The 72,089-nt window shown below is 36.1% G+C and overlaps 1 protein-coding gene and 1 long non-coding RNA gene across 2 annotated transcripts; one reads left to right on the forward strand and one right to left on the reverse strand.

Annotated features, from left to right (window-relative positions):
- Positions 1–5,935: 5,935 nt before the first annotated feature.
- LOC139844616 (uncharacterized) lies at positions 5,936–23,231 on the forward strand. Its single transcript, XR_011758028.1, has 3 exons — positions 5,936–6,218; positions 22,689–22,775; positions 22,979–23,231. It is a non-coding gene; the product is annotated as an uncharacterized lncRNA (long non-coding RNA).
- Positions 23,232–38,517: 15,286 nt separating this feature from the next.
- Positions 38,518–40,458, reverse strand: LOC139840459 (uncharacterized). Its single transcript, XM_071830724.1, has 2 exons — positions 39,790–40,458; positions 38,518–39,102 (listed from the first exon to the last, which is right to left on the reverse strand). The coding sequence occupies exons 1-2, from the start codon at positions 40,456–40,458 to the stop codon at positions 38,518–38,520; spliced, it is 1,254 nt and encodes a 417-aa protein (XP_071686825.1).
- Between the last annotated feature and the right edge of the window lie 31,631 nt (positions 40,459–72,089).

The following is a 72,089-nucleotide window of genomic DNA, read 5'->3' on the forward strand; positions in this document are numbered from 1 at the left end:
TAATGGTGATCCATGAAAGAATAAAATTGAAGATGTTAGTAGACGCTCTTATAAGAATCCCGGAGATTCTTATTAATGGTCTGGTAACGTGGATCATCAGTCTAGTATTTCTTGAATACATGAACATCTTGTTTAGCTCTACAAATAAGTCCCAAAAGAAAAAAAAATGAGAGTGAATCTGTTGAAAAATCTTGATTAAATAAACCCTGAGCTACCTTGAGACTTGAATAGTTTGAATTTTCTATGATGCCTAGCTTGTTATATATCGCTCATAAATAAATGGTTTTAGACCATAACGCATATGTTTATTAAGTGTTATCTTTTATGTACTTCAGATTGTAACTTGTTTGCAGGTAATATAATTTGATTATCTTGCTGAAATATAACTCATTATTTACTTATCTTATTTGAAGTTTTAGTATGAATCCTGCTGAAATACAACATTAATTAAATGGTAAAGACCTATGTATTGCAGATAGTGGTAACATACATACTATGATCAAATCTAAGAAATATTTCATTGATTTAAATCAAATGAAAGAATTATATATACTATATCAGGTCTTGCAAACTTGATATAAGGAACGGAAAAGGCAAAAATTCATATTACCAAATGGTACGAATTTTCTGATAAGCAGTGCTTTGTTTTCTCCCAAATCAAAGAGAAATTTGTTAAGTTTCTCTGATATATATCATAATGGATATGATTATCAGTCAATGATAACCGGAAATGAGAAATACCTATGTAGCACCGAAAAGCGCATATGATAAAAAGCGCAGCGCATATGATTAAAAGCGCATATGATGAAAAGCGCAGCGCATATGATTAAAAGCGCATATGATGAAAAGTGCATATGATGAAAAGCGCAGCGCATATGATTAAAAGCGCATATGATGAAAAGCGCAGCTCATATGATTAAAAGCGCAGCGCATATGATTAAAAGCGCATATGATGAAAAGTGCATATGATGAAAAGCGCAGTGCATATGATTAAAAGCGCATATGGTGAAAAGGATATATGATGAAAAACGCATATGGTGATTAATGAAAAAACACATATGGTGATTAATGAAAAGCACATATGGTGATTAATGAAAAGCACATATGGTGATTAATGAAAAGCACATATGGTGATTAATGAAAAAGTACATATGGTGATTAATGAAAAAAAGTACATATGGTGATTAATGAAAAGCACATATGATGATTAATGAAAAGTATATTGTGAAAAGGAATCACAAATGTTTCTTGAAAGAATTCAAGGTGATATATATGGATCAATACATCCATCATGTGGACCATTTCGATATTTCATGGTTCTAATAGACACATATAACAGATGGTCTCATATTTGTTTATTATCAAATCGAAATGTGGCATTAGGAAAGTTTCTTGTTCGAATTATTAAATTAAGAGCACATTTCTCGATTACACCATTAAAAGGGTGAGACTTGATAATCTTGGTGAGTCAACATCTCAAGCATTTTATGATTATTATATGTCTAAAGGGATTGTTATTGAACATCCAGTTGCTCATGTGCATAAAAAATTGGTATAGCTGAATCAATAATTAAAAGCATGTAACTAATAGCTAGACCATTAAAAATGAGTACATAACTCTCAGAATTTATATGAGGACATGCAAATTTACATGCTGCGACTTTATTTTACATTAAACAAAGTGCGACTCATAAATATTCTCCTCTACAACTTGATCTTGGCCAAGAGCCAAATATTTCACACCATTAAGACATTTGATTGTGCAGTGTATGTTCTAGTTGCACAACCACAACGCACTAAAATGGGTCCTCAAAGGAGGATGGGAATATATGTTGGATATGAAACATATTCAATTATAAGATATATTGAACCCATGGCGGATGATGTTTTTACATCACATTTTGCTGATTGTCATTATAATGAAAAATTGTTCCCTATATTAGGGGGAAAATGAAAAATAAAGAAAAAGATGTTTCATGATGTAAACATAAATTAATGTATCTTAATCATCGCACAAAAGAATGCGAAAAGAAAATTCAAAAATAATACATATGCAAGAACTTGCAAATAAATTACCTGATGTATTTACAGATACAAAAAGTAGTGACTAAATCATATATACTAGTAGTAAATGCTTCAGCTAGAATTGAAATTCTAAAAGCTGGCAATAATGTCACTCATGAGTCTTTGCCACGCCAGAAACGTGGGAGACCAATTGGTTCCAAAGATAAAAATCCTCGAAAAAGAAAATCAGCTGATAATGAGGTAAAAGAAAGTGTTCAAGAAGAACCACTAATCAATACTCCTTCTGCAGAGGAGATTGATGATGTCAATACGGAAATTGCAATCAATTATGCACATTCAAAAAAATATTATGAAACCGAAATGACATGAAAAATCTTGATGAGATATTTTCATATAATGTTGCATATGACATCATGAATGATGAAGATGATCCAGAACCAAAATCTGTCATGGAAAAATAGACATGATTGAGATAATTGGAAAAGAGCAATACGAGCTGAATTTGAATCGCTCAATAAAAGAAAAGTTTTCAGATATATCGTTCTCACACCTAAAGGCGTGAAACATGTGGAGTATAGATGAATTTTTATGCGAAAATGAAATGAGAAAAATGAAGTTACAAGGTATAAAGCTAGACTTGTAACTCAAGATTTTTCTCAAAGACCGGGAATTGATTATGATGAAACTTATTCCCCTGTTATGGATGCAATTACTTTTAGATACTTAATCAGCCTGTCAGTTTCTAAAAATCTAGAAATGCATCTCATGGATGTTATTACTGCTGATCTTTATGGAACACTTGATAATGATATATATATATATATATATGAAGATACCTAAAGGATTTAAGGTATCAGAAGCATCAAATGCAAAACACAAAGAAATGTACTCAATTAAATTACAAAGATTTTTATATGGGTTGATACAATAGTATAACTAATTAAGTGATTACTTAATAAAAAAAAGAGTATACAAATAATCTTATTTGAACATGTGTTCTTATTAAGAAAACAACATCCGGATATGTGATCATAGCCGTTTATGTCGATAATCTTAACATCATAGGTACAAATAAAGAGATCCATGAAGCCATTCAACTTCTAAAGAAAGAATTTGAAATGAAAGATCTCGGAAAAATCAAGTATTGCCTTGGTTTGCAGATTGAGCATATGCCTAATGGTTTACTTGTACATCAAACAACTTATACAGAAAAGATTTTAAAACGTTTCAATATGGACAAGGCAAAACCATTAAGTACTCCTATGATTGTTAGATCACTTAATGTTGACACTGATCCATTTCGTCCCTTTGAAGATCATGAAGATATCCTAGGACTAGAAGTACCATATCTTAGTGCAATTGGAGCTCTTATGTATCTTACAAATTGTACAAGACCTGACATTTCTTTTGCAGTTAATTTGTTGGCAAGGTTCAGCTCAGCTCTTGATAACGCCAAAATCATACATGTTTATTGTCGTTATTCCGATCCGATTTAATATCAATTTGTATGTAATTGTTGTACGTATGTATTGTAATTCATGTATATTTGTAAAAGTCCATTGTGATTGAATAAATGAAGACCAATAGCGAAAACAGAGTTAAAATGAAGATTGAACGCGTAAAAAAGCCCGAAACTACTAAAACAGGTCCAAATGCGGCGCATCTCTCTTAGATGCGGCGCATCTCTGCACCAAATAACTCCCGACAGTTTTAGATGCGGAGCATAAAGATTTCTGGACCAAAACTGCACCAAATGCGGCGCATCTGAGAGGGATGCGGCGCATCCAAGCCAGATGCGGCGCATCCGTCCCAGATGCTGACAGTTCTGAGTGCAGAATCTAGCTGGAATCTACTGAACGTAAAGAGATGATGTGCATCTCAAAGAGATGCAGCGCATCTGGTCACTTTCTGGCCAAAATACCTAACTTTTGAGCCTATTTAATGGAGCCTTTGGTTACATACTTGAGATACCTTCACTATTACGTTCTCCCTCAGTTCTAGTACGATTTTCAAGGCTCAAGGAAGACTACAAGGCAATCTCCACTCTTTCAACATCAAGATTAAGCTAGGGTTATTCATCGCAGTTGGTATTATTGTTCTATATCTTTTAATCATGAATTCGAATTGTATTTACTGTTTCATTAATTCTACTATGATTATGTTTGGCTAAAAACCTTGTGTGTTTGCTTCAATGTAAGATTTATGGCTTAAATTTTTCTATACTTTGATGTTATGCTAGTTATATATATGTTTGATTGATTAAATTATCTAGTTCAACCGTAAGAACCATTGTTATGCTTGCTTAGTTCATTACTTCAATTATATAGATTGCAAACCTATTAATGTGAGTTAACTAGGAAAACAATCTATACTTCAATACACCTAGTAATCTAGACGATTAGATGCATAAACTTAAGTGATTTTGTTATGTGTTTAATTCGGTAATTGAATAAGTTCCAAAGCAACATAGTTATGAAATTACCTCAAGTGATTGTTGTAATTTAGGTTTCACGTGAGTTTAACCGGGTTGAATCTAGTTAGTTAATCAATCTAAATCACCATGTTCTTTCAAAAGATCCATTGTTGTAATCATCCTTGTATCCTAGTTCAATTATGTAAGTTATGACTTGGTTTATGTAAGTTTATCAAAGACCATAGCTTATACTTCAACACTTAGTGATCTAGCCACCTATATGTGAGTATAGGATGTTAATTGAACGATATTTAGGATATACAATCATGTAGTTTACTTAGAGTGATCTTAGTAAACTAGGTTTTATGTGAATTCAACCACGAAAGAATCTTGTTGATTAAACATAGCTCTTAAGTTTATAGAAATTGTGAAATTGATATAAACTGCTCTATTGTAACTATCACATAACAGTTTTAATTATAAAAGAACAATCCCTGTCATTTATCAAGCATAGAAGTTAACACCGCATTCTCATTCTTGTTATTCATTATATTTATTTACTGTTTCGTTAAACGAAAATACAACGTCAAACACAAACCCCCCCTTTAGAATAATTAATCGTTGTAAAATCCTTAAAACAAACTTCTCCCTGTGGATCGAACTGGTCAATTTACTTGCTAGTTACTGCATGATCGGGTTTTAGTTGCCTGTATTATGTGTTAATTATTAAGCATATTGTCTACATTTTAAAGGTTACGTCTTGACACATCAAGACTGTAGACAAATCACAGGGGCTAAACTTTTACATAAAAGATTTAGATGATACAGTTTCAAATGAAAATTCAGATTCTTCTCATATACTCAAGATCTCGTAAAAGATAACCAGATTAAAATGAGATACGTTCAATCAACAACTCTGCTGATCTTTATACCAAAGCACTGTCAACCGCTGTTTTCAGAACACACATTCACAATATTGGCATGAGGCAAGTTCAAAAGATGTGACGACTCAGCGATGTCTACTTGAGGGGGAGTCAACTCTATACTGCACTCTTTTTTCCTTGACTAAAGTTTTTATCCCACTGGGTTTTTCTTTAGCAAGGTTTTTAACGAGGCAGTACTAGTTGATCTCTATTGAAAATAAATTGTCATCCAAGGAGGAGTGTTATGATACAAAAAAGTCAATATAGGATGTCTGACAATTTCCATACGAATCCAAAATTTAGGAGATGTAATCGAATGTATATCACAAGCGTGAATTTGTATAGTGAACCTTGCTAGTATAAATACAACATGAATCCAAACAATTTCATAATAGAAATCTCCTACTTCTCATATTTATTTCTTTGTTTATATATATGTCTTGTTGCATAGCATAGATCATTAAAGTTGTTAAATAAAACTAAAATTATAACAAAAAACCATTCTAATTTCCTCTCAAAAACAAAAATCGTTCTTCACAATCAATTCATTCGTCAATCATTGCTTTCAAAAAAATCAGGGGTTCTTTCACAATTTCATTCATTCACATTTATACTACACCAAAATAACCCTAATTTCCTCTCCAAACACTCAATTCTTAAATCAGATTCAAATTTGCATTTTTAGTCTTCTAAATCAAATAATTTAAACGTAATTGTATGAAGAAAAAATGCTTTCATCAAACACTGGTTATAGAAAACACTGCATAGCAATTACGTCTCAATAGTATTTGATGGATTTAGTTACAAGTAATCCGTCGACTTGAAGCCATTATCATCTCCTTCGATGGATAAATTTCGTATGTTTTATCGGTTTATACTTGTACTATATTATGTAATTATGTAATTATGTAATTATGTATATGTTTCTACGACCATAACATCAACAAATGTGATGTGTAACGCCCCGTACAAAACCATCGTGTACGGATCATAAACAACAGGATCATCACAAGGTCAAACACTATATGCTGTTTGAAAACCGATTTGCATTCATTAAAAAGATAACGTTTTACAAAGATAACATGTCATAAGACTTATTACAAACCATTGTTCCGAAATAACATAAGTTTACGAATGCAAAACATAAGTTTCATAATTTGAGACATCTCTAGTAATGCAGCGGATAACTAGTTCAGTAGGTCCATAACAGCAATTCAATAACAGCATGACAGCAAGTGTAACAGCGGAAGCAATAAACCTCTAGGCACCTGAGAAATACACGCTTAAAAAATCAACACGAATGTTGGTGAGCTATAGTTTAAGTTGTAATAGTAACGTAAGATAGGCCACGAGATTTCAGTGCTGCAACAGCGTATCAAAACAGTATGAAAAGTATATGCATAACCGTGGGCACCCGGTAACTAAACTTAACGTTTATAACCCCCTGAAAGTACACTTGGCGAGTGCGTATGTTCACGAAGTATTAAACACCCATTAAATGCTAGCGCGACTAGCCTGAGTGGGGATGTCAAACCCTATGGATCCATATCTAAGATTCTCGTTCACCGGTTCAAAAACCAATGACTAAACGTTACCGTGCTAAAGGGAATGTTTATGCCGTTATATAACCCACATACATACAAAGTTTAAGTACTCGTGCCTAGTATGTAAAATGTAAAAAGCGCATGTATTCTCAGTCCCAAAAATAGTAAAAGTAGTAAAAAAGGATGATATAACTCACAGTGATAAAAGCGGTAAAGTCGGTAATGAAAGTACGCAAGTAGTAAGTCGGTCCGAAAGGTCGTCAACCTAAATCAAAGGTTACTAGGTCAGTAGGTTTTCTTAATAAGTTCTAATAGTGCATAAAATAAGTTTAAGTGTCATCATCATCATCATTCATCATCGTAAAAGCTAAGTGAGTTTGACAAGAATAGAGATCGAAACAATAGGCTGACTTCGGTCAGCAGCTACGACCTCTACGTAAATCGAAAAGACGCATGGTCAGTGGCTATGGCTTCGTACTTGAGTCCCCTAACATCTGACCAATTTTCAGAACCTAAATCGTCTTCGTTTGACCGTGGCGACGGTTTAAGTGCGAGTAGGTCAGAAATTTCAGCACAACATTAATAGGGTGTAGTGACTCTCGGAGGGCCATAAATCCTAAACCGTAACTCGGATTAAGGCGAGGCCTAAACGGAAAATCATCTACTCGAACCGAAATAACTGAAAATCAGCTATCCAGTAGCCCAGGTGGTCTGATCAGATACGAAAATCAGTGGACAAGTGCTCTGGTGGGGTTCTTGGTGCTCGATGCTCATCACGGTTCTCATCCTTGATGCTTGTAGCTTCAAATGTACAACTCGTTGATGGTTTAGCATCACTTTTGACCAAGATTCACCATCAATAAATAATATGTTAAGACCAAGTAAGAATACAACTCATTCATGAGTCTTAGATGGATGATGAACCAAGGTTACATCATATCCTTAGTCTTAACACTAATACAAGTCACAATAACAACTAAAGTTACAAACTTTACATCAATTTAACAAGTATGAACACAATCTAAGTCAAAAGAGGTGATGGAACCCTAAGCTAGAGAGCTTGGATCCATTTCACACAAGTTACAAGGTTACAAAGCTAGAAAGCTTGAACCTTTAAGTGTTCTTGAAGATCTTGAAGCATAAAGCTTGGATCTTGAAGATACATGAAGATTACAAACAAAAGTTTGAAACTTTTTAACAAAATAACAAGATCAAAGTAAAAAGAACTTGAATCTAACAACAATATATGAAGATTCAAGCTAGAAAGCTTGCATCTTGATTGTTCTTGAAGATCTTGAAGCATAAAGCTTGGATCTTGAAGATGCATGAAGATTACAAAAAAAAGTTTGAATCTTTATCATAAAATAGAAAGATTAAAGCATAAAAGAAGTAGATCTACAAAAGATATGAAGATTCAAGCTAGAAAGCTTGAATCTTCCATGTTCTTGAAAGATTCATGCTTGAATCAACAAGATATAAGTAAGATCAAAGCTAAAAGGAAACTTGATCTCCATAAATGATGATGATGACCACGATTTTGAAAGGAAAAGGAAAGGGAAAAGAAAACTTACAAGTAGAAGAAAGAAAGAAAGGAGAAGTGTGTGAAATGCTAAAATGATCAAGTGTTGTAATAAGGGACTTAAGGCTAGTATTTATAAGCAAATGGATATCACATGGATTGATGAGGTGGCAAGCCATATGGTGGTGGTGGTGGACGAATTTTAGAGGGGGAGGGGGGACAAAATCTTGCTTTTTGGCTAATGGTGTCTAAAGTATGTCCTTTTGCTAGAATCTTATGTAACAAAGTTGATAATCCTTATCCCTTATGCTAGTATGACTCATTAATTAATTTATTTATTATTTATTTATTATTATGTGTGATGATCCGGAAATTTCTGATCAAATTTAAACTTAATCTTTATATTATTCAGACACGATAAGCAAAATTTGTAATGTTGAGTCTCGAAAGTTTTGAAATCTATATACATGTAATCAATTACCCTTTTAACCATGCCCGACGATTCACGAACAATTAATGGTAAATATAGATGTGTGTATATATTCATAAATAATAATTTGAAATATAATTTGATGTATTATATGTTGTTATTAAAGATTAATAAAAAAAAATAGGATATTATAATAATTATTATTTAAAATATATCTCTATATATAAATAAAGTATATTAAAAATAAATATTAAATGATTGTAATACTCGTTTGATGTTCCGATTGATATTAAGCAAGTTAAATTCAGACTTGTGTAATTTAAAAAAAAAAATAATAATAATAATAAACGGTGATACGAAAATAAGTTCTATAAATTATAGACTTATTAGAAATGTATTTAGGATTTAATTATTAAATTTTAACACTTCTTATATTTTACTTAAGGTTGGAGGCTAATAATTAAGTAAATTGTTATTTAATAATTTTAAACAATTAATGACCGATTATTTTTACTATAATGATCGATATAAATAATGGAATTTAATTTAAGAATTTGGAATCTCTCCGAGGACTTTTAATCCGTCACTAATGATCAACGGAGCACGATATAATATTTCTAATAAAAGTGTCGGTGGATAATATATAATGATTCCAGTACATTATGTTAATTTCAATTCATCACAGACTTTAGGTTTATTATCATATTTAATTAATATAGTAAATGTTGCTTTATGTGATTGAAATCACAACTCGACAACTCCTTGGCACTTCATTCATGAATTGGAATTGATATTACTATTCGATCACTGTTAAATATTGAAATTCATTGTAATCTTTTTGTTTGTGTTTGCCTGTCATCTTTCCACTAGCACATAAAAATCTACATATAGAATATACATACACTTACATAAATATATACTACTTCTTGGTGTTTGCAGTGAGAAACACCTATAAACTCACAAACCATCACGACCATCACCATAACCGAAAACCACCATCGAGCTAGAGCAACCACCACCCTTCCTTTATATTTTATATATAAATGCTACACCTGTTTCTTCTTTCTGTCGAAACCCAAAAACCCCATCAACCATATTCATGTTATGCTATTGATCGACAATACCAAAAGCTACTGCATCGTAAGTTCTGCTGCTACACCCTTTTTCTATTATGGATCGAATGACAAACCAATACTCACTTTGTTACTGTCACTCCAACCCACAACACGAAAACCCACTTCAACAAAGAACCACCATAATCACCATTTTATTTTTTTTGTTTTCGTTTACCATAAACAAACCACCACCATAACCGGAGCACCACCAACAAAGTTATTTTTTTTTTCTTTTTTTTCTTATTCGATCAACTATCACCTTACTACCATCTTCACCGATTATCAAACCAATGTTGTCACTATATTTTTGTTCTGTGTTGCTGTCGAATTGAACCCGAGACCACACGCCATCATACACCCATCCTCTCCTCTTGTTTCGATGTCTACTTAAACCGCCACCACACCATCGATTATTCATTTAAAAACCAACTTATTCTACTCAAATCTTAATGCATGCTCACTGTTTCTATCTATTGTGTAAACCGAACTCCATTAACCCAAACACCACTAACCTCGATCAACACCTCCATTACCCTCATTACCACTTGAACCCGTCACCATGATAATGGACCAAACCACCACCTTGTACCCATCTTCTTCACCACCATGAAACCACGGTTCAAGCACCAACCTCTTAAAGTTTATTCGACCATCACCATCATCATAACCTATGTTTGTTTTGATTTTCTGTTGTAAACAAAACCCACCACTGTTGCAAACTACCGGGAATAAACACCACCTTAATTTTTATTTTTTATTTTTTTTTACCTTATAAAGCTACTGCAGTGACATATTTCTTTTGTTTCTTTTCGTGTACCTGCTGCTCAACTTTTTGATCCAGTTGTACACAGCTGTGCACTTTTTTTTTGCTGTCTGTTTCAAACGAGACAAACCGCTACCTTCATCTTTTGTGCCAACCAGGAACCTACTTGGATGATTTTATATATGATTGTGATAATTCAAAAATTTAATGAAGATAATTATAAATGATTATGTGATGTTGTTAAACGTAATAATGATGAAGAGGTGATGATAATGGGAAGCTGTTAACGATGATTATGCATTAATAGCTGTAAAGCTATTTTTCCGAATCCTATGATCACAGGAAACATCACGGCTGTATCCCACTTAACCCTATTCGATTTAATTTAAAAGAAAGCAAGGTCTGGGCAGTAATCTTGTCTTGCTAATTGTTGGGTCGTATTCTGGTTGGGTCGATTAATTGGACTGTGATCTAACATCTGTTTTGTTGGCGGGCTGAAGAGATCATTCTTCTTGGGCCATGAACTCCTAACTCTGGGTTAAAGCTTTTAAGATACGAGTTTAATCAGAAAAAATATAAGGTAGATAAATGGTTATGGGTGTTTGTGCCTAAGCGAGAGGTCTTGGGTTCGAGTCCCATCGTGGGCATTATATCTTTTTGGCCTATGTTGAGGTAGTTATCTTTATCATTATTATTTCATTATTAGTATTATTATTATTATTATGATTGTTGTTGTTATTATTATTGTTATTATTACTATACTAACATAAAGAATATACTTATTATTATTATTATCATTAAAATGAGTGTTATGATTATCATTACTATTATCATTATTAATAGTACCATTATTAGAATTATTATCAAAATATTCATTTTTTTTAATTTATTATTATTAACAAAAGTATTTTTATTAAAATTATCATTTTATTTATTATTATAAGTATGATTATCATTAAAAACTATCAATTTTATTATTATCAACATTACTATTAATATCACTATCATTATAAGTACTATTATTTTTAGAATCATAATTATTATTATTAACATTATTAAGTATATTTACTAAGATTATTATTATTATAAAATAATACATTTTTTTATTTAATATTATTAATACTGTTTAATCAAATGATTTTTAGTATATAAACACTATAGTTAATACATATAACAAATCTATATTAATGTTTTATAATAAATACTAATTATTTAGTTAAATACATAAAATAGAAATACTTAAATCATTTATTGATAAAACATATAATTACAATTAAATCACTAACTAAAATATAAAATTATTCGATTACCATTACATGTGTTAATATACATAATTGAATATAGGTTCGTGAATCCGAGGTCAACCCTACACTTGTTAAATGACGTCATATGTATTTTTACTACAAAATACAGTATGGTGAGTTCATTTGCTCCCTTTTACTCATTACATTTTTGGGCTGAGAATACATGCACTGTTTTGATAATTGTTTTACAATATTTATATGTGTGAGTTTCATTAATCCCTTTTTAAATGCTTTTACAATATATATTTTTGGGACTGAGAATACATGCGCTGCTTTTATAACTGTTTTACGAAATAGACACAAGTAACCGAAACTACATTATATGGTTGGATTATCAAATCGAATATCACCCTATATAGTCTGGTAATCTAAGAATTAGGGAACAGAAACCCTAATTGACGCGAACTCTAAAGATAGATCTATCGGGCCCAACAAGCCCCATCCAAAGTACCGGATGCTTTAGTAATTCGAAATTTATATCATGTCCGAAGGAGGATCCCGGAATGATGGGGATATTCTTATATGTATATTGTGAATGTCGGTTACCAGGTGTTCAATCCATATGAATGATATTTTTGTCTCTATGTATGGGACGTATGCTTATGAGAAATGGAAATATGAAATCTTGTGGTCTATTAAAATTATGAAATGATTATTTATGTTAAACTAATGAACTCACCAACCTTTTGGTTGACACTTGAAAGCATGTTTATTCTCAGGTATGAAAGAAACATTTCCGCTGTGCATTTGCTCATTTTAAAGACAGTATTTGGAGTCGATCATCACAATGGAACCGGTTATTGGTGACTTTGTCCAGATGGATTAGGACTGGTCCTTTCATTATGGGCCACTAGTAATAATACTTGGGCTAATTAATTGGGTCACTAACTAGAGTAGGGTGGGCTTGAGCCCAACAAGGTAAAAAGTCCAAAAAGGCTAACTATTGGGCTTTAGCAATTAAATAAATAAAATTAAGCATCCAAAGGCCCAGGTAATTATTATTAGAAAATAATAATTAATATTTCGCAGTCCAAAAGTTCCGGTTCCGACAAAAGTCAAACGTGCGCGCAGTCCGCGTTTTAATCGTAACGGTAAATAACACTAACGGTTATAAAGCATCCAATGGACAAGTTAAGCATTCTACAAACACCAAGGCACATTTTAAAGTAAATATGAATATAAAACACGTGTGCCAAGGTTCCGGAGTAATAAAGTAACACAGTACGCACAAATACGCAGTTTCGCTAGAATACAAGGCATAAAAGCAAGTCGAAAAAGTCGGGTCGTTACATTACCCACCTGTTATTGGAAATTTCATCCCAAAATTTAAGCTGAGGTAGGTGTTGGAGTCGGGAAAAGGTGAGGATACTTCTGCATCATTTGATCCTCTCGTTCCCAGGTAAACTCAGGTCCACGCTTGGCATTCCATCGAACTCGGACAATTGGAATCTTATTGCGTTTCAAGGTTTTGACCTCACGGTCCATAATTTCAATAGGTTCTTCCATGAAGTGGAGTTGGTCATCAATGGTAAGTTCTTCCAATGGTATGATAAGTTCCGGTGGAGCAAGACATTTCTTCAAATTTGATACATGAAAGGTAGGATGAACGACACTCAACTGAGTCGGAAGATCCAAACGGTAAGCAACCGGTCCGATACGTTCCAAAATTTCAAAGGGTCCGATGTATCGCGGGTTCAACTTTCCGCGTTTCCCAAAACGAATTACACCTTTCCAAGGTGCAACCTTCAACATCACACGGTCACCTACATTAAATTCGAAGTCTTTACGTTTAAGATCAGCATAACTCTTTTGGCGATCACGGGCAGTCTTAAGTCTCGCCTGAATCTGAGAAATCTTCTCCATCGTTTCATGGACTATCTCGGGTCTGGTAATTTGCACTTCGCCTAACTCAGCCCAACAAATAGGAGAACGGCACTTGCGGCCATACAACGCTTCAAAAGGTGCGGCTTTAATACTTGAATGATAACTGTTGTTGTAAGAGAATTCGGCCAGCGGCAGATGCCTTTCCCAAGACTTTCCGAAGTCAATAACACAGGCACGTAACATGTCCTCTAAATTCTGAATCGTTCGTTCGCTCTGACCGTCGGTCTGGGGGTGATACGCGGTGCTCATGTCGAGACGAGTTCCCAAGGCTTCTTGCAAAGAACGCCAGAATCTGGAAGCAAAACGGGGATCGCGATCTGAGATGATTGATAAGGGCACACCATGACGAGATACCACCTCTTTGATGTACAGTTGAGCAAGTCTCTCCATTGTATCTGTTTCTTTCATTGCTAGAAAATGAGCAGATTTGGTAAGACGGTCAATGATAACCCAGATTGTATCGTATCCGCCCACCGTCTTTGGTAGCTTCGTGATGAAATCCATTGTAATTGCTTCCCATTTCCATTGTGGGATTTCTGGTTGTTGAAGTAATCCAGATGGCCTCTGATGTTCAGCTTTAACCTTCGAACAAGTCAAACACCTTCCAACATAAGTTGCAACATCCTTCTTAAGATTTGGCCACCAATACTGTTCCTTAAGATCGTGGTACATTTTGCCAGCTCCTGGATGAATCGAATATCTCGACTTGTGGGCTTCATCAAGTATAAGGTTCCGTAGATCTCCATAACGAGGTACCCAAATTCTTCCGGCATAACATCGGAGTCCAGACTCCTTAACCTCGAATTTAGAGACGAGAATGTTCAGGTATTCATGAGATATGTTCTCCTCCTTGAGAGCCTCTTCTTGGGCTACTCGAATCTGACTGTGGAGGTTCGAATGGATGGTGATGTTCAGAGCCTGAACACGAAGGGGTACCGTCCTCTCCTTTCGACTTAATGCGTCAGCTACAACATTGGCCTTGCCCGGATGGTAGCGAAATTCACAATCGTAGTCGTTTAGCGTCTCAATCCATCGACGCTGTCTCATGTTTAGTTGCTTCTGATCGAAGATGTGTTGGAGACTCTTGTGATCGGTAAAGATAGTACTCTTTGTTCCATAAAGATAGTGTCTCCACAGCTTCAATGCGAAGACGACGGCTCCAAGTTCGAGATCGTGAGTAGTGTAGTTTCGCTCGTGGACCTTCAGTTGACGAGATGCATAAGCAACGACCTTCGTTCTTTGCATCAACACACAGCCAAAACCATTCCTCGAAGCATCGCAGTACACAACGAAGTCGTCACTGCCTTCAGGAAGAGATAGGATAGGTGCGGTGGTTAACTTCAGCTTCAGGGTTTGAAATGCTGCTTCTTGCTCTTTTTCCCAAACAAACTTCTTTCCTTTATGAGTTAACGCAGTCAAAGGACGCGAAATCAAAGAGAAACCTTCAATGAACCTTCGGTAATAACCGGCAAGACCTAGAAATTGGCGGATGTGAGTCGGAGTAGTGGGTATCTCCCACTTGTTGATAGCTTCAATCTTGGCGGGGTCAACTTTGATACCTTGATCACTCACAATATGACCCATAAATTGGACTTCCTTCAACCAAAATTCACACTTGGAGAATTTGGCATAAAGCTGCTCTTGTCTCAAGAGTTCGAGCACTAACCGAAGATGTTGTTCATGTTCTTCTTTGCTCTTGGAGTAGATGAGGATATCATCTATGAAGACGATAATGAATTTATCCAGATAAGGCTTGCAGACACGATTCATGAGGTCCATGAACACAGCGGGTGCGTTGGTTAAACCGAATGGCATCACGAGAAACTCGTAATGACCATAGCGGGTTCTAAACGCAGTCTTCATCACATCACTCTCCTTCACCCTCAATTGGTGATAACCTGATCGCAAATCGATCTTAGAATAAGCGCTCGATCCTTGTAGCTGATCAAAAAGATCGTCAATTCGGGGAAGAGAATATCGGTTCTTAATCGTCAACTTGTTGAGTTCGCGGTAGTCGATACACATGCGGAAAGATCCGTCCTTCTTCTTCATGAATAAAACAGGTGCGCCCCAAGGCGACGAGCTCGGTTGGATAAACCCTCGGTCGAGCAATTCCTGCAGTTGACTCTGCAATTCTTGCAGTTCTGAAGGTGCCAGACGATAAGGCGCACGAGCTACGGGTGCAGCTCTCGGCACCAGATCGATCTGGAACTCCACTGCTCTTGGTGGCGGTAATCCAGGCAGTTCTTCCGGAAAGACGTCGGGGAATTCATTAACGATTCGCACATCATTCACACTCTTCTCCTCTGATTCTAAAGCCTTCACGTGTGCTAAAACAGCAAGTCGTCCTTTCTTCATGATCTTCTGCGCTTTCATACAACTAATGAGGTTCAGCTTCGAGTTACATCTCTCTCCGTAAATAATCAGTGGCTCACCGTCTCCTTGTGGTATACGAAGAGCTTTATCTCCACAAATAATATCAGCCCTTACCTTGGTCAACCAATCCATATCGACGATCACGTCAAAACTTCCCAGTTTGATAGGTATCAAGTCAATTTCGAAATCCACACCAGCTACATTAATAATAGCTCCTCGGCCAATTTGGTCAACCTTTTCAAGTTTACCGTTGGCTACCTCGACAAGCATACTTTCTTTTAAAGGAACTAATGACCAATTTATCTTATCGCAAAAGTGTCTACATACATAACTTCTATCGGCACCAGTATCAAATAGGACAGAAGCTAAAAGATTGTTGATAGTGAATATACCTGTCACCAAGTCGGGGTTCTCGCGTGCATCCCTTGCATTAACATTAAAAGCTCTACCACGCGGTGGTCCGCCGTCCTTCTTCTTATTGGGGCAATCATTCCTAAAGTGGCCCTGCTGTCCACACTCATAGCATTTCCTTGGCCCATTCGGGTTTATCCTTGCAGCTGGGACGGGAATCTTGCAGTTCTTACCAACATGTCCGATCCGGTTGCACTTTTCACAGACCGCATTACAGTACCCAGTGTGATGTTTGTAACACCTCTTGCACTGCGGTAGAGTGCCCTTGTAGTTCGGGTTTGAACTTGTGCCTGGGTTGGGGTTTCCACCGTTGTTGTGCCTCTTGGCAGGGGTTTGATCATAGGTTCTTCCCTTGTTATTATCCCACTTACGCTTCTCACCACTACCCGCTTCAGACTTGGACTTCTCCGGTTCATCGATGAGAATCTGATTCATGAGTGTATGCGCCATGCGCATTGCTTCGGGAACATTCGGTGGCTTGGACGAGGTGACATTACCCTTAATGGACTTAGGGAGTCCCCAAAAGTATCTCTCCATACGCTTGAATTCCGGGGTGACCATGGTAGGACACATAAGAGCTAACTCAAGAAACCTCCGATTGTAACCATCGAGATCGTTGTCAACAGCTTTCAATTGCATAAACTCTATTTCCATCTTTTGTATCTCGGTTCTCGGACAATACTCATCAATCATAGCCGCTTTCAACTCCTCCCATGGTGTAGCATACGCCTCATCAATACCTTGTGCCCGAGCCATGGTGTTCCACCACGTGAGGGCGCCATCAGATAGCGTGCAGGAAGCAAATTTGGTTTTGTTAGACTCGGAACAGTTGCTGACTCGGAATACTGATTCAAGCTTTTCAAACCATCTTGTGAGACCAACAGGCCCCTCAGTTCCGCTGAAGTTATGTGGCTTACAGCTCTGGAATTCTTTGTAGGTGCACTCTTTTCGAACGGGTTGGATAACCGGCGGTGGTTCAGCTTGAGGGTTCATTTCCGCCAAGGCTGCGGCGACTCGTTCATTAATCATCTCTTCGATTTGAGCTGCTGTGGGTGTTGTTCGTGTGTTTGCCATTGCCCTTCGAAACAGAAATTTTGACTTAAGTCAAAATTCAGCATTTAATATATAATAATATAGTATATAGTAAACAGGGAAACAACATAACGCATGCCAATATAGTGACGCAACTAGGTACAAATACCGCAAAACCAACATACACTAATGTAAATGGAACACTGTGCAAGAATTTAACAATACAAAGTTCCATTATTAAAGAGTTGCATACATAAGTTCGTACATTACATAAGGAAAACATGGATCTACAAACGAGATTACAAAATGAAACCTACTACAAAGCTCTATGGTGATGGTGGGTAAAGGATGTCCAGCACATGGGACATCTGCTCCTCGAGCTCAGTTACCCGAGCACGTAGGATCTCCACCTCCCTTGCCAGTTCCTCGACAGAGGGAGGGGCTGGCAGAGCAGGCGGTGCTGCTGGTGCAGGTGGTGCTGGTGGTGCAGATGGTCCGGCTCCAGAGGTAGATGCTGCATGGCGGTAAGGCTTACGCATGAACGGATCAGCCGGGTAAGGTACGACCCGCTTACGGGTGGTAACCCTACGACACTGACCATGTGCGTCAGTGAATGCTCGTCCTCCGTTGATCCCCGGAATAACGGTGCCATCGAAACGGTACCGCTTCTTCGGCGGGGTGGAGGGTGGCTGGACAGGTGTATCATCAAGGTCCTCCTCGTCGGAATCATCGTCACTAGAGTCGTCTGTGGATGAGTCGTCTGAACTAGCTGGGGGTGACACCACAGGTGGCCCTCCTCGAGCGGCCATCATCTGTCTGTATCTGGCGGGTCCGATTGGCACGAGACGTCCAACAGGAGTGCGTCGGCACCAGTGGTTACGTTCATTACGAACCGGACCTTCCCCAAGATCCGCAGGAATCACAACCCCACTGGGGCGAGGCTGTGGCTCCTGAGGTACCGGGGCAACTGGAGCTGGAATCTCCGGAGGGTCCTGGGCTCCGACTGCGGTAACCACCGGTACAGGTGTATGGCTGCTTGTTCCGGAGGATGAAGCGCCGGGGTCACTGGTTAACGTGATCTGTGTATCGGTAGCAGCAGTAGGTGAGGTGGCTGACAAGTCTGAATTGCTGTCTAAAATAATGACAGGTGGAATATCCGACATCTGAACAAGGAAAATAAATTTTCCATATCAGTAAGTCATAAGCAAGCAAGTATTAGGCACTATAGCATCCTAGCATGGCAATAACAACAGTGCTAAACAGTAATAACAGTGAAAGCAGATAGTAATCATGCAAAGGAAGAAATAGGCATACAGCAAGTTCGCATGGCAGTAAAGATAAGCAATAGCATGCAGTAAGATCACATGGTAGTAAAAGTAAGCAGTAGCATGCAGAAACAAGTAAACTAGCAAGTTGTAGATTAGTCCTATTAGTGAATCCTACTCGGGTCGGTCCTAGACTCACTAATGCAACCTAATTCCCTACAACCAATGCTCTGATACCAACTGTAACGCCCCGTACAAAACCATCGTGTACGGATCATAAACAACAGGATCATCACAAGGTCAAACACTATATGCTGTTTGAAAACCGATTTGCATTCATTAAAAAGATAACGTTTTACAAAGATAACATGTCATAAGACTTATTACAAACCATTATTCCGAAATAACATAAGTTTACGAATGCAAAACATAAGTTTCATAATTTGAGACATCTCTAGTAATGCAGCGGATAACTAGTTCAGTAGGTCCATAACAGCAATTCAATAACAGCATGACAGCAAGTGTAACAGCGGAAGCAATAAACCTCTAGGCACCTGAGAAATACACGCTTAAAAAGTCAACACGAATGTTGGTGAGCTATAGTTTAAGTTGTAATAGTAACGTAAGATAGGCCACGAGATTTCAGTGCTGCAACAGCGTATCAAAACAGTATGAAAAGTATATGCATAACCATGGGCACCCGGTAACTAAACTTAACGTTTATAACCCCCTGAAAGTACACTTGGCGAGTGCATATGTTCACGAAGTATTAAACACCCGTTAAATGCTAGCGCGACTAGCCCGAGTGGGATGTCAAACCCTATGGATCCATATCTAAGATTCGCGTTCACCGGTTCAAAAACCAATGACTAAACGTTACCGTGCTAAAGGGAATGTTTATGCCGTTATATAACCCACATACATACAAAGTTTAAGTACTCGTGCCTAGTATGTAAAACGTAAAAATCGCATGTATTCTCAGTCCCAAAAATAGTAAAAGTAGTAAAAAAGGATGCTATAACTCACAGTGATAAAAGCGGTAAAGTCGGTAATGAAAGTACGCAAGTAGTAAGTCGGTCCGAAAGGTCGTCAACCTAAATCAAAGGTTACTAGGTCAGTAGGTTGTCTTAATAAGTTCTAATAGTGCATAAAATAAGTTTAAGTGTCATCATCATCATCATTCATCATCGTAAAAGCTAAGTGAGTTTGACAAGAATAGAGATCGAAACAATAGGCTGACTTCGGTCAGCAGCTACGACCTCTACGTAAATCGAAAAGACACATGGTCAGTGGCTATGGCTTCGTACATGAGTCCCCTAACATTTGACCAATTTTCAGAACCTAACTCGTCTTCGTTTGACCGTGATGACGGTTTAAGTGCGAGTAGGTCAGAAATTTCAGCACAACGTTAATAGGGTGTAGTGACTCTCGGAGGGCCATAAATCCTAAACCGTAACTCGGATTAAGGCGAGGCCTAAACGGAAAATCATCTACTCGAACCGAACTAACTGAAAATCAGCTTTCCAGTAGCCCAGGTGGTCTGATCAGATACGAAAATCAGTGGACAAGTGCTCCGGTGGGGTTCTTGGTGCTCGATGCTCATCACGGTTCTCATCCTTGATGCTTGTAGCTTCAAGTGTACAACTCGTTGATGGTTTAGCATCACTTTTGACCAAGATTCACCATCAATACAAAATATGTTAAGACCAAGTAAGAATACAACTCATTCATGAGTCTTAGATGGATGATGAACTAAGGTTACATCATATCCTTAGTCTTAACACTAATACAAGTCACAATAACAACTAAAGTTACAAACTTTACATCAATTTAACAAGTATGAACACAATCTAAGTCAAAAGAGGTGATGGAACCCTAAGCTAGAGAGCTTGGATCCATTTCACACAAGTTACAAGGTTACAAAGCTAGAAAGCTTGAACCTTTAAGTGTTCTTGAAGATCTTGAAGCATAAAGCTTGGATCTTGAAGATACATGAAGATTACAAACAAAAGTTTGAAACTTTTTAATAAAATAACAAGATCAAAGTAAAAAGAACTTGAATCTAACAACAATATATGAAGATTCAAGCTAGAAAGCTTGCATCTTGATTGTTCTTGAAGATCTTGAAGCATAAAGCTTGGATCTTGAAGATGCATGAAGATTACAAACAAAAGTTTGAATCTTTATCATAAAATAGAAAGATTAAAGCATAAAAGAAGTAGATCTACAAAAGATATGAAGATTCAAGCTAGAAAGCTTGAATCTTCCATGTTCTTGAAAGATTCATGCTTGAATCAACAAGATATAAGTAAGATCAAAGCTAAAAGGAAACTTGATCTCCATAAATGAAGATGATGACCACGATTTTGAAAGGAAAAGGAAAAGGAAAAGAAAACTTACAAGTAGAAGAAAGAAAGAAAGGAGAAGTGTGTGAAATGCTAAAATGATCAAGTGTTGTAATGAGGGACTTAAGGCTAGTATTTATAAGCAAATGGATATCACATGGATTGATGAGGTGGCAAGCCATATGGTGGTGGTGGTGGACGAATTTTAGAGGGGGAGGGGGGACAAAATCTTGCTTTTTGGCTAATGGTGTCTAAAGTATGTCCTTTTGCTAGAATCTTATGTAACAAAGTTGATAATCCTTATCCCTTATGCTAGTATGACTCATTAATTAATTTATTTATTATTTATTTATTATTATGGGCCACTAGTAATAATACTTGGGCTAATTAATTGGGTCACTAGCTAGAGTAGGGTGGGCTTGAGCCCAACAAGGTAAAAAGTCCAAAAAGGCTAACTATTGGGCTTTAGCAATTAAATAAATAAAATTAAGCATCCAAAGGCCCAGGTAATTATTATTAGAAAATAATAATTAATATTTCGCAGTCCAAAAGTTTCGGTTCCGACAAAAGTCAAACGTGCGCGCAGTCCGCGTTTTAATCGTAACGGTAAATAACACTAACGGTTATAAAGCATCCAATGGACAAGTTAAGCATTCTACATACACCAAGGCACGTTTTAAAGTAAATATGAATATAAAACACGTGTGCCAAGGTTCCGGAGTAATAAAGTAACACAGTACGCACAAATACGCAGTTTCGCTAGAATACAAGGCATAAAAGCAAGTCGAAAAAGTCGGGTCGTTACATGATGCACACCACATGCTCGATAAAATGCCCAAGTGACAAGAAGAGAGTAAACTGATTTGATGGTATGCTTTTATCTGTATGCCTATTTAAACTGACCCACCCACATTGTCATTTCTATAGTTTTTTTAGAAATGCTTTAACCAGAAAATTTGAGTGACATGTATGTACGTATATGAGTATATCTCTATGGTGCAAGTTTATAACGGGCAGAGGAACTCCTAGATTTGTACCATGGGTAGTAGGGGCAAAATGTGGATCATGCATTTTATGGTACTACTTTACTAAGATGATCCACTTCTTGTCTACTTAATTCTTCTTGATTCCCTTTTTTACACATATTAATTATATTAGATGAGTTTGCATTGTTTGTATGTTTATTGCCATATATGATTAGTTTCATGTTCAGTTATTGAATTGATTATTGAATCTAAAAAGTTGTTATTTTCTTATCTGATACATGATTCTTGTCCTTATTTGAAGGTTCTTTATTGTTTTGCTTCTAATTGTGCTGAAATTTCATTGGATGATTCAGGATGTATGCTAGAGATTTTTTGGTTTCATTTGGTGAATTGGAAATATGCAAAAAGCTGCTGAGCAAATACGATCAATCAGTTCTAAGGTACATTTGTATTACGGAGTATGATTTTTGAATGTTTATTTAATTTATGTGCGGATATTTTATGTTTACTGATGTTGTGTTATCATGTGAATGAGTTAATGGGCTATAAGTCTAAAACAGTTAGCTAGATTAGAGTACTAATGTAGACCAGTTAATAACTTGTGGGAGTTTTACCGTTGCAAGTTTTCCTTTGCAATGATTAGAGCTCTTCATTTCCACTTGGGTTGATTCAAAGAAGTTTTGGAAGACGGGACAATCGTTCTTCTGGATGGAGTGATGAGGATGGGGATTCAAAATCTAATTTTAATCCAGGTCAACTCTTTGTCTTTGCATCCAAATTTTTATAAGGCGATAAACAAACAGTGTGACACTTCGTGCTACATTTATGAATCAAGAATTTTTTAATGACTACCGTATGTCTCATGATCCTACATGTTCGACCTGATAAGGATAACACAAAACCACAATTGACACATTATTAAAAAAAATAGGTATGAATCTAACTACACTACATTAGTAAACCTTTTGATATATATGGGTTTACTCTCTTAACGTTATGACTTTCTCATGCCATAAGATTCTTTATATAGACACTGTAACACCTTCTGAAATTATTAACAAATTTCTAAACTTGGGTTTTTTGCATGTGTTATTGAGAGGCACTATGATTTGATTACATTATTTGACTATGCCTTTTGATTTTCTTCTCAAAGTGGCATCAATTAAGCACATATACGTATGATTCTGTTGATTTTTAATAATTGAAGCATCAATACTCGAAGTGTGAGGACATAATTACAGTGACGTCAAAGTTGTTTGTATGTGTGTGCAATGGGTTTAAAGCTTAACCGAGTTACACTTTTATGCAAGGTAATTTAATATTTGAGAACATGGTATCATGTAACTAACTATATCTGGCCGCGCAGATTAAAATACTTAACTAAAGAACAAGCGGTTTATGAGGTGTTTGCAGACTAAAATTGTTGGATGGTAGTCAAAATATGACTCACATTTACAAGTGGTTGCAAATTATTTGCATGGAAAATGTGATAGAGTATTTAGGAATAGTCTTTGCCTACAATTATTGAATAAATTAGTGTCTGCATGTTTACAAGTCAAAGAAGGATGGTAGCCATTTATTTGTTTCTAGTTTACATGTACCTAACACACATGTAAGAGGCAATATAAATACATGGTCATGCAGAAGGTGAAAGGCATCACAAAGGAAAAACACAGTTGATCAATAATATCAACGGAGAGTGTGTATTTGTGAGGTTGAGAGTTTTATTCTTGTAAGGAGTGTAAAAGAGTGTACGAGAAACTTAGATTTTATACTAAAATCTAAGGGGCTTGGGTTTGGGTTTAACTCATAGTGTACTTTTTCCTGTACCGGGTTAGAATAAATGAGACTCTTGGGGTGGACGTAGGCAGGGTTTTGCCGAACCACGTTAAATCGTCGTGTTATCAGTTACTTTATTTTGTTTTCTTTTATTTCTCGCAAGTTTGTCTCAAACAATTATATCCTCGCTTCCGCTAGTGTAGGTGCGTCAGGCAATTGGTCATAACAAGTGGTATCAGAGCGTATCCAGGTTTATCAGATATTTTTTGGTTTGAGATGGCGGGAAATAGCGGTATGCAGTTTAAGGTGGAGCCATTTGATGGAACCGGGAATTTCACCTTGTGGCAAACAAGGGTGAAGGATGTCCTGGTTCAACAAGGCTTGGCAAAGCCGTTGAAGGGTAAAAAGGACGGAAAGCCAGAAAAAATGACATATGACGATTGGAATGACATCGAGGAAAGATGTGTCAGTACCATTCGCCTTTCCATCGGTGATAAGATCATCAATAATGTCAGTGGCGAGACAATCGCGACAGGGTTGTGGTTGGCCCTCGAGAAGTTATATCTCGGGAAGAATATGACCACAAAGCTGAACTTGAAGCGTGATCTTTATCGGTTGAAGATGGAGGAAGACGGGAATATCATTGAACACATGAACGTGTTTAATGGTCTGGTGGATCAACTTGCAAAAGTTGAGGTTAATATTGAGGAAGAGGATGAGACCCTTATTCTTCTTACCTCTCTTCCCAGTTCGTATGATACTTTGGTTACTACTGTTCTTTACGGAAAGGCTACTGTAAAGATGGAGGAGGTAGTACCGGCATTCTTATCTCAGGATAAGAGACGAAGATCTGATGACCGTTTTGAGCATGAATTTGCTATGGTTGGTCATGGAAAGGGAAGGTTTTCCGAAAAAAGATCTGGTGATAAAAGTAGGTCCAGATCAAGAGACGGAATGAAGGGTGTCCAGTGCTTCAAATGTCAAGAGTGGGGTCAGTACAAGAAAGATTGTCCACTCTGGAAGAATGGTGAAGATAAATATGGGGGTTCATCAGCTGCAGTAGCAGTTAATGAGTCGGTTAATTTGGGAGATGTTCTCACAATCTCCAAAAGTTATACTTCTGCTTAAGATGAATGGATTTTAGATACGGGTTGTATGATGCATGTGTGTTCCAAGAAAGCTTATTTTGATAAGCTAATATTAAAGAAGGCTGGAGTGCTGACTTTAGGCGATGGTTCAACATGTGATGTTGAGGGTGTTGGCATGGTGAAAATAAAATTGTTTCACGGAGCTGCTTACACTTTTAGTGGTGTGGCATACGCACCAAAGATGTGCAAGAATCTAATTTCCCTAAGCCAGTGGATACGGCTATTCGGCCGTAGGTGGGCAGTTGGATTCTCAAGGATACGGCTATTCGGCCGTAGGTGGGCAGTTGGATTCTCAAAGATACGGCTATTCGGCCGTAGGTGGAGTTATAAGAATTACACGTGGCGTGAAGGTCCTGATGATTGGAGAGAAGTATGAGAATTTATATCGTCTGGTGGCGAGTACCAAATGTACTCGTGTCTCGAAGGTTTGAAAAGTGTGCACACGGGAAATTGACCGGGAACATGTGACAACATGTTTGATCAAGTTAGACGATGGTGAGAAGAAAAATCCTACTAAGGGAGAGGTGAGTCGAGACTTCTCTCCGGAGTCAACTATGAAAGTTGACAGGGTTAGCTGTACATGATTATTGGCCGTTTTATTTGAATCAGGGTTCAGGACCGAGGTGATTCAAGGTGTGTGCAGCGGGGATAAGGAGGCCAATGGTGAAAGTACTCGGTGATAGTATTTTCGGTGACAAAGAAGATAAATGTTCGTCAAGGTGGAGATTGTTGGACGGTAGTCAAAATATGACTCACATTTACAAGTGGTTGCAAATTATTTGCATGGAAAATGTGATAGAGTATTTAGGAATAGTCTTTGCCTACAATTATTGAATATATTGGTGTCTGCATGTTTACAAGTCAAAGAAGGATGGTAGCCATTTATTTGTTTCTAGTTTACATGTACCTAACACACATGTAAGAGGCAATATAAATACATGGTCATGCAGAAGGTGAAAGGCATCACAAAGGAAAAACACAGTTGTTCAATAATATCAACAGAGAGTGTGTATTTCTGAGGTTAAGAGTTTTATTCTTGTAAGGAGTGTAAAAGAGTGTACGAGAAACTTAGATTTTATACTAAAATCTAAGGGGCTTGGGTTTTGGGTTTAACTCATAGTGTACTTTTTCTTGTACCGGGTTCTTTTATATTATAAGAATAAAGGAGACTCTTGGGGTGGACGTAGGCAGGGTTTTGCCGAACCACGTTAAATCGTCGTGTTATCAGTTACTTTATTTTGTTTTCTTTTATTTCTCGCAAGTTTGTCTCAAACAATTATATCCTTGCTTCCGCTAGTGTGGGTGCGTTGGGCAAGTTGTCATAACAAAAATCATGCAATGTTATTATGTAAGATAAAGTGTTCAAATATTTTTTATTGTAGCCACTGTAAAATTACTACTACGAAAGTTACAAATGAATGTCATCAAAAAAAAAAAAAAAAAAAAAAAAAAAAAAAATATTTTGACTTTAAGTTACAAATGACCATAAGTTAGATAATATTATTACATCATCCTATTAATTACATTGATATTATAATTTGTTGTGCCAAAATTTGTGCAAAAAAATATATTTTGACTTCAAGTTAAAAAGATTAAATAATATTATTACATCATCCTATTAATTACATCGATATTATAATTTGTTGTGCCAAAATTTGGGTTCCTGCAAAGATTGAGTGACAGAAACATTTTGAATAGGGTTCAACAATACCATCTCCCTCTAAGACTCTGCTTGATCGAATGTCAAATAAAGGTATGCATCAATTATTCTTGAAAATTATAGCATATATTGTTGTTAAACCATTTAGAGCGTACATTTAGTTAGGTTTAATACACTTATAGTTACTATTACTAATGAATATGTACAGATGCTCGCGAATAAGGTGTGCTTTGTGGGTGGACCGTGTTACCAATGTGTACGAATTCGTTTTAAACCACCTGAGCACTACTGATTACGTTTTGGTTCTCATTCATATTTTAAAACTTGGGAATTGGGAATGCAAACACCATTTTTCTAATATATGTTATTAATCATTTATATTTCAAAATGCTAATTTATATACTACGAATATATTGTAAAATGTAAATCATAGTCAAAATATAATGACAATAGTAATAGTAATACCGACTGTTATGCATGCGAGCTACAAGGCAGCAAACAACAATGAAATTGCAGCGTATACTTGAATGAGGACGTGACCCCCATCAATCACAACCCAAGTCTTATATAAGACAATCACTAGCAGTCTAGCATACACTTTATTACTTTTGCTATTCATCTTTTTTGACACAAACGAAAGTTAGACTGCATCTAATAACGTGAAATGCTTTTGTTGATGCTGCCTTATTCATTAACGGGTAAGTTCATTTTTGTTTTCAAATGCTGATTATATTATAAAGCAATTTCAGTTAACATTTTTGTTTTATACATAGGAAATTGATTATAGTAACAAGTCATAATGGAGGCTTTTATGTTGATCTTAAGACACATTTACCTTTCTAATCTCTTTTTTATTTTTGATGCCATCTATAATTTGACTGGTTACCCTCTTACCTATAATAGAGTAATATATTAATTTCATATAAGCTAAATCATAAATCACAACACAAATGGGCTCATTACAACTGAATATCTGAACGGGTTGAAACTGCTACCTATTAAAATTGCACATAGAAATTGACACGTGTCATTGTTTTATTCATAGGGTGTGGTACTGACTAGAGTTCGTAAATGCGCTCATTAGATTCATTATCTCTCTTTCAAGAGGAAAATGTTCATCAAGTCCTCCCTTCTCATCGCCAAACGAGAACTCAAGAAACATGGTTGAGAAATGATTCACCCTTATTGATCAATTGTTTAACTTCACTTTCTCTAACCGCTATAACTGTATCATACTTGATGGTAAAAGGTAAATTTGAGTCTAACGCTTAGTTGTGTGTCGATCTGTTAATATGTCATACTTGCTAAAGCGGTCAGTGAGTGGTAATGGTACTATGAGAGGGGTACATCTCACATACCCATGTGACAATAATTACCACAACCGTGTTTTCAACTAATAATTAGGAATGAAGTTATGTTATAAACACTATAAGAATTATGTACACATGTATTATGTATCATAAAGTTTTAAGATGTCTTCCAGTTATATAGCAGCAGATTCCTTGAGTGTGTTTTTTAGTATTACATCTATAATTGAATTTTACTAACTTAACCCCGCGAATTCGTGGGTCTTAAGCTAGTTAATTAATAATAATAAACATAAATAATGCAATAAAAACGACAACTCAAACACTTAAAACAAAAGTGTACTCACAAGTCACCCTAAGGGTTGTCATTAGCATTTTTCTTTTATTTTTTACGAAAGCGAACTATAACTTTTTTATTTTTTTCACCAAATATGAAAGAAACTCAAACGACACAAACCACAAAGGGAGGCAAAAACATAATAGTTTCGCACAAACACGCCATGTAAGACCCGTGTAATTATTGTACATAATGTTTGTATGTGTAATTATATGACTAGAGTTGTGGAGTTCATGTTTCATACATTTAAAAAGGGAAAATCATTGCTGAACTGGGGTCTGCGCGCCGCGCAGATGAGGCGCGCGCCGCGCAACGCGGCTGCCAGCTATTCCTTGTTTTTATTTAAATTTAAACGTGGGTATTTTGGTAAATTCACATCAAGGCCGAGTTTAATGCTTGGTTCAGTAGTTTGGGAGCTCATTTACTCCCTTGTTCACCAACCTTATCACCTCCCAATTTATTTTAGTGAGAGAGTGAGTTTTAGAGAGGGAAAGCTCACTTTGAAGAGGAAGAAGAGGGTTTCTTGCTAAAGTCCAAGTTCTAAAGTTGTTCATCTCGTCATTCGTTACATTTTGATAGTTGTGGTATGCCTTAACTTTCAATTCTTGTTTTGATTTCGTGTATGGGTTAGGGTTTGTGTGAAGATGAACATTAAGACCCATTTTTGGGTAAATTGGGTGTTCTTGGGTAAATTGGGTCATGTAGGCTCAATAATGGGTTAGCTAGAGTTTTAAAAGTATTAATTGTTGTCATGAAACCCTAATTGGCTAATAATTTGTTAGGACACCTTAAGGAAGAGTAAATGGGTGTGATTTGGGTATAAATGACCCAAAATGGGTGTATTGACTTTTATTGAGTCAAATGGGTCAAAATTGGACCAAGGTTGGTAAATGGTTGTGTTTTGTGATAAAACCTAGTAATCTAATGTGTAGGAAGGCCTTGAGTGCCAAGCGTTAGGGTTTTTGGTGAAAATGACCCAATTTAGGGTTAAGTGTCCAAATGGGTCAAGATGACCTAGGAGGGTGTGGGTTGTAAGATTAGACCAAGTTGATTGATTATATGCTTGTGAAAATAGGTACGTTACCTCGGAACTCAAGCTTGGTTTAATAATCACCGAAGGCATAAGGTGAGTGGAATAATTATGCGTATGTGTATATAATGTATTTATTTGTGTCGTATGAATGTGGCATTGTCGCGTTGTTTAAGACACCACATGGTAAAGAAGTGGATGTCGCGTTGTTTAAGACACCACAATGTAATGGAGGGGATGTCGCGTTGTTTAAGACACCATCCATCGTATTGAATGGCATGTGGAATCGTCGCGTTGTTTAAGACGCCACATTGTAAAGGGTGAGTAAGTCGCGTTGTTTAAGACATCACCCGGGGGATTAGTGACTACGCGTTGATTAAGTAGCACTAACGGATGTTATGAACTCCAACGGTCTTGTATGTACCGTTTCCCTTGTTCGAATTGGTTAACCAAGGTTGCGTGAGTTATGTATTGAAAGTATTTATTTATGAATCGTATGCTTTTGTATTATTAGCTACTTGTGGATTTGCGGTTTATGGTATATGCAAAATATTGTGCATGATTGTCGAATTGTTGAACCGAGTATGATGTTGTGTAAGTGATGCAAGTAAGTAGATTATATATGTGTATGTATAATTATTGTGCTCACTAAGCTTTGCTTACCCTCTCGCTGTTTACCTTTTTATAGGTTCGTGTGTGGATAAGGGTAAGGGCATTACCTTGGATTGAGTTTCCCGCTTCGATGATTAAGAAGCGCTTTTGGTTTTGGCTTGGAGTTTGACCGAGACTTGGGTAGTTTAACCCCAAACACCATGCTCGTTGTGTCGTTTGGCAATTAAACTTTTGTGGTCGAAACTCTAATTTGTATTAAACATTGTATTTTAAACTTAGTGGCGTTTTGGGCACGTGTGGGCCCCACCTTGTAAAACTTGTTCATACCTTAGTTATGTGCTAGTTTTACATATATGAATGTATGGTTAAAAGCGTTTTGGCTAAAAATGTCGAGAACTAGTCAAACATTTTCGTTAAATTGACTTCCGGGGACAGCGGGCTGTCCAGGTGTTTTGGCGCGCCGCGCGGCCACCTGGCGCGCCGCGCAGATGGCCTGCACCAGAAAAATTTTTTTGTTTGAAATTTCGTCGTGTTTGGTCGGTTACGGTTTGGGTTGTTACAAGTGGTATCAGAGCATGGTCTAAGGGATTTAGGTGACTTGAGATAGGCGCCTAGACTTAGACTTTTGTGTGTGCATTGTGCGGACTTGTAGGACTTTGGGTCGGACCGGGTCTCGGTTAGCGCATAGGTTTATATGAACTAATCATGCGTTATTGTTTGTGTTGTATAGCAATCATCGAGCGAAATGAACGTTGTACTAGCGAGTTAACGCGACGAGCTCGCGTAGTAATGATTAGCTACCCTTACTACGGGTGCAAATCGTGTCAAACAAGCGATGTACGACGATTGTCGAGCGAGATGGAGTGGTATGGTGTATATGTATATATGTGTCATGTCTTTAGTTTCGTTGTTTAATCTTTTCCGTTTTATAGAATGAAGATGAGAAACGGACACGACACCGATATTGGGGGCACGAGCGAGGACCCCGAGTTCACGGCCAAGGTTGAGGCCATCTTTCAACGCCAAAAGGCGGAGTTTCGCGAAGATGTTAAGAAGATGTTTCTCGAGACGATTGACGAACAAGTCGTCACTTTGGTTAAGGAGCAAATTAAGATTGCTCTTCAAGAAGAAAATGGAGGAAGGCGTGACTTTTTCTTCAAGAACTTTAGGGATGCTCAACCTCCTACTTTTGAGGGCGATCGGGACCCACTCAAGAGTGCCCGATTCATCTCCGATATGGAGGGGGCCTTCCGTACTTGTGAGTGTCCACCCGACAAGAAGACTAGGTATGGTTGTAGCATGTTAAGGGGTGACGCGAAATTGTGGTGGGATGCTAAGATCCAACTCTATGGTGAAGAACAATGTATGGACTTCACTTGGGAGGAATTTAAAGCGGAGTTCTTCGATGAGTACCGAACTTCGGCCGATCTTACAAGACTTAAGGACGAGCTACGTACCTTGAGGCAAGGGTCGATGGACTTGAACACTCTCAAATCCGTGTTCTTGTCCAAGACGCAATTTTGCCCGGAGTATGTCGGGAATGATAAAATGTTGAAAGAAGATTTCTATCGAACCTTGAATGATAGTTATCAAGAAAAGATTAGCGTAAATGTGGTAAAGAGCTTCGATGAGTTGTTTAATATGGCGAAAGGGTTTGAAGCGATTGTGTTAAGGAAGAGAAAGTTTGAAGGTTCTAGTCATTCAAATTTTTCAAGCAAGAAGTCAAACTTTTCAAAGAAGGGTGCAACCGAGAGTGTCGGAAGTGTCAAGAAGAGTGCGCCGGGAGAGTTTCGTTATACTTGCCATAATTGTGGGCGAAAGGGACATATGGCCCGTGATTGCACCAATCCCTCTACTACACCCAAGTTTACTTGTTTCAATTGCGGTAAAGAAGGGCACAAACGGCCCGAGTGTCCCGAGTTGCGTAATGATAATGCTAAACGGATAGAGAAGACAGCGGGTACGGCTAGGGGTCGTAACTACTTGATGTCTAATGAAGAAGCTAAACAATCCAATGAAGTCGTTTCAGGTACTTTCATGGTTAATTCTAATCCGGCTCGGATACTTTTTGATAGTGGTGCTAATTTGTCTTTCGTATCTCCAAGATTTGTGCCTAAGTTAAATAAACCGCTAGTAAAGTTGAGTCGTCCGGTAGAAGTTGAAATAGCGGATGGCAAGACGGCGCTAGTGGTTGATGTGTGTAAAAATTGCAATGTTGTGTTTGGCGCCGAAAGTTTCGAAATTGATCTTATTCCGATGACTTTGGGTGATTTTGATGTTGTCGTTGGTATGGATTGGCTCGATCGTTATAGAGCCGATATTGCATGCCACGACAAGTTTATTCGTGTAAAGACACCAAGTGGGGGAGAGATGATTATTCATGGTGACAAACGAAGGAGATCGGTGCCGATATGCACTTTTGCTCGGACACGACGTCACGTTGTTACCGGTGGTATGGCTTTCCTTGCTCATGTTGTCGACACTCGTAATGAGCCACCACCAATTCGTGAAATTCCGGTAGTTAATGAGTTTGTAGATGTCTTTCCGGATGAGTTACCGGGTGTCCCGGCGGAAAGACAAGTCGAATTTCGCATCGAGTTGGTTCCGGGGGCTACCCCCATTGCTAAAACTCCTTATCGTTTAGCACCAACGGAGATGCAAGAGTTATTGAATCAAATTCAAGAATTGCTCGAGAAGGGTTTTATCCGACCGAGTGCTTCGCCATGGGGCGCTCCGGTCTTATTTGTGAAGAAGAAAGACGGTAGTATGCGTATGTGCATCGATTACCGTGAGTTGAATAAAGTGACGATCAAGAATCGTTATCCGTTACCTAGGATCGACGATTTGTTTGATCAACTTCAAGGCGCAACGTATTTCTCTAAGATCGACTTACGGTCCGGCTATCACCAAATGCGGGTCCGTGAGGAAGATATTGAGAAAACGGCTTTCCGAACGCGTTACGGGCATTATGAATTTGTAGTTATGCCTTTCGGTCTTACGAATGCACCGGCGGCATTCATGGATCTTATGAACCGGGTGTGCCAACCTATGTTGGACAAGTCGGTTATTGTATTCATTGACGACATACTAGTCTACTCGAAAAGTATGCACGAACATGAACGTCACTTGCGTGAAGTTTTGAAGACGCTAAGAAAAGAGAAGTTGTATGCAAAGTTCTCTAAATGTGAATTTTGGCTAAGGGAGGTTCAATTCCTTGGTCACATTGTGAACGAAAGCGGTATCCAAGTGGATCCGGGGAAGATTGAGACGGTGAAGAGTTGGGGACGACCGACTACGCCCACGGAGATCCGAAGTTTTCTCGGATTGGCCGGTTATTATCGTCGGTTTATCCAAGACTTTTCTAAGATTGCTTCTCCATTAACAAAGTTGACGAGGAAGAGTGCTAAGTTCAATTGGGAAAACGAGCAAGAAATTGCTTTTCAATTATTGAAAGAGAAGTTGTGTCAAGCTCCGGTGTTAGTGTTACCGGAAGGCGTCGAAGACATGGTGGTTTATTGTGATGCTTCCTTAAATGGGCTCGGGTGCGTTCTTATGCAAAGGGGTAAAGTCATTGCTTATGCCTCTCGACAATTAAAGGAACACGAAACGAGGTACCCGACTCATGATCTTGAAATGGCGGCGGTTGTGCATGCGTTGAAAATTTGGCGCCACTACTTATATGGTGTCAAGTGTACGATATATTCGGATCATAAGAATTTGAAACACCTTTTTACTCAAAGGGATTTGAATTATCGTCAACGTAGATGGATGGATGTGGTGAAAGATTATGATTGTGAGATACTTTACCATCCGGGTAAGGCGAATGTGGTCGCGGATGCGTTAAGTCGGAAGACTCAACATCCGGCGATACGTGTAGCATCGTTACGTTTGATTATCACTAATGACTTTCTTGAAAAGATGGGTGAAGACCAAATAGAGGCTTATGTTCACGATAAGCACGCGGAACGAATTGTGGGCCAATCGGAGTTTATTACTATGGGCCCGCGGGGTTTATTGTCGTTTCAAGGAAGGGTGTGGGTGCCTAAGACGGGTGATTACCGACGGGTGCTACTCGATGAAGCACATAAGTCGAAATATTCCATTCATCCGGGCGCGACGAAAATGTATCATGACTTGAAGAAAGATTATTGGTGGCCGGGCATGAAACGCGATGTTGTAAAATACGTCGAACGATGTGTTACTTGTTTGCAAGTTAAAGCCGAGCATCAAAAGCCGTATGGTAAGTTGCAACCGTTAGAAATCCCGAAGTGGAAATGGGAGCACATTACCATGGATTTTATCACTAAGTTACCTAAGACGGCGAGAACTCAATACGATTCGATTTGGGTTATAGTGGATCGATTGACGAAAAGTGCTTTGTTTCTTCCCATTAAAGAAGCAATATCGTCGGAGGCCTTGGCTAAGTTGTTTATCAAGGAAGTGGTCTCGCGGCATGGCGTTCCTATATCTATTATTTCGGATCGAGATACCCGTTTTACATCTCGATTTTGGGAAAAGTTTCATGAAGATATGGGTACACAATTAAAGCTGAGCACGGCGTATCATCCTCAAACGGACGGTCAAACCGAGCGTACGAATCAAACTTTGGAAGATATGCTACGGGCGTGCATCATTGATTTTGGTGGTAGTTGGGATGAGCATTTACCTTTGGTAGAATTCTCATACAATAATAGTTTTCATACTAGTATCGGGATGCCACCTTACGAGATGCTTTATGGCCGAAGGTGTCGAACTCCCATTTGTTGGGGAGAAGTGGGTCAAAGAGAAATCGGAAGTACCGATTTGGTTTTAGAGACGAATAACAAGATTGATATTATTCGGGAGCATTTGAAGAAGGCTCAAGATAGGCAAAAGTCGTATGCCGATAAACGTAGACGAACGATCGAATTCCAAGAGGGCGACATGGTTATGCTTAAGGTTTCGCCATGGAAGGGTATTATTCGATTTCGAAAACGGGGAAAGTTAGGTCCTCGGTTTATTGGACCGTTTAAAGTTTTGGCTCGTGTTGGTGAAGTTGCATATCGATTGGAATTGCCCGAAGAGCTTGCGAGGATCCATAACACGTTTCATGTTTCTCACCTCCGTAAGTGTCTTGCGGACGATTCCTCATGGATGCCTTTAGATGAGATCGAACTAAACAATAAGTTGGAGTATATTGAAGAGCCGATTGCCATACTTGATGAGAAGGTCAAACGATTGAGACATAAGGAGGTTAGGACCTATAAAGTTCAATGGCGACGGAATAAGGGTTCCGAGTTCACTTGGGAACCTGAAGAGTTTGTGTTGGTTTATCTTCCCGCTTGTCATGCGGCATGGATTGCGAGGACGCAATCCGAATAAGTGGGGGAGAGTTGTAAGACCCGTGTAATTATTGTACATAATGTTTGTATGTGTAATTATATGACTAGAGTTGTGGAGTTCATGTTTCATACATTTAAAAAGGGAAAATCATTGCTGAACTGGGGTCTGCGCGCCGCGCAGATGAGGCGCGCGCCGCGCAACGCGGCTGCCAGCTATTCCTTGTTTTTATTTAAATTTAAACGTGGGTATTTTGGTAAATTCACATCAAGGCCGAGTTTAATGCTTGGTTCAGTAGTTTGGGAGCTCATTTACTCCCTTGTTCACCAACCTTATCACCTCCCAATTTATTTTAGTGAGAGAGTGAGTTTTAGAGAGGGAAAGCTCACTTTGAAGAGGAAGAAGAGGGTTTCTTGCTAAAGTCCAAGTTCTAAAGTTGTTCATCTCGTCATTCGTTACATTTTGATAGTTGTGGTATGCCTTAACTTTCAATTCTTGTTTTGATTTCGTGTATGGGTTAGGGTTTGTGTGAAGATGAACATTAAGACCCATTTTTGGGTAAATTGGGTGTTCTTGGGTAAATTGGGTCATGTAGGCTCAATAATGGGTTAGCTAGAGTTTTAAAAGTATTAATTGTTGTCATGAAACCCTAATTGGCTAATAATTTGTTAGGACACCTTAAGGAAGAGTAAATGGGTGTGATTTGGGTATAAATGACCCAAAATGGGTGTATTGACTTTTATTGAGTCAAATGGGTCAAAATTGGACCAAGGTTGGTAAATGGTTGTGTTTTGTGATAAAACCTAGTAATCTAATGTGTAGGAAGGCCTTGAGTGCCAAGCGTTAGGGTTTTTGGTGAAAATGACCCAATTTAGGGTTAAGTGTCCAAATGGGTCAAGATGACCTAGGAGGGTGTGGGTTGTAAGATTAGACCAAGTTGATTGATTATATGCTTGTGAAAATAGGTACGTTACCTCGGAACTCAAGCTTGGTTTAATAATCACCGAAGGCATAAGGTGAGTGGAATAATTATGCGTATGTGTATATAATGTATTTATTTGTGTCGTATGAATGTGGCATTGTCGCGTTGTTTAAGACACCACATGGTAAAGAAGTGGATGTCGCGTTGTTTAAGACACCACAATGTAATGGAGGGGATGTCGCGTTGTTTAAGACACCATCCATCGTATTGAATGGCATGTGGAATCGTCGCGTTGTTTAAGACGCCACATTGTAAAGGGTGAGTAAGTCGCGTTGTTTAAGACATCACCCGGGGGATTAGTGACTACGCGTTGATTAAGTAGCACTAACGGATGTTATGAACTCCAACGGTCTTGTATGTACCGTTTCCCTTGTTCGAATTGGTTAACCAAGGTTGCGTGAGTTATGTATTGAAAGTATTTATTTATGAATCGTATGCTTTTGTATTATTAGCTACTTGTGGATTTGCGGTTTATGGTATATGCAAAATATTGTGCATGATTGTCGAATTGTTGAACCGAGTATGATGTTGTGTAAGTGATGCAAGTAAGTAGATTATATATGTGTATGTATAATTATTGTGCTCACTAAGCTTTGCTTACCCTCTCGTTGTTTACCTTTTTATAGGTTCGTGTGTGGATAAGGGTAAGGGCATTACCTTGGATTGAGTTTCCCGCTTCGATGATTAAGAAGCGCTTTTGGTTTTGGCTTGGAGTTTGACCGAGACTTGGGTAGTTTAACCCCAAACACCATGCTCGTTGTGTCGTTTGGCAATTAAACTTTTGTGGTCGAAACTCTAATTTGTATTAAACATTGTATTTTAAACTTAGTGGCGTTTTGGGCACGTGTGGGCCCCACCTTGTAAAACTTGTTCATACCTTAGTTATGTGCTAGTTTTACATATATGAATGTATGGTTAAAAGCGTTTTGGCTAAAAATGTCGAGAACTAGTCAAACATTTTCGTTAAATTGACTTCCGGGGACAGCGGGCTGTCCAGGTGTTTTGGCGCGCCGCGCGGCCACCTGGCGCGCCGCGCAGATGGCCTGCACCAGAAAAAAATTTTTGTTTGAAATTTCGTCGTGTTTGGTCGGTTACGGTTTGGGTTGTTACACGCCATAAACATAGAAATAAAAAGCAAAAACTAACACATATCAAGAAAATAAACTACCAACACATTAAACTTACAAACTACTTTCAAAACAAGAAACGAAATAGATGCCCACACCAAATTCATGGTAATCGAACACCTAGAAGCTCGAAGAATCTAAACCACGAAACAAATGTCCCATATTTTTTCTGAACTTTTTCCACCTCACACTAACTACCATGATCATCGATGATTTTATTGTTGCTCCAATAAGGTATCGGTATAATTATTTTATTCGATTCATAGAATTTTTTTTTTTTTTTCAATTTCGTTATAAAACTGAGAGGTTTCATACTAAAAAAGCTACAACATTAATCCTTTTACTAATACCCTAAAACTATGAACAGTAAGCATCTTCGCGCTTAAAATGTCCGTACCTCAAGCTCCACCTATTTGTACACACGTGTTAACACCCATAAACTATGATTACTAACCATCTTTGCGCTTATATGTTTGTACCTCAAGCTCTACCTATTGTACACACAAGCACTTTGTTAACAATTGATAAATTGCAAGAATTAAGAGATTATGATGATCAGTTTATGTAAATAAACTTGTATTGTTGTAATCTGATTTTTCAATTGTGTATCTTACAATTACACAAGAGTAGTGTATTTATACTCTAAAAAGTAAACAGCTATTTCTAGAACAAGGATGGCTCCATAATAACTTTTGGAACCCCTTTACTAAATTGGAAAGGTTGCTTTGTCTGCTGATATATCCGTTGCTATGTCTGTTGTTGCTAAGGTGCCCTTGTGACTTTTCTAAAAAGGGAAATGATGAGAATACAATCTGATCCCAATAAGTCAAATAACCATTTTTGGTTATTTGACTTATGTTGACTTCTTTTATTGCTGCAGTCTAACACTCCCCCTCAAGTTGAATAGTGGGATTCCCGATATTCAACTTGCCAAGAACTTCACTGAAGAGACTTCCGTTGGCTAATTTGGTGAGGATGTCGGCCAATTGGTCTTCTGATCTTATATGTGGTAAAGAAATTATTTCTGCATCCAACTTTTCTCTGATAAAGTGTCTATCCACTTCAACATGTTTTGTTCGATCATGTTGAACTGGATTTTCTGAGATAGCGATCGCTGCTTCATTATCGCAAAGGATCCGAATAGCTTCTTTTGGAGGGAATCCTATTTCTATCAAGAGTTTTCGAATCCATAAAGCTTCCACCACTCCCTTTGCGATTCCTCTAAATTCTGATTCAGCGCTTGATAAAGAAACGACCTTTTGTTTCTTACTCTTCCACGCAACTAAGTTTCCTCCAACTATTGTGAAGAAACCGGAAGTTGATCGTCTATCTCCTTTTTCTCCGGCCCAACTTGCATCTGTATAAACTTGCGCTTCAAGGTGACCATTCTTTTTGAATACAACTCCATTGCCTACTGTTTTCTTTAAGTATCTGATGATCCTCATTACAGCTTCCGTATGGTGAACCTGTGGTTGATGCATAAATTGGCTCACAACTCCAACTGCATGTGCTATATCTGGCCGAGTGTGAGCAAGATAGATGAGTTTTCCCACCATCCTTTGATATTGCCCTTTGTCAGCAAGATCAGCTTCGTCTTCCATATATAACTTTTGGTTTGGAACCATTGGAGTATCAGCTGGTTTGCAATCGATCATACCTGTTTCTGCAAGAAAATCAAGAACATACTTCTTTTGACAGATAAATATTCCCTGTTGGGATCGTAATACCTCAATCCCCAAAAAATACTTAAGTCTGCCCAAATCTTTCATTTCAAATTCTTTAAATAAGTTCATTTTTAAGTTAGAAATTTCCTCATTATCATTTCCTGTTATTATCATATCATCAACATAAATGATTAAGCATGTAATCAAATTTCCTTTTCGTTTAAAAAAGAGAGTATGATCCGAGTTGCTTTGTTTAAAATCGTATTTTTTCATAAACAGTGTAAATCTCCCAAACCAAGCCCGTGGTGATTGTTTTAACCCATATAAAGCCTTTTTAAGTCGACAGACTTCCCTGTTTTTAAAGCTGTCGGTGAATCCAGGTGGTGCTTCCATATAGACTTTCTCTTTTAATTCACCATGGAGAAAAGCATTCTTCACATCAAATTGATGAAGTGGCCAATCTTCATTTGTAGCGATAGAGAAGAGAACCCTAATGGTATCAATCTTTGCGACTGGTGAAAAAGTTTCGGAGTAATCAATCCCGTATGTCTGAGTGTACCCTTTCGCAACCAGTCGTGCTTTGTATCTTTCAATAGTTCCATCGGGTTTATATTTTATCGTAAATACCCATCGACATCCCACTGGTTTCTTTCCTTGAGGTATGACACACTTTTCCCAAGTGTCATTATCATTCAGAGCTTTCATTTCAACTTCTATTGCTTTTTTCCAGTCTTTTGATTTGAACGCTTGTTCAACAGAAGTTGGAATATTTTCAGAGTAAATTGCGGAATTAAATTTTTGAGCTTCTTTTGACAGATTTCCTTGTGCTATATTAGCCATAGGATATCTAGATCTTTGTGCTTCTTTTTCTGGAGAGTACCGTTTAGGTGGGACACCTCTATTGATTCTTTGAGGTAGGACATATCGTTGGGTGGTTTCATCGGAATTGGTGTCATTTTGTTCCTCATGGGGTTGAGGTTCATTGTTCGAGGAGGTTTCAGTAATCTCATGGTTTGGTGAGATAGTTTCTGTGGGTTCATGGTCTGGTGTTGGCTCGGGGTTTGGTGTTGGAGTTTGTATAGGTTCGGGGTTTTGTGTTGGCTCGGGCTCTTGTGTTTGAGGTGGTTCAGGGTTTTGAGTTTGAGGTACCCATGTCATCCAACTGAGAGTGTCATTACTTTCATTCTCCCCCTCACTCGTGAGTTGGGTGTTATTGTAAAAGTATTCAGTTTCAACAAAATCACAGTTCATTGTGGTAAAAACATGACGTCTTTTTGGACTATAACACCGATATCCTTTTTGGTTTATTCCATAGCCAACCATGACACATTTTTCCGCACATGGATCTAGTTTGGTACGCTCATGTTTTGGAATATGGACGAAGACCAAGCACCCAAATATTCAAGGTTCAATGCTAAATGAATTTGGAAGGGTATGGAATTGGGAAAGCGTATCTTTAGGGGTTTTTGTGCCCAAAACCTTAGTAGGTAAACGGTTGATAAGATAGGTAGCGGAAGCAAGGGCTTCGGGCCAAAAACTTTTCGGAGCCTTGGATTCAATTAATAAGGCTCTTGTCATTTCTAAAAGTAGTCGATTTTTACGTTCGGCTACGCCATTTTGCTCGGGAGTATGAGCGCACGAGGTTTGATGAATAATCCCATTATTTTCGCAGAAAAGTTTCATTGATGAGTTTACAAACTCACCCCCGTTATCGGACCTTAACATTTGTATGTTTTTATTAAATTGAGTTTGTACCATTTTATAAAAGTGAGAAAATTTCTCAAAAACTTCTGATTTGTGGGTTAGAAAATAAATCCAAGTCATTCGGGTATGATCGTCAATAAATAAGACAAAATATCGAAAAAGTTTCCCCCCTATGACTGGTGCAGGACCCCATACATCCGAATGAATTAAAGCAAAGGGTATATCCTTCCTTGTATTACTCGGTTTAAAAGTATTTCGGTGGCTTTTAGCCAAAATACAAGTTTCACAATTTAAGGTAACATTGGATGGAAAAAGACTTGGAAATAGAGCATGTAAGTAACCGGTAGATGGGTGACCTAACCTCCGATGCCACAACCAAGCTTCCCTCGTAGGTGTTCCGTGAGCAAGCGTCACGGTACCTTGTTGGGTTACTTCGTCCACATAGTACAATCCCCCCCGTTCGGTACCACGCCCAATAATCACCCCAGTTCGGATATCTTGAAGGATACAGAAAGTGGGGTGTAGTAAAACGGAACAATTTAATTCTTTTGTAACATGACTAACGGATAAAAGTTTGTGGGACAGAGTCGGAATATATAAGCAATTAGATAAGTTCATAGTCGGAGTAATTTCAATTTTTCCACCCCCTTCTACTTGTACAACTCCTCCATTGGCCGTTTGAATTTTACTAACCCGAGGTTTTGATTGAGCATAAAAATCTGATTTTTCAAAACTCATGGTGTGGGTAGCACCACAATCAAAAATCCATTCGTTACTCTTAATGTTATTTGAAACGGTATTGGCTTTTCCGGTAAAACAAGGTTTACTTAAATTTTTATTTTCAAGATTAACGGAGTTTTGGACCTTTTTAAAATCGTAAGACTTTTGAGCCTGATTTTGTTTTGGGCCAGAAAAAGTATTTTTAATAGACCCATTAATATCCAGTCCCTTAGTGTGTTTATCATGATTTGGCCCAATTATATCTTTTTCTTTAAAAATTGGCCCACATGTTGTGTACCCTTTTGACTGGTCCTTTAGATTGGTTATGAGTTGTACATCTGTACCAACTTCATCACATGTGTCCCTTGGTACATGTATATGTCGTTTCCCAAGAGATATAGAATCTCCCTGTTCATTTTCCCCAATCTTTTGATTATCTTTCCTGGTCACGGTTTTATTATCCCAACATATACCTCTCTCTTTATCAGAGAGAGTTTTGTTATCCAAAAATCTCACTTTTTCTTTATCAATTGAAGATATAATTGTGATATTCTTATCAGATTTAGATCGTGAAAAGGGATGGGTGTTATTTTCATCAGTTGTAGATCGAACACAGGGTTTTCTTATCCCCTTCTGTGTTCTTGATCGATTGGGGTTGTCCCCTTTTAATCTGGTCGATTGAGGCCTGGATTGAGGTATGGGTTCTAATTTTTCTTCTTCTTTTATCAGATCTTGTAAGCCTTTGAACCGATTATCATCAATTAATTCAAAGTGATTAGGGTTTACCCCAATTACTTTGTTTGATTTGAGAACTTTATTAGGGTTTGAAGATGTAATCTTCACCCATTTGGTCGATTTTTGAGGTAAATTAAAGTTTGAGATACCTCTTGTCAGATTCTGAGATGTTTTGGATAAGCCGTTGCCGGTAACCCCATGGTGGCCGCCGGTGGTCTCCATTGTCATCACAACCCTGCTTTGTTTCTCCTTGTTCCACCATTTGGGATAACCAATGAGCTTGAAGCATTGTATCACTGTATGATGCAACATACCACAGTACAAGCAGTTTAACGGCTGTGGTGGTTTCCGGTGGTTAATTTTGATTGTTTCTGTTTCGGCAATGATTAAAGGCTTGCAGAGAACTTCAAGGTAACTCCTTTCATTATGAGCTGAGCTGCCGTCTAAGATTGACATGGCAGCTTGGATTAATTCTGGGCTACCGTCAATCTTAGACATGGTAGCTATACTCGTGGTAGATGATTGAGCCATAAAACGATTATCTTGATCGAACGATCGATACCGTTAGCTCTGATACCATGTTAACAATTGATAAATTGCAAGAATTAAGAGATTATGATGATCGGTTTATGTAAATAAACTTGTATTGTTGTAATCTGATTTTTCAATTGTGTATCTTACAATTACACAAGAGTAGTGTATTTATACTCTAAAAAGTAAACAGCTATTTCTAGAACAAGGATGGCTCCATAATAACTTTTGGAACCCCTTTACTAAATTGGAAAGGTTGCTTTGTCTGCTGATATATCCGTTGCTATGTCTGTTGTTGCTAAGGTGCCCTTGTGACTTTTCTAAAAAGGGAAATGATGAGAATACAATCTGATCCCAATAAGTCAAATAACCATTTTTGGTTATTTGACTTATGTTGACTTCTTTTATTGCTGCAGTCTAACACACTTCACACTACAAATTGACAACCATTGAAAAATTTTCAAGGGCTGAATGTAAATTTTAGCCCCTGAAAATTTTTTCGAGGAAAAATTGAAGCTTTATAGGGATTCAATGGTTAACTTCACGGGGCTAAACGGTAACTTCTATATTTTTCATAAAATTTCCCACTAAACCCACCTAAATTTTTGACGGACTTTATCTTTTCGTTAAACTTGAATTACGTTTCACCAACATAATTGTTAAATACGAAATAATTATCTGAACTTAACACAATAAATTATATTTGAAACGGAGCCCAGTTTTATACGAGACCAAAATGGGTATCTTATAAATGACTATAGTAATGATGTCATGAATCTTCAACAACAACAACAACAACAAAACCCAATACCACATAAGTAGTGTATTGGGGGGTGAGATGTAAACAATCCTTCCCCTATCCGATAATAAAGACAAGTTATTTCTCCACCCAGAGTGAAAACACTCTCAAAAGTAGAGAAAGTCATCCCCTCTCTATTCGACAGATAGAGAGATTACTTCCGAGTGGACCTCCGGCCAATAAGTAGGAAAAAAAAATTTAAAAATAAAATAAAATTAAAAATGAAATTTAGACGCCATGAAAATGGTAAAATCAAATTTTCATGAGTTTTTAATCATGTCTGAAAATTACTTTAGGCCCTAATAATCAGTCAAGTCGCCAACAAATCGACGCTTGTTGTCGACTCAATAACTAGAACTGTAGATGTCATGAATCTGATTTGACTAAATCTAAAATGGTGTATTGTGAAAACGTGTCATGCAAAGAACGACTTAATTAGGTCATTATTCATTGGTTTTTAAGTATAACTAACTAATCTATATATAGTTTCTATTAAAATTCTATAATGATAATGTCATTATTAGCCTAATTCCTTTGTTAAGAAAAAAAAAAAAATTCTAGGTCACTTAGATAATGCATTAACCCTAAGTATTTTATAATTAAAAAAATTGTACTTATAGTAACTAATTATTTAATAACTTAAATAAATTATTACTCTGTAATTTTCTATTTTTCATGTCATTAAGAATAATTTAATTATATCTAACAAAATTTAAACCCAAAATTTAAAAAATACACGCCAGTATTCGTTTTTTGAACAAAATAAAATTAGGGTTCTTATCAATCAAGATTTCAGATCGTAGTTCTCTTAACCACAATACACTTCACCGCATTCAGATTCATGTTTTAAATCGATCATAATACACTTCACCGTATTCAATCGTATTTGCCAGCTCAAATCTCATATTCGTTTTTAACCCTAAGCGTATTTTATTATTCGAATTGATACACTATCTTTGTTTTATTCTTTTCTTAATGATAGTATAATTTTGCATCTTGTGATTACAGATTTGTGATGACCATCTACGATAGTGCGATTAACAAAGGCGATACATGGCAGGTAATTTAATTTTTGTAGTTGATTAATATAGAGTTTGTATTGCTTGAAGTGTCAGATTAAAATGAAGGACTATAATCCCTAACTTTGAATTTGAAAATACTGTAACTTATATTTTTATCCGTAATACATGCGGATTAAAATCTTAAATAGAGTGTATTCTATATTATTTGTGTTTATTAAAAGTTTTAGATAAATGTTATATGTTATTGTTTTCTCAGTTTCACGTGAATTCATGATAATGCTAAAAACGAACATATATTTCATAGCATTATTCCCCAAGAAAGACAAGATTTTAGTTGGTATTGTTCGATTTACAAGCAATATTCGTTTAAATATTAAAAAGTGAAGACAAAAGGCGGATTCGACAAATTGAAGACAAAAAGGTCCAAAGAGCTAAAAAGTACAAGATACAACTAAAAAGGTTCAAAATATTGATGAGGAACGTCTCAAAATGACAAGAGTACAAGTTACAAAACGCAAAGTACGCGATTTAAAATAATACGCGAGGACGTCCGAAAATCCGGAACCAGGACCTGAGCCAAGAAGAAACGCCCGACGCAACGGACCAAAAATATCTAGTCTACTATGCACAAGAATATAATATAATATATATATAATTATATATAATTATATATTATATATATTATTATTATTATATTACGTCGGCAAGAAGAAAACAAAGCCATTTGGCTGGATCCAGGGTGGCCATGCGACTCGCATGGCCAAAGGCACAAATCCATGCGAGTCGCATGGAGTGAGATTGCTGGTCAGGTCCTATATAAAGCCAGTTTTGTGCCGAGTTTTACACATCTTTTTCCTTCCTCTTCATACGTAAATATATTTATATTTATAATTTATATTTTAATTTTAATTATAATTCTAATAATAAGGGTATGTTAGCGAATGTTGTAAGGGTGTAAGTCGAAATTCTGTCCGTGTAACGCTACGCTATTTTTAATCATTGTAAGTTATGTTCAACCTTTTTATATTAATGTCTCGTAGCTAAGTTATTATTATGCTTATTTAAAACGAAGTAATCATGATGTTGGGCTAATTACTAAAATTGGGTAATTGGGCTTTGTACCATAATTGGGGTTTGGACAAAAGAACGACACTTGTGGAAATTAGACTATGGGCTATTAATGGGCTTTATATTTGTTTAACTAAATGAAAGTTTGTTAATGTTAATATAAAGATTTACAATTGGGCATCCCTATAAATTACCATATACACTCGATCGGACACGATGGGCGGGGTATTTATATGTACGAATAATCGTTCATTTAACCGGACACGGGAATGGATTAATAGCCACTAGAATAATTAAAACAGGGGTGAAATTACATTCAAGGGTAATTGGTGTAATTGTTAACAAAGTAGTAAAACCTTGGTTTACATGCAGTCGATAACCTGGTGTATTCATTAAACAAAGTATTAAAACCTTGTTACAATTCGAATCCCCAATTAGTTGGAATATTTATCTTCGGGTATAATAATAATTTGACAAGGACACTTGCAATTTATATTTATGACTGATGGACTGTTATGGACAAAACCAGACGGACATATTAAATAATCCAGGACAAAGGACAATTAACCCATGGGCATAAAACTAAAATCAACACGTCAAACATCATGATTACGGAAGTTTAAATAAGCATAATTCTTTTATTTCATATTTAATTTCCTTTATTTTATATTTAATTGCACTTCTAATTATCGCACTTTTATTTATTGTTATTTAATCGCACTTTTAATTATCGTACTTTTTAATTATCGCAATTTTATTATTCGCAATTTCATTATCGTTATTTACTTTACGCTTTAATTTAAGTCTTGTATTTATTTTATATTTTACATTAGGTTTTAACTGCGACTAAAAGTTTTAAAATCGACAAACCGGTCATTAAACGGTAAAAACCCCCCTTTATAACAATAATATTACTTATATATATATTTGTATTTTTATAAAAGTAAACTAATATAGCGTTGAGCTTTGTTCAAAGATTTCCCTGTGGAACGAACCGGACTTACTAAAAACTACACTACTGTACGATTAGGTACACTGCCTATAAGTGTTGTAGCAAGGTTTAAGTATATCCATTCTATAAATAAATAAATATCTTGTGTAAAATTGTATCGTATTTAATAGTTTTTCCTAGTAAAATAATAACTATTTTATATACACCTCGTTCGACATCAAGTTATTTTTGGCGCCGCTGCCGGGGATTTAACATTCGCCGAAGCGAAACGCCATATTTTTAATTTTTAAGTTATAATTAGTTTTTGTAAAATTTATATTTTTGTTTAAATATAAAAATATATAAAAGAAAATATAAAAAAAAAAAAAAAAGCTTTTAAAATCGAAAAAAAAAAATATTTTAAGTATATTTTTAAGTTTTTCTTTTATTTTTACAAAATTATAAAGTATTTTAAGTTTATTTTTAGTTTTTAAAATTAAGTTTTATTTTAATTATATATATATTTATATTTTAAATATAAAACAGAAAAAAGAAAATAAATATTAAATATTACGTGACCTGTCAAATTGAACCTGTCAATTGAACCGGTCCAGTTCAGTCATGCGACTCGCATGACCCACCCCCTTAAACCATGCGACTCGCATGAGGGGTCTGACAGGGCCACAAACAAACCCTAATAACGCATTTATTACGGAGTATAATATATTATTATTATAATTAAACCCTAATTGATTTTATTATTCTTAATTAAGTTTTTAGTTTAATTAATTACTTTTAATTAGTTTTATTATATTTAAAACTTAATACTTTAATATAATTAATATAAAAATAATATTTTAATAAAAATTGTATTTTTTTTATCACTTTTTATTTCTTTTATATTTTGTCCCTTTTTAATCGTTGTAGCGTAAAATTTGTATTTTTTAGCTCATATTTAATTTTAAACTTAGTTTTTGCTATAGTTATTTTTAATCCTAGATTTTTAGGCTTTGCCGTAGAATTCCTTAAGTGCTTTTTCTTTAGACTAAGATTTAGGTGCTTTAGAATTTTGCGACGCCTTTTTAAGTTTTAGTTTCTTTTTAAGTTATTTCCATTTGGGATTTAGTTTTTCCTGTAAGCTTTAATATTTTTAGACCTTTTACTATGTACCAATTATCATTCCAATTAGTAATATCAATTTGCGATTATAATTTTAAGTTAGTTGTAGTAATAAGGTTAAATTAGTTAAGTATTTTTAAGTTTTTATAAGTTTCTTTTATTTTTCCGTCACCTTTTATTTTTCAACCATTTTTTCTTTTTCGACATTTTGCGACGAACTCTTTGTCTTTCTTATTTCTCGCCATTCTAGTTTTAGGACTTAGAATTTTTTTTTTCTACTTCTTATCTCAATTTCTTAAAATTTCGAAAATTTATTTTAAGTGGTTAAATTGATAGACATCAAAATTTTCTGGTTCGTAGTAATAGTTGGATTTGTACGTGGACCGGGTTATTGGAGCCAAACAGTCCTCAATTATATTGAGACCAAACGAATCCTGCCCCTCTGCTGCATCTTTTGGCTATTCGAAACGTGGGCAAAATCAGAAAAGTCTATTGATTGGATAACTTATTATAATTTTTCTTTCCTTTTAAAAACTAATAGGATATTCTGTGAATGCACCGAGCAAGACGTTTATCACCTTTTGTACGTTCACCACCTGTAACTCGATCAAGACATCGTTTAACAAATATAACCGCCGTTGATTTTTCTTTAGAATCGTCATCCAGTAGACCAAGTACTTCAGTTCAAATTTCCGATAATCCATTTTTTGAACCCAACCTCACAATTGAGAATCCAGAAAATATTCAGGAACGGTTCATAGATCCTGAACCACTAAACTTTCCTCCGGAACCACCAATCATTCAAACAGAGATTGTTGAGGAACGAACTATTAAATCAGAATCATTCAGTGATACCGATTCAACAAATTCAATTATGGAGAATCTGGAACCTTTAAGTATGGAAGACCGAATGAGAGCTAAACGCACTGGCCAAGGTCACGCAATTACTCATCCAGACATTAATGCGCCAGATTATGAAATCAAAGGACAAATTCTACACATGGTGACTAATCAATGCCAGTTTAGTGGTACGCCGAAGGAAGATCCAAATGAACATCTACGTACCTTTAATAGGATCTGCACACTATTTAAAATCCGAGAAGTGGAGGATGAACAAATATATCTCATGTTATTTCCCTGGACTTTAAAGGGAGAAGCCAAAGATTGGTTGGAATCGTTACCTGAAGGGGCGATTGATACATGGGACGTTTTAGTTGACAAATTTCTTAAACAATTTTTTCCTGCATCTAAAGCCGTAAGACTTCAAGCAGAAATTGTTACGTTCACACAGAAGCCAAATGAAACCCTATATGAGGCGTGGACAAGATATGGAAAGTTACTAAGAGGATGTCCGCAACATGGTTTAGACACCTGTCAAATAGTACAAATATTCTACCAAGGATGCGACATCACTACAAGAAAAGACATAGATATAGCAGCTGGTGGTTCTATTATGAAGAAAACCAAAACTGATGCTTACAAAATTATTGATAATACTGCTTCCCACTCACATGAGTGGCACCAAGAAAAAGACATCATTAGATCATCTAAAGCAGCTAGAGCCGATTCTAGCCATGACTTAGATTCCATTTCGGCAAAGATAGATGCTGTGGAGAGACGAATGGAAAAGATGACTAAGGATATTCACTCAATACGAATTAGTTGTGAGCAGTGTGGAGGACCACATTTGACAAAAGATTGTCTCAGTATTGAATTAACAATGGAACAAAGAGAGAATATTTCATACATAAACCAAAGGCCTGGAAATAATTATCAGAATAATTATCAACCGCCAAGACCTATTTACAATCAAAATCAGAACTATAACCGAAATATTCCATACAACAACCAACAAGGTCCTAGCAATCAACAAGTATCCAATAATACTTATAATCAGCAAAGACCTAATTTTCAAAACAAACCACCACAACAAACCGATGATAAAAAGCCGAATTTAGAAGATATGATGACGAAGCTAGTTGAAACTCAAACGCAGTTTTTCACATCTCAAAAACAAACTAATGAACAAAATGCTCAAGCATTTAGAAATCAACAAGCTTCTATTCAAAATCTGGAACAAGAAGTAAGTAACCTAGCAAGGTTAATAGGTGAAAGAAAACCGGGAAGTCTACCAAGCGATACAAATGCTAACCCCCGGAATGAAACAGCTAAAGCCATTACCACAAGAAGTGGTACAACACTTAAACCACCTGAAATACCTGTAACTTCTGATGAAACTATTCCTATTCCACAAGAACCACAAACTGATCAAGATAAGGAAAAAGAACCGGTAGTTGAAAAGGTTAATGAAGATAACACAGTTAAGGATAAACCTTATGTTAAACCATACCAACCACCACTTCCTTACCCGAGTAAAATGAAGAAAGAAAAACTTGAAGCCGAGCAATCCAAATTCTTGGATATGTTTAAACAGATAAATGTAAATCTTCCTTTCATTGATGTGATTTCAGGAATGCCAAGATATGCTAAATTCTTGAAAGATCTAATCACGAATAGAAAGAAAATGGAAGAACTCTCGGCTGTTACTATGAATGCTAATTGTTCAGCAGTGCTGTTGAATAAGATACCAGAAAAACTATCTGATCCAGGAAGTTTCACAATTCCATGTTTTCTGGGTAGTCTTAGTTCAATAGAAGCATTGGCAGACTTAGGTGCTAGTATAAATCTAATGCCGTATTCACTATACGCTAAACTAGACCTTGGAGAATTGAAACCAACCAGAATAAGCATACAACTAGCCGATAGATCAATAAAATATCCTAGAGGGATAATGGAGAACATGCTAGTTAAAGTTGGTACTTTAGTATTTCCAGTAGATTTTGTTGTTTTAGACATGGAAGAAGATTCTCAAGTTCCTCTCATATTAGGAAGACCATTCTTAAACACGGCTAAAGCAATGATAGACGTGTTCGGTAAGAAACTGACCCTAAGTATAGAGGATGAGAGTGTTACCTTTTCAGTTGATAGAGCCATGCAACAACCACAATCTGCAGATGATACATGTTATTATATTCAAACTATAGATGCACATGCAGAATTATTAGAAGAATTTCCAGAATTACAAGGAACGGGAGAATGTTCTTTAGGAGAAGGTAATGAACCAATTGATGAAGCTGAAATGTTAGCTACACTTATAGCTAATGGATATGAACCAACAACAGAAGAAATTCAAATGCTAAAAGAAGAAGACAGATATCGATATAAATCATCGATAGAAGAACCTCCGAAATTAGAGTTAAAGCCACTTCCAAACCATTTGGAATACGCTTATTTACATGGTGAATCTGAATTACCTGTAATAATATCGTCTTCTCTTACTGAAAATGAGAAATCACAACTCATTTCTATGTTGAAAGCTCATAAACCAGCCATTGCATGGAAGATTCATGATATTAAAGGAATAAGTCCTTCGTATTGCACACATAAAATCCTTATGGAAGAAGGTCATAAAACGTATGTGCAACGCCAACGAAGACTAAATCCTAATATGCAAGATGTAGTTAAGAAAGAGATTATTAAACTGCTAGATGCAGGTTTGATATATCCAATTTCTGATAGTCCATGGGTAAGCCCAGTTCAATGCGTGCCTAAGAAGGGTGGCATGACTGTCATCACAAATGAGAAAAATGAGCTTATTCCTACTAGGACTGTAACAGGATGGCGTGTATGTATTGATTATAGAAAATTAAATGACGCCACCAGAAAAGATCACTTTCCCTTACCTTTCATAGATCAAATGTTGGAAAGATTAGCCGGAAATAGTTACTATTGTTTTCTAGATGGATTTTCCGGATATTTTCAAATTCCAATAGCACCCGAAGATCAAGAGAAAACCACATTCACGTGCCCTTATGGTACTTTTGCTTACAAACGCATGCCATTTGGACTTTGTAACGCCCCTGCAACCTTTCAAAGGTGTATGATGGCGATTTTTCACGACATGATAGAAGAATGCATGGAAGTATTCATGGATGACTTTTCAGTCTTCGGTGATACATTTAAATCATGTCTAGTTAATCTGGAACGAATGCTAATTAGATGCGAAAAATCAAATCTAGTACTTAATTGGGAGAAATGCCATTTCATGGTTAAAGAAGGCATCGTTCTTGGACATAAAATTTCAAAAGAAGGAATTGAAGTGGATAGAGCTAAAGTAGATGTAATTGCTAAACTTCCACATCCCACAAATGTAAGAGGAGTTAGGAGTTTTCTAGGGCATGCCGGTTTTTACCGACGTTTCATAAAAGATTTTTCTAAAATTGCCACTCCTATGAATAAACTCCTAGAAAAGGATGCGACATTCATCTTTTCAGATGAATGTATCAAATCTTTTAATATTCTTAAAGAAAAACTCACTAATGCGCCGATCATGATAACACCAAATTGGAATCTACCATTTGAACTAATGTGCGATGCAAGTGATTTTGCAATGGGAGCCGTTTTAGGACAAAGGATTGAAAAACGATTTCAACCTATATATTATGCTAGTAAGACGTTACAAGGAGCACAAACGAACTATACAACTACTGAAAAAGAACTCCTTGCTATTGTCTTTGCTTTTGACAAATTTCGATCATATCTCGTTCTAGCAAAAACGGTGGTCTATACCGACCATTCTGCTCTTAGATACCTATTTTCAAAACAAGATGCTAAACCAAGATTAATCCGTTGGATCTTACTCTTACAAGAGTTTGATATTGAAATCCGAGATAAAAAAGGAGCAGAAAATCTCGCCGCTGATCATCTTTCTCGTCTTGAAAATCCCGAATTAGAAGTTCTGAATGAATCGGCCATACAAGACAACTTTCCTGATGAATATCTATTGAAGATAGATTATAAAGAAATCCCATGGTTTGCAGACTATGCAAACTACTTAGTTTGTGGATTCCTTGAAAAAGGATTATCGTACCAAAGACGAAAGAAATTCTTCAGTGATATAAAACACTATTTCTGGGAAGATCCACATCTGTTTAAAAGTTGTCCCGATGGAATAATACGCCGATGTGTATTTGGAGATGAAGCTAGTAAAATTTTAAACCATTGTCACACAGGACCAACAGGAGGGCATTATGGGCCTCAACTAACAGCAAGAAAAGTTTATGAAGCTGGATTCTATTGGCCTACAATTTACAAAGACGCACACCTTCTTTGCAAATCCTGTGATGCATGTCAAAGGGCCGGAAAAATAAGTCAACGTGATGAAATGCCACAAAATGTCATCCAAGTATGTGAAGTATTTGACATTTGGGGTATTGACTTTATGGGTCAATTTCCAAAATCTCATAATAATCTATATATACTCGTAGCCATTGATTATGTATCTAAATGGGCGGAAGCACAAGCTCTCCCAACTAACGATGCACGAGTTGTAGTCAACTTTTTAAAACGTCTTTTTGCAAGGTTTGGAACACCGAAAGCTTTAATAAGTGATCGGGGTACTCATTTCTGTAATAATCAACTTGAGAAAGTTCTTAAAAGATATGGAGTAACTCATAAAATCTCCACCGCATATCATCCACAAACAAGTGGACAAGTTGAAAATACAAACCGAGCTTTAAAACGTATTCTAGAGAAAACCGTAGGATCAAATCCGAAGGAATGGTCCATTAAATTGGAGGATGCACTCTGGGCTTTTAGAACAGCCTACAAAACTCCAATTGGAACCACACCTTTTAGACTTGTTTATGGAAAAGCATGTCATCTTCCAGTAGAAATTGAACACAAAGCATTTTGGGCTTTGAAAACATGTAATCTTGATTTACATGAAGCCGGACGTCTACGATTAAGTCAACTAAACGAATTAGAAGAATTAAGACATGAAGCATACGAAAATTCGTTAATCTATAAAGAAAGAACGAAGAAATGGCATGATAAAAGAATCAGAAGTTCAAAAGAATTCAAAGAAGGAGACAGAGTTCTTCTTTTCAATTCACGATTCAAGCTATTTCCTGGAAAATTGAAATCAAGATGGTCTGGACCATTCATAGTCAAAAGAGTTTTCCCATACGGAACGATAGAATTGATAAATTCAAATGGGATTGAATTTAAAGTTAATGGTCACAGAGTTAAACATTACATACATGGTCCGATGGAAGTCGACAACGAAGTTAATCACAATTTCGACACCACAGCTAACTAAGTGTGGGGAGAATCAAGTCTTTAAAGGATAATATGTATTTCTGTTAGAGTTAGATTGTCTGTTTTCGTGTAGTTCTCGAAAATGGAACACGTATGGTCTTTCCCTAGCAGACCCTAAAGAACTAGTCTTCTCCCCCCATTCTGAATTTTTATTTTTTTTAGGTTTTTACGAAATGAAGACTGCCTGTGAACTAAACCATGGTCTAATGCTACACGCTTTGATCACTAAACGTAATAATGACATACTCCCGAGTGAATTAGTATCAGTAATCAGAGAAAGAATGGACGGAGTTAGAAAAGGATCCAGATGCGAAGATAATAAGTTACAATTTGGTAAAGGAAAATCAAAATCCGCAGCGAAAAGAAGAGCACGACACCTAGAAAGATGTCACAAATGCGGAAAATGGTCACATGGAGGTAAATGTTCAAATAATCAAACCTATTCAAATACCGAATTTGTTACTTTATGCAGAGACGGACCGTTCATATGTTTAGAAGAAAAGACAATGAATGCTCGAGGTTACGCCTATGCAGCCATGGAAAACCAATTAAACCGACTATCTTATGAATATAATAGATCATATAACTAAGAAATCTATTTCACAGGTATGTCTGTACAGTTTTTATTTTTATTTTTATTTTTAACCTTTTGATAATAAACGCTAATTTGTTCGCTAAAAAGTATTAAATTGGTATTAAATAAAATTAGGTTTGGCGACCGAAATTATTGATATCCTTCAAAAATTTATTACATCACTGCGAAATTTAACGTTTATTCTTAAGGTATAAATATCTTTAATCAATCAACCCGAAATATTTCAAAAATTCGTCATGAGTTAAATTAGGTCTTGGAACCGAAATTACTTTACCGAAAAGAGGGGCGCATATTTTTGATAATATTTGATTGATTAAAGTGGGATAAAAAGACAAAAAGATTTTTAATTTTATTTTTACCATATTTTTAAAGATTAATATTTAAATCTTAAATTAATATTGTAAATTTTGTAAAAATAATATATTTAAAATTGTAAATATTTGAAAAATTAATATAAGATTGGTATGAATTTATAATATGAATTTTTAAATTAAGTTTGGTGTGAATTTTTAATTTTTAATTTTGAATTTTATATTTATGTTGTGTGAATTTAAAAACAAAAATTTACTTTATCTCATTAAGTTAAGAATATGATTTTTAAAAATTCGTCGTAAGTTGAAGACTAGGTCTTTGAACCGAAATTGCTTTACCCGAGGGAGGGACGAGAACTTTTATTATCATTATTTTTAATCTTTTTGATTTAAAGTATGCCAAAAAAATTAAAAAATCCAAAAATCTAAGCTTTTAAAACAATCGCTTGAAAATGACAAAATTTTAAAATTTTGTCGAGGGACGGACTAGGGCATCGTCCCGAAACGACCTCGTCTTAAAAAGAAACAAAATTTTTAAAATTTTATTTAATTTATGTTTTAAAAGTTTAAGGTTTTATAATGTAAAAAAAAAAAAAAAAAAAAATCCCAGAATTACACCCCATGCGAGTCGCATGGGGGAAAGGCTTAAACCATGCGACTCGCATGGCTGTTAAAAACTGGACAGGATCAAAAATCCAGCCGAGCTGCTCTTTCTCACAAACACACATACACAAATACGAAAACCTCCCAAACTCTCTCAATTTTTCACCAATTTTCATCAAATTTCTTGCAAAAATTTCACAATAATCATGCCTAGATTCAGTAGTCTCAACCCCTTCAGGAGAAAGGTAAAGATTTCACCCCTAATCTCTTTAAATTCGAATTTTTGTGTTCTTGAGCTAGAAAATTTATATTTTGATTTTGTTAAATTTAGGTGTAATTAGAGCTAAATTGTTGTTATATTATGCATGTATATCCTAGATAGAAGCTATTTAACATGAATTGAAGCTAAAAACTTCAAATTTTTAAGAATCTAGGGTTTGTGTTCTTGAGCAATTTGGGGCTTTTTGATATAAACAGGTTATGGCCGATTTTTGTCATGAATTGCTGCTAAATTAAGTAGTGTAACATGTTTAGGTAGTTAATTGATCCAAACTTTGAGCCTAAACATGTTTTTGAGAATTAAAGTAGACTTTTTAAGTCTAAAAATTCATGAACTTGGATAATTTGATATAAAGGCCATTTGAAACTTGTTTCATTGCTAGTAGTGATTATTTTGGCATGTTATTTAAGATAAATGCTTATGAACTTGATGTACATTTTTCGTATATGCTTATTTGACAAAGTGTAGACTTGACAAAAATATGAAAATGAGCACTAGTTTGATTTGAATGCCATGTAACAAGTGTTTAATTGCTATAATAATTATTGTTGACATGTTTAAGAGTTTAAATGTGATAAAACATTGTACACATTTTCGTATGTAAAAATGTAGAATTGTTATTATTAAGAAAATGTGTATAAAATGTGTTATGAATTGAACATGTCATCATAATTGTTTCAAGTTATTATTTTGCTAACACTAATGCATATTTGGATGCACAATTTTTGTGTTTAATGTGTTTTACAGAGAGCCGATACTGGAGGTTCAGGAGCATCATCGTCCAGGCAACCAGAGCCCGAACCGGAAATGTTTCATGAACAAGAACAACATATGCAACAAGAAGAAGAAGAACAGGAGGAGCAACATATTCCATATTACGATCAAGATCAATTATTCATGAATCAGTTTCGTCAATTCGCTCCACATCAAAGGATTCTGAGCTTAGACATTAATGAAGATCAGTTACACCCAAATCTGAGATTTGATCGATGTTGGATAGAGTATCCAGATTATCAAAAGAACATGCACATTCTCTACTTTAAGGTTGTTGAAATGCCAAGGGCAATTGACTGGGTACCTTTGGAAACAGTTGACCTTGCCGAACCAATTCGGGAATTATTGGTGCAAAGGTATGGTAATTCTCAGTTTAACGATTGGATGCGCCTATTTTCCATTCGTAGAACCATATATAGGGAATGGTGTATAGAATTACTTAGTACTATTAAGTTAAACAGTGATGTTAGGAGGATAGATGATAGAAGCTTTATTAGATTTCTGTTAGGTGGACGCATGTACAGAATGTCCATGATAGATTTAGCCAGGGCCTTACAGATTTACACCCCTGCTGAACTTTTGAGCCCCGACTGTAATAGCCTGATTGCCCAAGGAGAAAGGGTAGATAGGGAATTTGATATTAACGCTGTCTGGAGGCGTATGTCCCACTTTAATGAATTTCACGCCAGTGGAAATCATACATACTTAGATATAGACAGAGCTGAACTCCGGGTGATTCATAGATTCTTAGCAAACACAATTACACAAAGGGGAAGAAATAAGGAGAAATTGACCGTAAACGATTTGTTCTACCTCAAGTGTATTAGAGACCCGAGGAGTTTCGTTAACATTCCCTATTGTGTTGGTTATTATCTTGCTAATGTAGTTTCGGGGATGAAATCGGGGAGTATTATAGGTGGTGGTATTTTCATTACTCTCATTGGAGAGTATTTAGGTGTAGATAAGCACCAAGGGGGTCCAATGAACGAAATAGAGGACGGAGGTGAAACTATAAGTTCAAACCTTTATCACGGTGCAAGGGTATTATTGATGAGACGTGGTCGGGTATATCGATACGAGGGACCTCAGCGACAGGTAGAGAGAGGTTCGGATGACGAGATGGAGGAGGCGAACAACATTATAGGAGTTGTTCGGGAGACTGCTCTTGATTTAGGCGTTCGTATGGAGGATGAATACATGACGAACTATGATAGGCATATGCAGTACGAGGCATGGCAACGTCGGAATGACTACGAGCATTCCCGGCAACGAGAGCATGGCCGATGGGATTATCATCAGCGCCAAATTATAAGCCAGTTGCAGCCTGGCGAGATGTATTATCCGACCCGACCCGCATACTATCCCGCACATCAGCCAGAAATGAGACCACCCTATGATTCATATGATTATGACGCAGCATACCAGTTCACCTATAATCAGCCATGGAACCCGGACGCGAACATGAATTGGGATCCCTATCCTAATTATCCTCCTAACCCACCTCCTGATCAGTAGAGATAAGTTGGTAATTTTTATTTTTATTTTAAACACTTAACATTTTATTACGTTTATGTAATGTTTGATATTCTTATTATTATTGTGTACTAATATTTTTCTTATAGTTTGAAAGTGGGATGTCAAAGTTCCATTTCAAATTGCATGTATGATTATATTTGTATTGTATGTATTCTATTTTATGCACAAAACAGGGTAAAACAACGCATTTTCAAAGACTGGCATTAAGTTCAGCAAAAGCAAGTAATTTTGACGACAATGATGCAAAATGTATGTGAAATAACAACAAGACGGAATGAACAAATGACGTGCACCATTTATCATTCAGCAAACAAACGCCAATATATTTGGAAACTTTGGTAAAAATTTAATCATTTTCACACAAATCACCCTCAATAATTTAAATTGTTACTGATTTCTTGCAAATGAGGGCATTGCAAGATCTTAAGTGTGGGAAGGGGTTAAATTCTTTCGGATTTTAAAATTTTTATATTAAACACTTGGTTACCATTAAAAATACTAGTAAAGCAGTAGTTGTATTAGAATCTAGTGCTCTCTGATAAAAAAGAACAGCCCTAGTCTTATATAATGACTACCCAATTCTAGTAAAATTTTTCAAAATTTTCAATTAAATGAATTCAAATCATGTTTATACATATTTATGAACGATAAAACTAGGTTTTAACACCGAAATTATTGTTACCTCGGAAAGGACATAAATTGAGAAACAAACTAAAATGTTAAAATTCATTTAAAATGGAATAGAAGACGATAAAAAGGAAAATAAAAGCCAAATGTGGGAAAATTTACCAAGTTATTTTAAACATATGTCACATATATCTGTAACAAATAACTGAAAATACTTTTGCTTTGAACTAAACTAAACTGTTTTACCCGATGAAAGAAAAGAAGAGATGGATCTACACGATGAATCAATTCCATCATTAAAAGGAAGTAAAGTCTTCCGAAAAAGACACGCGCTTCTTGATTTAGGTCATGAAGTTGTAGGTTGACGAAAAATCTAGAAAAGTCATCACTAAAATCAGCAGGAAATCCACGGACCTCAGCATTAAACAGGGTCGCCAAGTGGTCAGATTTATCCTAACCATGAGAAGGATTTATCTCGTACAATGGGGAGGCACCATGCAAATTAGCTGGATAAGACTAATGAATCAGATCCCCAGAAAGGATAATCTCCTTAAAGATTAAAAATCAGCTTTTAAGACTGATATTACTCAATCCTAGAGATTGACCTTAAAGATTGAGAATTACAAACTCATGGAATTCAATGATATCTAAACTCGAGCTTGAACGAGAAAATATTTTGATCAAAATTACAAACCGATTTGTTTTCTAAAAACCCTATTTTCAATGCGTTCATTACCATTGAACGTAAAATCCTAGGAATTCACCTGGAATTCATTAGGTCACCTGAACTAAATCGGGTGTCAACCGTAAGAACGGTGGTTGCATAGCATGGTCAAAGACAGGACTTTGTGCCAGACCGAAAAATTATAAGGGTGAGCTTTACTATTGCTCCTACCAAGGATAGTAATTGCGTCCGACACGTTATAGACCATAATCAAAAGCATGTCACGGGACATTGCCTTAACAGTTGCTTGTTCAACGCTTTCCTTTACAACCGGACGGTAGTTTGCCGAAAGGTAATATACGGGACAAGTAAACTGGACGTGTTGCTTTCCAAATACAAGGTTAGCAAGTGGGTGACACAAAACCTCAAGTTTTGAGCTAAAATTTTCAAATTTGAAACCCACCAAACCCACAAAAATATTTTGCAAACACCGGTAAAGGGTTATTCCGGAAAACTTATCTAGGGTAAAAACTAGATTTAATTTTCAAAAGATCAAATGTTTTCATAAAGATCCAATTTCATTAATGGATCTAAATTTTTATAGTCATGTGGGACTGTAAACCATATCGTTACTACCATTGTTTATACCGCCGTATAGAAATCACTGATGTACAAAGTGTGAAGAATAAAAAAGTGATTCTAGTATTTCAAGACAATATTGCTTGAGGACAAGCAACGCTCAAGTGTGGGAATATTTGATAATGCTAAAAACGAACATATATTTCATAGCATTATTCCCCAAGAAAGACAAGATTTTAGTTGGTATTGTTCGATTTACAAGCAATATTCGTTTAAATATTAAAAAGTGAAGACAAAAGGCGGATTCGACAAATTGAAGACAAAAAGGTCCAAAGAGCTAAAAAGTACAAGATACAACTAAAAAGGTTCAAAATATTGATGAGGAACGTCTCAAAATGACAAGAGTACAAGTTACAAAACGCAAAGTACGCGATTTAAAATAATACGCGAGGACGTCCGAAAATCCGGAACCAGGACCTGAGCCAAGAAGAAACGCCCGACGCAACGGACCAAAAATATCTAGTCTACTATGCACAAGAATATAATATAATATATATATAATTATATATAATTATATATTATATATATTATTATTATTATATTACGTTGGCAAGAAGAAAACAAAGCCATTTGGCTGGATCCAGGGTGGCCATGCGACTCGCATGGCCAAAGGCACAAATCCATGCGAGTCGCATGGAGTGAGATTGCTGGTCAGGTCCTATATAAAGCCAGTTTTGTGCCGAGTTTTACACATCTTTTTCCTTCCTCTTCATACGTAAATATATTTATATTTATAATTTATATTTTAATTTTAATTATAATTCTAATAATAAGGGTATGTTAGCGAATGTTGTAAGGGTGTAAGTCGAAATTCTGTCCGTGTAACGCTACGCTATTTTTAATCATTGTAAGTTATGTTCAACCTTTTTATATTAATGTCTCGTAGCTAAGTTATTATTATGCTTATTTAAAACGAAGTAATCATGATGTTGGGCTAATTACTAAAATTGGGTAATTGGGCTTTGTACCATAATTGGGGTTTGGACAAAAGAACGACACTTGTGGAAATTAGACTATGGGCTATTAATGGGCTTTATATTTGTTTAACTAAATGAAAGTTTGTTAATGTTAATATAAAGATTTACAATTGGGCGTCCCTATAAATTACCATATACACTCGATCGGACACGATGGGCGGGGTATTTATATGTACGAATAATCGTTCATTTAACCGGACACGGGAATGGATTAATAGCCACTAGAATAATTAAAACAGGGGTGAAATTACATTCAAGGGTAATTGGTGTAATTGTTAACAAAGTAGTAAAACCTTGGTTTACATGCAGTCGATAACCTGGTGTATTCATTAAACAAAGTATTAAAACCTTGTTACAATTCGAATCCCCAATTAGTTGGAATATTTATCTTCGGGTATAATAATAATTTGACAAGGACACTTGCAATTTATATTTATGACTGATGGACTGTTATGGACAAAAACCAGACGGACATATTAAATAATCCAGGACAAAGGACAATTAACCCATGGGCATAAAACTAAAATCAACACGTCAAACATCATGATTACGGAAGTTTAAATAAGCATAATTCTTTTATTTCATATTTAATTTCCTTTATTTTATATTTAATTGCACTTCTAATTATCGCACTTTTATTTATTGTTATTTAATCGCACTTTTAATTATCGTACTTTTTAATTATCGCAATTTTATTATTCGCAATTTCATTATCGTTATTTACTTTACGCTTTAATTTAAGTCTTGTATTTATTTTATATTTTACATTAGGTTTTAACTGCGACTAAAAGTTTTAAAATCGACAAACCGGTCATTAAACGGTAAAAACCCCCCTTTATAACAATAATATTACTTATATATATATTTGTATTTTTATAAAAGTAAACTAATATAGCGTTGAGCTTTGTTCAAAGATTTCCCTGTGGAACGAACCGGACTTACTAAAAACTACACTACTGTACGATTAGGTACACTGCCTATAAGTGTTGTAGCAAGGTTTAAGTATATCCATTCTATAAATAAATAAATATCTTGTGTAAAATTGTATCGTATTTAATAGTTTTTCCTAGTAAAATAATAACTATTTTATATACACCTCGTTCGACATCAATTCATAACATATGATCCCAATCAAATAGCTTATATGAATTGTCAAATAGGATTAAAAGGTATAAAGAGCATGGTCATAAACCTTGCTTATATTATTATGCTTTGTTCATGAGCATGTTATCACTAAATATAATATGATCTTTTGATACATTTAAGTTTGAAAGTTGAATATTCAAGAATATTAATGATCTGAAAGAAAAGTTCGTATTTGTTAAAATTAATTGACTTTATATCGGGTATTTACAGTTGTATTGAAATTTGTCGATGTTGTAATTGATTTTCGGTTTCTGATCAATTGTTATTGAATTTATTTTTAGTTTATGTTTATACATATAAGTTGTTTGATTAAATATTTGTGTGAATTGATTACGTGATGTGGTCATTATATGAATATGATTTGATTTGTATTGGTGAATTTTAGGTACACAACATATTTATGAACTGTTGATCAACCATGATCAAGAACAGGTACACTCTACGATTCAATTTAATTATGAATTGCGGTAACTAATGAGCTTTCAGATTGTATATGAAAATATACAAGGGTTTGTTTAGGTAGTCTACATATACATGGTTTCTTAGTTCTACTTAATGTTTTGTGGGATCATGTTCTAAAGGAGTGCAATTGATTAACTGAAAGTACTTTGGGACCTTCCTACAGAGACATTTGCTTCAAATCCAGGTAACAAACTTACTTTAGAAGTTTGTTTGTCTATATGCAATTTTTGGGTCATGGGTATCATGATCTATCAACTAATGAGTCAAATGACAATTGATTTAGTTGGATCACGGGTTAGATTAGTTGATTAGCCAATCTAATCCTTTGATAAAAACCATATGGTATCATGGTTAACTGATGCTTGAATTTACATTATCACGGCCATGCTCACAAAGTTAATCATGAGAACCATAACTAACTAATATGTAATGATATTTTATGGTTAAAATAATATTATACCAAGTCACTTTTATGTATTATGGAGGTACAAATGAGTTAGACGAGTTTGCTGAAGGATTGGTTTTTTCCGAAGGACATAGATACATTAGCAAAATTGATCAGAATATTAGGCAGATAGTTTTGCTTCTTACATCATAGATTTAAAAATTGAAGGGGTAGCTTAATTTAAATTGTAATTAAGGAAAATTATATGCATTATGTTTTCATTGTTTGATTGTTGCTCGGGTATTAGTTATATCCTAATGTGTGCCCATGTAAATGGTTATGAATTTATTCACATCTTATGAACATAATATTCATTTATGCAAGATATACCAAGTGTCTTGTGACTTGGTTTAAAATGATGTTGAAGAGACTAGGTAAGGGACCAGTAACTAGGTTCCTGTATGGTCAAAGGAACTTATAAAGTTTTATTGATAATATATGTGTTTAGAGCCATTATTTTATGGGTCATTTCACTGTATTATTTTCTTTTGATATGAATTATATCTACGGATATTGTATCAAGGATGTTAAGCATTGTGAGGGACCGAGGGTTATGTCGATGATGTTAAGCATATGGTTTGGTGATTGAACTTATGATTTAGTTATAGATGTTTATATGTAGATATCACCATTAATGAGCTTAAAGTGCGACCTTAAATGGGTTGAACTTATGATTCCGTTTTTTATTTCAATTTTTTTTTGTTTATCTTGAAAAACTCGTAAATTTACGGGTCTTTTAACTAAGTTGAAAAATGTAATGTAAATAATTTTGTATTTAAACAATGCCGAGTAATGTATTTAAACAATAGCATATTCCCGAGGTCATGAAAATTATTTCACATTAAACTTAAGAAACAAGAATCTTCTACAACGCGAATCTTTTACGCCTTTTTTAACTTAACTTTGGCTTCCTCACCATTTTTTGTTATTTATGTTGCAGTAATAAATAATTAATTAATTTAAACAATAACCACCTCAGATCTTTATATCAATAGATTCGTTCGTTATCCTATGATAATCACCATCTAACTTATGAAGTTTCGATTGTGTTAATTTTTTAGTTATTTATTACGGAGTATTATTATTGAATCTTGATGTCATCGTTTCGGTTATAAGAAAGGATCTACCTAATTCTATGTATCTTCATCTTCATCCTGTTCGACAGTGGCATACTTCTCCACCAACCTGATATTCGGTCGTTTGATGAACTTTCTGATATTAAGGTCGTTGAAGCTGAATGTTGGTAGAATAACATTTATGTTTGTGCTTCTATATTTTGTGTTGAATTTGGTGGAATAAGCATGGATGATATATCTGGCCTCATATGAAAGTAAGATTGTTGATGTTACTTTTATTGGCATATGATTTTGATATTTTCAGTTACATGATATCGACTAACGCTTCGTTTATTAATTTGTTTGTGAGATTTTAATCTATTACTCCGTATTAAAGTTGTTTATTGGTATTTTCATTCATGTAGACAAGGTGTTCGACGAAATGACTTATATGAATTTGTGCATTTAAGGTTCGTAAAATTCATTTTTAATCTGTTTTATTGCTCATCCTTTTCACGTGCCTTTTTACTGTTGATTTTATGTGGAAAATGTAGTATGTAATAATCATTCGTTAATAAAAATATTTTAAGGTATTAATGCTTTTTATCGTGATTACTACTATGTTATTTGGGTATTTGTGGACTGCTTAAGATTATAGTCTTAGACTATCGATTATGTTGATGGGTATTTGGGTATTAGGGGACTACTTAACCGTGTTTTGGAACCATCTATGTATACGTTGTCTGAATTTTCATGTTGCAAGAAGTTTATGAACCAAATGTGTATTTTGCTTTGTGTGTTCAACCAGACATATGTTCTTGATGAATTGCTCAACTTTCAGTGACTTTTTTGGTGCTTAGTAGGATTTATTACAACCAGGTATGAAAAAGAATATATGTTGGATCATATTAACTGATCTTTTGGTGATGATCCTTTTTCTCCAGGTTATATGGTCAATTATCTTCAACACTGTATTAACTTCTTGATAATCGATTATATTGGTTTAAGTTTTGTCATTACTTAAAACCCTTTGTTTACTGACGTGATAAGTCTTCTTTTAATTTTGTATAAGTTGATCCTTCTCCTGTGGCCGGTATGCTTTTTGCATCTGCATTGTGTTTGTATATATTTTTCTCTAATCATTTGAAATGAGCGTTTTAATGATGATGAAATAAGAATTTGCATTATGATAAGGTAACATAATCATGTTAAATAAGTCAACAATACAGAGATGCTAAAATTCAAGAAGTTTATGGTCAAATAAGTCAACGTTTCATTTATTCGGTCTTGCAGTGCAATTCTTTATGCTTCACATTGGCTTCTCAAGTTTAAGGTAAAATAAAAAAATTTCTAAATGGTCATAGAATGAATTACAATATCGTGAAATACTTTAAAAGGATTTGTATCTGATCATGCATATTTTAACCGTAGGGTTTAATATGCCTGCTCAATACATAAAGAGGGGTTTAAGGATCTTAGAACGTGGCTCTCCGGTCCGGCTACCGTGAATAACTCTGGCCGACATGATGATGTCGGCGGGGTGGCCAAGTAATTAAGTCCACCTCCGATAACGGTCGTCGATCAAGAGGTCCCAAATAAGGTCGTAGGTACTAGCTTACAAAAGACTAACCTGTTAACCTTGAAAAGATGCTGAATGATGCTGTTTTACGTAATGTGTATTGTATGTGATGGTTACGTAATGTGCCGTGTGTGGTGAATGATGATAAGGGTTTGTATTTATAGGCAAACCCTAATTCTAGAACCGTCTCAGATCATGATAATCTCATCCATAACTGACTCCCCCGAATCACGGATATAATTATGGAAAAGATATTTACTTGACAGCTAAGCAACCGCCGTACCGGGAACAAAGGCAATTGCACGCCGCATACCGCACACAAGAACACGCATACGCACAATAATGATTGCCCGCATACATATGTGGTGCGCCTGCGGGTTGCGGTATCATTATGTCCCCCCAGTTTGATGTTATATGGCGCGAGGCGTATGATATCAAACTATTAAGCGAAAAAGAAAAAACAAGAAAACGGCTAGCCTTTAATATTCCGCGTGCGTCTCGATGCCATAAATGCCTGTCACAATCGCAGAAGCCCATTCGGCTGACATGACATAAAGTGGCAGTGTGGCAGGCGCGTGCCAACCTCGCGCGTATATGTAATCATACCCAACTGGCATCCACGCGCGTAAATAAAATGCTACCCGTCGATTGCGTTACACGTGTACAGCCATGATCACACCACTCCATCCCATGACCCTCAATCTTCCCTATAAATAGCCCATTTTGCAGCTCACTTCCACTTTCTTGCATCAAGCTTCCTCGTTACGCTGCCAATTTGAATTCCGATCAAAAATCAAACATTCCGGCCACCATTTAAAGGGTAGTATTCATTCGATTACTCCTAGAAAATGACTAAAGCTAACGAGACGTATGTAGATAGCGTAGAGTCTGTTATAGAGCAGAAGCACATAGATTACTTAGTGAAACAGTACCCCCCCTTAGCCAAGTACAATCCGGTGTCCCCTTTGTCCAATCAGCGAGCCCACGAGCCACCGGAGAAAAAGGTGGCTATTTACGAACATGCTTTTAAGCATGGCAATTTTAGGGTTCCTCCCACCGATTTCTTTCTGGGCGTGCTAGATCACTTTAAGGTCGGATTAGGTCAGTTACATCCTTACGCTATAGGAAAAATAGTCTTGTTCGAGATGTGGTGCGTTGCACTCAACAAAGTGCCCCTGGTGAAGGTGTTTTGCCATTTATACCGACTAGCCAACCACCACAAATCGTGGTTCACCTTCTTCGCTCGTCAAAACTTCACCAAGACCCCAAAATCGAATGCGGGGAATTGGAAAGAGAGATTCTTTTTCATCGACCAAACTGTGGTGAGTGCAAACTTCTCGCAAACGCTGATATGGTTCGAGAAAGTGGAGAAGGATGTAAACAAGACCCCCACCCTGAATGACGACGAAAGGAAACTATTAGCGGAGTGTGCAAACGCACAGCTAGTGCATCGATCATATGGGAACGTGATGCTGCGGCTAGGGAAGATATCCGCACATTGGCCATGGGAGGATGTGCGCCCAGCCATAGTCGGACCGGATGGAAAGGGTAGGGATAGTATAATCACGTACTAAACTGTTTTTGTATGTATATTATCTAACGCATGCGCGTATCTTTGCAGAAATGAGGATGAAGAAGGTGCTGACTGCGGAAGACGTGAACGTACAGCTAGAGCAGGAGAAAGCTAGCGAAAACGCGGGGCAATCGCCTGCGGCATCTGGCAACAAACGCAAAGCAGCTGAGACCTCTGCGGCTCAGCAGAAGAAGAAGAAGATGACTCCCAAACAAAGGGAGGACATGCGGAACGATAACTTTGTTCCAATCGAGCCACGCTCCGCAGAACTACTTCCCCCCATTACTGGTAAGCGTCCATTCCTTGCGCGTTTACCGCATACTAAAGTTCACGTTATAACTATTTACTGATATGCAGAGCATGTGGAGGAGACGCAGCCGTCCACCTCGCGGGTCAACCCAGATCTCCAAGCTACCGCCACATCAAAGGATCAGACAATACACGTGGATTCCGATTCCACACCAACTCCTCCGCAAGGTAGTTTCCGCCTTGCCAACCTTAGCCAACTCACACAGTCTTCTGCGGAAAATGCCGCAGAGCAGTCTGCGTTCCTGCAGCAAATCTTTCTGGCCGAATTCCGCGAGCAACTGGCTGCTCTACCGTTTAACCAGGCGCACAATGCCTTCATTCAAAACGGCCTGGTATTTTTCGGCATGTTTGCGGATCAGGCCCGCCGCTCTTCCAGCATATACCAGCTAGCTTTGCGCAAAGAGGTAGAGCTAGGGCTACTGCAGGCGGGTGTAGATCAGGTCAAGAAGGATAGGGATGCTGCTGAGGAGGCGCGCAAGGCGGTTGAGTCGACCGCGAATGAAACCAAAACTGAAATGTCCCGTTCTTATTGATTAAAAACGTTCCATATTAATTGATTTCGTTGCGAGGTTTTGACTTCTATATGAGACGTTTTTCAAAGACTGCATTCATTTTAAAACAAACCATAACCTTTATTTCATCCATAAAGGTTTAAAAAGCTTTACGTAGATTATCAAATAATGATAATCTAAAATATCCTGTTTACATACGACCATTACATAATGGTTTACAATACAAATATGTTACAACAAAATAAGTTTCTTGAATGCAGTTTTTACACAATATCATACAAGCATGGACTCCAAATCTCGTCCTTATTTAAGTATGCGACAGCGGAAGCTCTTAATAATCACCTGAGAATAAACATGCTTAAAACGTCAACAAAAATGTTGGTGAGTTATAGGTTTAACCTATATATTATCAAATCATAATAATGGACCACAAGATTTCATATTTCAATACACATCCCATACATAGAGATAAAAATCATTCATATGGTGAACACCTGGTAACCGACATTAACAAGATGCATATATAAGAATATTCCCATCATTCCGGGACACCCTTCGGATATGATATAAAATTCGAAGTACTAAAGCATCCGGTACTTTGGATGGGGTTTGTTAGGCCCAATAGATCTATCTTTAGGATTCGCGTCAATTAGGGTGTCTGTTCCCTAATTCTTAGATTACCAGACTTAATAAAAAGGGGCATATTCGATTTCGATAATTCAACCATAGAATGTAGTTTCACGTACTTGTGTCTATTTTGTAAATCATTTATAAAACCTGCATGTATTCTCATCCCAAAAATATTAGATTTTAAAAGTGGGACTATAACTCACTTTCACAGATTTTTACTTCGTCGGGAAGTAAGACTTGGCCACTGGTTGATTCACAAACCTATAACAATATATACATATATATCAAAGTATGTTCAAAATATATTTACAAAACTTTTAATACATTTTGATGTTTTAAGTTTATTAAGTCAGCTGTCCTCGTTAGTAACCTACAACTAGTTGTTCACAGTTAGATGTACAGAAATAAATCGATAAATATTATCTTGAATCAATCCACGACCCAGTGTATACGTATCTCAGTATTGATCACAACTCAAACTATATATATTTTGGAATCAACCTCAACTCTGTATAGCTAACTCCAACATTCACATATAAAGTTTCTATGGTTGTTCCGAAATATATATAGATGTGTCGACATGATAGGTCGAAACATTGTATACGTGTCTATGGTATCTCAAGATTACATAATATACAATACAAGTTGATTAAGTTATGGTTGGAATAGATTTGTTACCAATTTTCACGTAGCTAAAATGAGTAGTTTTTACCAATTTTGTTTTGCTCGCCATTTATTCGTTTCTAATCCGTTTTGAGTGATTTAAGCGGCCACGGTTTCGTATTGAACTTGACTTTATGAAACTAAACAGAAAAGGTATAGGTTTATAGTCGAAAATACAAGTCACAAGTCGTTTTTGAAAGAGGTAGTCATTTCCGTCGAAAGAACGACATCTTGATGACTGTTTTGAAAAACATACTTTCACTTTGAGTTTAACCATGATTTTTGGATATGGTTTCATGTTCATAAGAAAAATCATTTTCCCAGAAGTATAGCTTTTAAATCAAAGTTTTTCATAGTTTTAATTATTCAAACCAAAACAGCCCCCGGTTGTAACTACGACGGCGTAAATTCGGTTTTATGGTGTTTATCGTGTTTCCGGGTTTTAAATCATTATGTTAGCATATCATATAGATATAGATCATGTGTATAGTTGATTTTAAAAGTGTAGTTAGAAGGATTAACTTTATTTGCGAACAAGTTTAGAATTAACTAAACTATGTTCTAGTGATTACTAGTTTACCACTTCGAATATGATAGCTTTTTATGTATGAATCGAATGATGTTATGAACATCATTACTACCTTAAGTTCCTTGGATAAACCTACTGGAAAAGAGAAAAATGGATCTAGCTTCAACGGATCCTTGGATGGCTCGAAGTTCTTGAAGCAGAATCATGACACGAAAACAAGTTCAAGTAAGATCATCACTTGAAATAAGATTGTTATGGTTATAGAAATTGAACCAAAGTTTGAATATGATTATTACCTTGTATTAGAATGATAACCTACTGTAAGAAACAAAGATTTCTTGAGGCTGGATGATCACCTTACAAGATTGAAAGTGAGCTAGCAAACTTGAAAGTATTCTTGATTTTATGAAACTAGAACTTTTGGAATTTATGAAGAACACTTAGAACTTGAAGATAGAACTTGAGAGAGATCAATTAGATGAAGAAAATTGAAGAATGAAAGTGTTTGTAGGTGTTTTTGGTCGTTGGTGTATGGATTAGATATAAAGGATATGTAATTTTGTTTTCATGTAAATAAGTCATGAATGATTACTCATATTTTTGTAATTTTATGAGATATTTCATGCTAGTTGTCAAATGATGGTTCCCACATGTGTTAGGTGACTCACATGGGTTGCTAAGAGCTAATCATTGGAGTGTATATACCTATAGTACATACATCTAAAAGCTGTGTATTGTACGAGTACGAATACGGGTGCATACGAGTAGAATTGTTGATAAAACTGAACGAGGATGTAATTGTAATCATTTTTGTTAAGTAGAAGTACTTTGATATGTGTCTTGAAGTCTTTCAAAAGTGTAAGAATACATATCAAAACACAACATGTATATACATTCTAATGGAGTCGTTAAGTCTTCGTTAGTCGTTACATGTAAGTGTTGTTTTGAAACCTTTAAGTTAACGATCTCAATTAATGTTGTTAACCCAATGTTTATTATATCAAATGAGATGTTAAATTATTATATTATCATGATATTATGATGTATGAATATCTCTTAATATGATATATATACATTAAATGTCGTTACAACGATAATCGTTACATATATGTCTCGTTTAAAAATCATTAAGTTAGTAGTCTTGTTTTTACATATGTAGTTCATTGTTAATATACTTAATGATATGTTTACTTATCATAATATCATGTTAACTATGTATATATATATATATATCCATATATATGTCATCATATAGTTTTTACAAGTTTTAACGTTCGTGAATCACCGGTCAACTTGGGTGGTCAATTGTCTATATGAAACCTATTTCAATTAATCAAGTCTTAACAAGTTTGATTGCTTAACATGTTGAAAACACTTAATCATGTAAATATTAATCTCAATTAATATATATAAACATGGAAAAGTTCGGGTCACTACAGTACCTACCCGTTAAATAAATTTCGTCCCGAAATTTTAAGCTGTTGAAGGTGTTGACGAATCTTCTGGAAATAGATGCGGGTATTTCTTCTTCATCTGATCTTCACGCTCCCAGGTGAACTCGGGTCCTCTACGAGCATTCCATCGAACCTTAACAATCGGTATCTTGTTTTGCTTAAGTCTTTTAACCTCACGATCCATTATTTCGACGGGTTCTTCAATGAATTGAAGTTTTTCATTGATTTGGATTTCGTCCAACGGAATAGTGAGATCTTCTTTAGCAAAACATTTCTTCAAATTCGAGACGTGGAAAGTGTTATGTACAGCCGCGAGTTGTTGAGGTAGCTCCAGTTGGTAAGCTACTGTCTGCGTAGCTCTTTTGTCGACTCTGGGCGGTTTTCAATCGTTGTTGAATTTGGATGATTTTCTCGGTAGTTTCTTGTATTATCTCCGGACCCGTAATCTGTCTATCCCCCACTTCACTCCAACAAATCGGAGACCTGCACTTTCTACCATAAAGTGCTTCAAACGGCGCCATCTCAATGCTTGAATGGTAGCTGTTGTTGTAGGAAAATTCTGCTAACGGTAGATGTCGATCCCAACTGTTTCCAAAATCAATAACGCATGCTCGTAGCATGTCTTCAAGCGTTTGTAT

Source organism: Rutidosis leptorrhynchoides, chromosome 4, assembly GCF_046630445.1.
Source record: "Rutidosis leptorrhynchoides isolate AG116_Rl617_1_P2 chromosome 4, CSIRO_AGI_Rlap_v1, whole genome shotgun sequence".
NCBI lineage: Eukaryota > Viridiplantae > Streptophyta > Magnoliopsida > Asterales > Asteraceae > Rutidosis > Rutidosis leptorrhynchoides.

What these genes read in the sequence shown, in the direction of transcription:
- LOC139840459 (XM_071830724.1), bottom strand. Translation starts at nt 40,458, where the DNA reads ATGACATGGGTACCTCAAACTCAAAACCCTGAACCACCTCAAACACAA. An exon ending in CAAAGATTGATACCATTAGG is followed by an intron (nt 39,103 to 39,789) that starts GTTCTCTTCTCT and finishes CATCAACCACAG; the next exon opens with GTTCACCATACGGAAGCTGT.